Source organism: Rhinoderma darwinii, chromosome 10, assembly GCF_050947455.1.
Source record: "Rhinoderma darwinii isolate aRhiDar2 chromosome 10, aRhiDar2.hap1, whole genome shotgun sequence".
NCBI lineage: Eukaryota > Metazoa > Chordata > Amphibia > Anura > Rhinodermatidae > Rhinoderma > Rhinoderma darwinii.
Genome location: NC_134696.1, coordinates 15,168,422 through 15,240,510, shown reverse-complemented (window position 1 = coordinate 15,240,510; position 72,089 = coordinate 15,168,422). Strand labels below are relative to the sequence as shown.

The 72,089-nt window shown below is 41.6% G+C and overlaps 4 protein-coding genes across 4 annotated transcripts in view; all 4 read right to left on the bottom strand.

Moving 5' to 3' along the window:
- The window catches only part of LOC142662501 (nicotinamide N-methyltransferase-like), a 25,699-nt gene extending 21,500 nt beyond the window's left edge, over window positions 1-4,199 (bottom strand). Inside the window, exons 1-2 of the mRNA XM_075840709.1 lie at window positions 4,046-4,199; window positions 501-708 (exon numbers count right to left, since the gene is read on the bottom strand). Of these exons, the coding sequence (XP_075696824.1) occupies window positions 501-708; window positions 4,046-4,199 (362 nt within the window). The remainder of the gene's footprint in view (window positions 1-500; window positions 709-4,045) is intronic.
- A 13,816-nt stretch (window positions 4,200-18,015) lies between these two features.
- On the bottom strand, window positions 18,016-38,952 carry LOC142662500 (nicotinamide N-methyltransferase-like). The gene is made up of 3 exons (XM_075840708.1): window positions 38,802-38,952; window positions 18,798-19,005; window positions 18,016-18,439 (listed from the first exon to the last, which is right to left on the bottom strand). The coding sequence occupies exons 1-3, from the start codon at window positions 38,950-38,952 to the stop codon at window positions 18,016-18,018; spliced, it is 783 nt and encodes a 260-aa protein (XP_075696823.1).
- Window positions 38,953-51,583: 12,631 nt separating this feature from the next.
- Window positions 51,584-55,776, bottom strand: LOC142662499 (nicotinamide N-methyltransferase-like). Its single transcript, XM_075840707.1, has 3 exons — window positions 55,623-55,776; window positions 52,369-52,576; window positions 51,584-52,007 (listed from the first exon to the last, which is right to left on the bottom strand). Exons 1-3 carry the CDS (start codon window positions 55,774-55,776, stop codon window positions 51,584-51,586), a joined length of 786 nt encoding a protein of 261 aa, XP_075696822.1.
- An 11,141-nt stretch (window positions 55,777-66,917) lies between these two features.
- LOC142662375 (nicotinamide N-methyltransferase-like) lies at window positions 66,918-69,485 on the bottom strand. The gene is made up of 2 exons (XM_075840601.1): window positions 69,328-69,485; window positions 66,918-67,341 (listed from the first exon to the last, which is right to left on the bottom strand). Exons 1-2 carry the CDS (start codon window positions 69,483-69,485, stop codon window positions 66,918-66,920), a joined length of 582 nt encoding a protein of 193 aa, XP_075696716.1.
- Window positions 69,486-72,089: the final 2,604 nt, after the last annotated feature.

The window sequence follows — 72,089 nt, the reverse complement described above, 5'->3', positions numbered from 1 at the left end:
GTAAAGCTTAAAATCATCCAAGACTGTTGCAAGTGTCACGCTTATACTTTGCCTATTGAGAATTAATTCGTATAATACCGCCCCCTATGGATAAGAATATTGAACTGAGAGAGTAATTTAATTTTTACATCTATTACATCTGAGTATTAACAGTGTAAACATTTTCCTGTATCTTTGTCCCATTTCCCATCATATTTCTTGTATCAGGAGCAATAATCACAATGACAGTAGCACTGGACTATTGACTTGCAATACTAGTGGTAAGACTTGAAATCATCCAAAGCTGAGGCAGTCTTATACTGTGCCTTTCAAGCACTAATTTATATGATACCGCCCCCTATGGATAAGAATATTTAACTAAGTGAGTAATTTAAGTTTTTAAGTTTAACTTAAGTATTAACAGTGTAAAAATGTTTTCGATCTTCCTTTATGTTTGATGCTTCAAGACAACAATCACAATGACAGTGGTTTTTCCCTTGATATTTGGACAAATACGTCACCTGTTTTCTTCTTTCTCTTGATGAAGTGCTGATGTATGGCCCCAATAAAATGCTCCCGTACGTTCATCCACCCATCTCTTCAGCTCCATGATGCATCTGTTATTGACCTTCAGCACTATGATGTTTTTGAAAAACTCACTGGCTGAATATAGATGATGAATAAACGCACCAGTACTGAGGTCAATCAAGATGTCTCCATTAATATGACCTGCAGAAAAAAATTCAGAATAATAAAACATGTAATACGTTATATCTTCATAGATTTTGTGGATAAACAACGGCATATGTCTATATCGCTTCAAGAAAACGATATAAACATTGGGGTTCCAATACCCCGAAACAAAAAAAAAAAATATAAACTAATCCTCAAATGTTCTCTAGGGAAAGTTTTGGTGGTATTAGTCTTATTAAGAGCAAAGTTATCATTTTTTAGTTAGAGTAATGGAAAAGGAAAAGGGAGGCTCATGGGACAGTAAGGTGAACCATACAAAAGTTTTTGAAACAATCTTAAGGTGAGGTGCTCAACTGATGTGATGGTACATAGGTCACCCTTTGTATCCTCAATAACCAGCGGTGTAGCTGTTTATATGGAAAATAAAAAAAAACAAGTAAACATGGGGCGCTCCTGTGTAGTATAGTCATTACAAAAAAAGGTGCTAGTGAGAATTTCTGGTAACACAGAAATAATATAAGGTGTTCCAAGGGAAGCTGTAGGTTTGGATCTTCAACAAAACTCATTATGCAGACTAAGAGTAGACATTACTGTCTTGAAAACTTTTTTTTTAAAAATAAAGTCTAATTTTTAAGGATTTATGAGATACTTGTTGGTTCCTTCAGGCTAATGAATATTCATATCTCGAGTTTCACATAGGACACCTGTGGTTTCTGATTTCTAGACCCCTTTACTGGATATTCTATATAAATGCGCCCTGTTACCTTTTTTTTCCCACATTTGTTCTTGATCTACCCTATGCTGACATTTTTTCCCTTTTAGTATTTGAGTTCTTGTGACATGACTGGACCTGACCCTGAGGAGAATGTCCCAATTAATAAACCTGCCGAGCTGTCATTCATGTGCAGTCTGATGTGACAAAGAAAGTGATATCTCCATCCCAATATGACAACGTCCTCCAGAAATGAGTATGATGAAAAATATTATTTCTGAATTGATTATATCTCACTGGTGACCTGGTCCTGCTGTCCTGTGTGCCCACAGGTGTCTTCTGTGTGTCTCTCCTCCTGCTAGTGGCTGTGTATTCCCTAGTGCGCTTGTCAGTGCTCTGGCCGCCTCTCAAAGTGCCAGCATGTCCAATAATGTGAGATGAGCCCGAGGCTTCCCGCCTATTACGAACTCTAATCCTCACCCATCTGCCTAAGTATCATCTGCCAGCGCCTGTACTTGCGGTGTGCTACAATGTTGTATCCTGATCCACTGGGCCGTCTGCTACTCACACCAGGACCACCTCAAGAGGTAGCGACCTGGTAGTCTTTTCGCACCAAAATCCAGATCCCCGTACAGAGTTAAAGGTTGAAGACCAGAAAAGCTACTTAGATAATGACTTTAGAGGTGACCATAATCAAACCAGTGAAGTAGCACAGTGGGTCCACAACCCACTGGTCATAACAGCCATTAGTCGTTACCTGAGCAGAAAGTGATTGTTGATGCATTTTATTTCTAAATAAGGATATTTTTTTATTGAACATAGAATTGTTGATTCTAGAGATTAGATTTTAGTTTATCAAAAACAAATTTGAAAGAGGTCAGAAAATGACAGTAGTGCAAATTCTCAAATAACAGCAGATTTAACCCCTCAAGCCACCATGACACACTTGTACATCATAGAATGCCTTAACAAAAGGCACCATGACATGCATGTACCTCATGGACATCACGGAGGCATAGAAGCTGTGCCCATGTGATCTACAACAGGAGCTCTGAGGTGATTGACAGCTGGGTGCCTGCTGTAAGAGTAAAAAAAACTCTGATCCCAGCCTTTAACACATCGGTGACCCTAAGTATTCCAAAGTATTGTACAATCGATGAAACGATCAAAAATAGAAGCAAAATTACGTTTAATACAACTTCGCAAAATATATAAAACCCCCTAAAAGAAAAATATTAATAAATCCCCATTAAATTTTTGTTTTATTACTTAAAAATTGTAAACAATAATATATAAACAAAAATCTATACAGAGCACCGGCGCAATCATAATGACTCATAGAAAAAAATTAATTATACCGCACTGTGCATGGCATAAAAAAACCTATGGCATATTTGCCTTTTTAACTCATTTCCTATCCAAAAATAAAATAAAATTGATTCAATAAATTATATGCACCCCAAAATGGTACCAATAAGAACAAAAACTCTTCCAGCAAAAAACAATCTATCATACAGCTATGTTGAATAAATTCTGTTTCTCGTAACATGGCTACAAAAGATTATTGATTTTTCACAAAAATTGCTTTTATTGTTCAAAAGTTCTAAACATAAGAAACTATATTAATTTGGTATAGCTGTATTTGTACTGATCCAGAGTACAAAGTTAACATGATATTTATACAATATTTTTTAAAAAAACATAAAAAAAACCTGCAAAAAATAATGACAGAATTCTCCCCTAAAACAATGAACGAAGAAAAACAAACTAATTATATGTGCTTAAAAATGGTGCCAATAAAAACTACAACTCGTCCGCAAAGCCCAAATCATCATATGACTATGGCTTTTGGAATATGGCAATGTAAAACTACACATATAGCTTGGTCCTGAAAGCAGAAAATAGGCCAATCCTTAAAGGCTATGGAAATGCTTGAAAACCTTTTTCTTAATAAAACAGTGTATGAGAGTGTTTTGAGCATCTATTTTTATTAAAAATTATTTTTAATTTTTGAGATACAGCTGCTTTGTATCCTGTATACAGAGCAGCTATATCCTGCGCTGAAACCTGCATCTGTCAGGTCAGCGGGACTGATGGGTTCATTGACAGCGGGTCCTGCACGTCTCTGACACGCAGCATCAAACTGTTACCAATCACATCTACTGTAAGTTCATAACTTGAATGTGATCCATAATTGGTGGATCCTGTGTCATATACTGGCAGGACCCGTTGAAACTGAACCTGAAAGTGCTGCTGACCTGATACAAAGCAATAATCATTTTTAATAAAAATACAATTAAAGTTTCTCTAAACACTTTCAAACACTGTTTAATTAAAATTAAAAAAATACATCTTCAAGGGTGTGCATAGTCTTTAAGGGCTTAAGTAATTGCACCCACAATTGTTGAAAACAATGACGCTACCAAACCCTGAGACTCTTGTTTTTTCATCATATACAATGACCAGTACTTTACTCTGCTCTCTGTGAATTTCCAGATGACTGGGGCAGTGTTATCGCCTCCTCTGACCTCCCACACCCCCCAAAAATATATTTTCCCGAATTTATATTCATTTATATTGTTACAATTATTTTTAGTCAGTTGTACATGCAATAATATACACATAAATGTATCTTAGGAGTAAAAAAATCAGGATACTTACCCACTGCGAAAACTTGTCTAAGATTCTCAATAAAAAAATTCAATAAGTCATCTCCAAAGGTCATGTCAGGTTTATCTGAATAGTAATGCTCCAGATATTGTCTGGAATCAAAGTCATGTACATGATAGAACTTATGGGGACTGGAATCCATCATCTACTCTTGTATCACAGACGGGGTGACTACCTCTAGACCGGGGCACAAGGTCTTTATATAATTACCCGGATTCAATTTACAAAGTGTGTTACTAAGAATAACTTATCACATGATGACTTATTATATTCATGAGCCGGTCATGGGAACTTGTGTTGTAATAAATTCACATAGAGAAATAATGATATTTTAACACCTTCCTGACCGCCCACTGTCTTTTGACGTCAGGCGGTGCGGGTGCTTAGTCTGCAGAGACGTCTTTTGGCGTCGTTGCAGATCAGGCTGATGAGCGCTCGTGAGAGCGCTCGTCCTCTAAGCAGGAGCTGTTACTAACAGCTCCTGATCTTAGAGCAGCCTCCTGAACACAGCTGGGGTCGGCAAACATTCCAACCCCAGCTGTTTAACTCCTTGATTACCGCGGTCCGTGACCGCGGCATGATCAAAGGGAATTCTCCCTCTTTGATCGCATCACCGGGATTCCAGTGATGCGATCAAACACCGGGGAATCCATCTGCAGTCAGCCCTGGGGACCTACAAAGGACCCCAGGGCTGTCTGTTCCGTGTGCCTGCTGTTTGGGCACACTATCTGCTGCCCGATCAGCAGCCTGTGTCATTGTGACACAGTGTAATGTATTAGCGTACAGGAGTATGCTAATACATTACAAGTAAAAAATAAATTTACAAATAAAGCTATCCCTTGATGGGATTAACAAAAAAAAGTAACAAAACAAATAAATAAATAAAAAAAGTCCCAAAAAGTGTCTTTATTTTGCATAAAATACATTTTATTGCCCCTACACTAAATAAAAACAAAAAACCTATGCATATTAGGTATCTACACGACCGTAATAACCTGAAGAATTAATCTAATGGGTTATTTAACGTGAACAGGATAAAAAATAAACAAGTAAAACTATGCCAAGAATCGCTTTTTCCTATATTCACGCCGTAAAAAAATTTTTTTTTACCACCAAACTGTGGGGAAAAAAATATACTATTTCTCTCGCATAAAACAAGGCCTCATACAGCCACATCAATGAAAAAATAAAAAAGTTATGGATGCTGAAGCGCAGAGAGGCAAAAACAGAAAAATTGAGCTGGTCATTAACGTCTTTTCAGGCCCGGTCATTAAGGGGTTAATAGACGAATATATTTTATTGTTAAAGTAAAAAACAGAAACTTGACGATTTTTCAGTGGGTAAAGGCTTCTCAGAAACAAAGTGTATGCTTAACCAAGAAATAGTGTTGTCCAGTCAATAAAATTAATCTTCTTATACACTACAAGTGAATTCTGAGCTAAAGGGGTTATCACATGAGTCATTTTCATACCAAAATACAGAAATTCTGTTAATAGCTGAAAATATAGTTCCTTCTCAATTTCCCTGCAGCTAGGTATCATGGGATGCAGAGTAGTGAAGACATATAGTGTGTGACATCTGCAGTATGAAATCAATGAAAATATAATACAATTTAAAAAAAAGAAAAAACAAGTGGACATGTTCAGGATTTATTTCTGCTGTCAGGATAATTAACTTTACAGTTCTAACAAGCTTAAAATGAGTCTCCTAAGCTATAATGCCATACTACTGTAGAATCTCTGCTCCTACTCTGACAAGCTGGGAAAAGATATATTTTTATAAGCTGGTTTTGGGGAGAGTGACTGAGCATGCTTGTCCACAAGCACTCACCTTATTAGGTCGGCCTCCACATTGTTATACAATTTAAACACCATGTGGTACCACACTATGAAGGTAAATGTCATAACTTCATTAGATCAGGTTTTTTTTTTACATCATGGGTCAAACGACCAATGTAATAAGTAGGGATAGTTCAAAGTGAACAATCCCTTTAAGAATTGATTTTGAGCTCCACTGACTTGGCCGCCACTCCAAGGAATAAAATAAATATTTAGCATAATGAGATAAGTCAGCGCTCAAAACACGAATCAGTAAGGCCCCCAGCACACGGCTGTAGCCGTAATCATGGTCTGTGATTACGGGTACAGACGGCCACAGACTGTCACCTAAATTTGTGGGCCGTGCTCCTATTATAAAGTATAGGAGCACGGTCCGTAAATTAAAATAATAGGACATGTCCTATTTTTTGAGGATCATTTCTAAAGATTAGAATGTCCATCCTAAATACAGAACTCTCTGGGTTTACTATCGGACTACTTTACCAGCTATTATTCTCAGACTTTCCGAAGACGTGATCGTACTCCTGCATATTCTACTGGCTCTCCAATTTGGGCTAACAACACTTACAACTTTTATTTACACAGGGGACTGTGTGTGGCACCATCTACATGGGCCGTGTGTGGCACTATCCACAGGGGCCGTGTGGAACTATCTACAGGTGGCTGTGTGTGGCACTATCTAAAGGGTGTTGTGTGTGGCACGATCTATAGGGGGCTGTGTGTGGCACTCTCTACAGGGGACTGTGTATAGCACTATCTACATGGGGCTGTCTGTGGCACTATCTACAGGGACCTGTGTGTGGCATTATCTACAGGGGCCTGTGTGTGGCACTATCTACAGGGGTCTGTGTGTTGCACTACCTACCCATAATACCTCAGAGGTGTAGTCAGGGCTGAATATCATGTGCATGGGGGGATGTATACATGGGATAGCACCCAGTGCTGCAGTAGTGGACCATGGACACTTGGGGGCTCTTGTTATGGTTGCACAGACTATGGCAATACAATGTCATGCCATTATAGTAATATACAAAATAAAAATAAGCGGTTGTAAAATCCCCCCAAAATAAAATGAATATACATTAAACGCTAACATATATGTACCCCAAAATGGTGGAAAAAAAGTATGAATCATCCTCTAAAAAACAAGGTGTTATACAACTACCTCAATGAAAATAGTTATAGCTGTAAGAATAAGGGAAGGCAAAAACAAAAAAATTATTTGTGACCCAAAGTTCGAAATTAGCTGAAACGTCAAGAAGTTTGTAATTATAATATATTGTGTTTATAATCATGTTACCTATATCGGGAAATGTTACATTGTCATCTATTATGAATGTGATTAGTATATTATTCAGTGTCAGATACTGCACAGGATGTAATGATTACATTGATATGTTTGTGACCTTTCCTAGGCAATGTGAGCTGTTATGTTGGGATTAGTAATATGAGAATTTCCTGAAATTAGTTTTATGGCCGATTTTATCGAATCAGTCACGAAATTTGTTTCGGTCAGAATTAACTTGTCACAAATCGCAAGTTCCCTATTAGCCCTGTCAGACTTTCTGATGTCTTCTAGGACTGTATCCAAGTGGGATACAGTCCTAGAAGACATCAAAGAGTTTAAACAAGGCAATTGAAATACATTTGTGTTTTCACACAAAAAAAAACACACTCACCACCTCCCCTGGTCTCCTGTAGCGATGCTTCCCTACAGGAATGTGAGATGACTTAACTGTCCCATGTGACCGCTTCAGTGGTTACATTGGACAGCTAAGTAATGAAGTTTTATTCCATGTGGCCGCTGCTGTCTGTGATTGGCTGCACTGGTCACATGGGACTGCTACGTCATCTCACCTTCCGGCAGGGACACGTTGGAGGTGGTGAATTTATTTTAATTTTTTTATATATAATTGGCAAAGATGTTGACAATTCACGCTCTGTGAACCCCAAAAGTTTTGGATTTCCACAAATCTAAAACTTTTGTGAAATTCAGACCGAATTCGATTTGTGCCGAAGCGGTTTGTTTATCTCCAATTGGGATCTTTTAAAGGCTGAACTAATTATTTGTATAGTTATAGGAGATTTATGTTTGAAATTTTAGTAAGATTAAATTGAGATGGAGATCCTAAGGCCTCAAGCACACATCTGTTGCCAACTAAATGGCCGCAAATCGTGGATCCATAAAACACTGACCGCACATGGATGGCTTCTGTGTGTGGTCCGCTGCTATAACAGACCAAATGAATAGAATGTCTGAGACTGATCTGCAAAAAACGGACAGGAATAGAACCTGTTATATTTTACGCGAAACGGCCACACGATCCTGCTAAAAATGTGTGCATGGCCGCATAGAAATGAATGGGTCAGTGTGCACACTGGATAGCACACTGAAGCATTTCACTGAAGTGTGCTTGAGGCCTTAAAGAAAATCCACGTGGTGTTTAATAAACTCATATTTAGAATGTTTGCATTGTGGACACATTTTGGTTTTGAAGATAGGTTTCTTTACGTTTTAACATTAATCTTTTTCCACACAGTGAAATAGTAGAGAATGATGGATGCCTCCTACTAATTTATTTCCCAAGTGATCCATTGGGTGGGAAATATAACTAACATTCCGTTTATTTGTAGAAGTGAAGAAAACAAAGAATCCGCTAGTGATCCATACATGCGATATCACTGGTTAGTCAGTTGGGAGCCTTATATACCGAATATGATCTCTGAAGAAAATAGACATGATATGATGGAACGTGTACATACATATAGGACCTTGTAAATTATGTGATATGATTGACAACATTTCTCCGAGCTATCCTTGTGTTTGATGATAGGAGAAGACGAGGTCTGAGACACAAAAGAGGGGGAGGGGAATTTTTGACCTAATTGTTTTTCATATATGTAAATGTGAAAAATGAAAAAAATATGTGGTTACATTTTTTTTTAACATTTCTACCCCTAAATAAAGGTTTGTATAGCCTATGGAGCAGAACACCCCCCCTCCCACATGTAAAGTACAGAATTTATTGTTATATGCTATACTTTATTACACTATTCCTATTAAGCAGGGACAGAACAACAATGAGAAAGAAACTGATCCTAAGACTTCAGACTCCTTAGTGAGTTAACTGTTGCATTTCCAGTTTTCAAAAATTCTTACCCCTTAAATACTTCCCCTTCTCAATAATGGTGTAATAATAGTAATAAAATTGCATATTAAATAAACATATTGCTTGAGTGGAAAAATGAATATAAACAATTAATCAGTAGATTAGTACATAAAAGCTATTATAAAAAATAAGAATATATTAGATAACAGATAAATGGATACATTGTGAATCCAAAAGTTTTCGCGTTGCCGGAGTCTGGCAAATCTGTTGGGGGTAGAGCTAGTAATTTGTTCAATTGGGGTAATTTTTATGCTTTTAAAGTTGTTATTGTGAACAGCCGCACAGTGTGTTTAAGAAAGCCACTATTAACATTACACCTGTGTTTATTAATTTTATTTCTCATGTGTTGAACCGTCCGCCCGATGTATTGGAGATTGAAGGGGCACTTTAATAAATAAACTACAAAATCGGACTCACATTTTAAAAACATTCTAATAGGGAAAACTTCCTGAGTAACCAATGATTGAAAAGAGGTAGATCTATAAGTGATATGGATCATTGATCAATATGTACAAGTGTTTGTGCAAAATACCTTCAATTGTTCTATGTCCAGTATTGAAAGTAGTGACAAAATTATGTTTTGACCTATATTCAACGTTAGTTGTCCCCGAATGCTGCTTTTTAGTTAGGCAATCACTTTGCGAGAATGTAGACGCTTTTTTCATGGCTCCTTGAATTAAACTCTCAGGGAAATGCTTTTCACAAAACATGTAGTCATGTAGTCAGGGTTTTGCACTGTGTCAGGAAGGCATCGTTACTAGAGCAGTTTTTCCTAATCCTTTTGTACTGACCAAAAGGAATGTTTCTCAGCCAGGGCTTATTATGTGCATTTCTAAAGTCATGATAAACGTTAATATCTACTTGTTAAAAATTTTTTTTTGCATGTTTGTAGATTACCTGCCTCATCTGTTGAAACTAAAAGATCTAAAAATGTAATTCTGTATCTTGAGTAGTGGTGGGTAAAATTGAGTCCAAATTAATTATTGTTAAGACAATAAAATAAAAGGTCTGCTTAATTTTCGCTACCATTCCATAATAAAAATAAATCGTCTATGTATCTACAGTAAAAAAATAATATTGTTATTAAAAACGTGTGAACTGTAGATGTATTGCTCCTCAAATTAACCCATGTAGAGGTTAGCATAAGACGGTGCGACTCTAGAGCCCATAGCGCAACCCCTTGTTTGCCTGTATACGGTGCTATTAAAACTAAAAACAATATGGTCCAAAATGAACTGGACACAATCTGCAATAAAGTCTGGATCACTTTCATATCGGGTTCCTTCCTTAAAAAATGCACCATAGCTTCCACCCCTTTGTTGTGCGGCATACACCACAAGGTTATAAACATAGGCCGGAATAAATCCAAAACCACAAACAAAAGCAAAGAAACAAACCCAATAAGGATTTTTAACCCTTCTAGTTACGTTTTGAGCACCAATGAACTTAACCTACTCTCCAAAGGGCTATCATTTTGCCCATCATCACTCTCTGATGGATTTTAACTTTTCATGGACCTTAATAGGTTAATTAGAAAGCTTACACTCTTATGTCACTTAGCCATCACACCAGTTATTCCTACTGATGATACACCAGTTGACAATATTAACGAAAGACTCCTATCTGTGGATGTACGTCCCAAATCAAATTTTTACCCTACACATCATCGAGGGCTAGCTCTAGACAATTTTTCCACTGTGGTTAGTAATGATTTTCAGACAGTGGATACGCTCCAGATTTCTGTTGACAATTTAAATCCACCTGAAAGGAGACCGATTAAATCACTCACCAACAATGAATCTATTGTTATTAGATCGGCAGACAAGGGGGTTGGCATTGTAGTTCAGGACATTTACCAATGATTCAAAAATTATCCTTTGCCCCCCCCCACCCAGCTGCCCAATTATATAATGAATTGGATCACTCACTAGTAATCTTTCCCATTCTATCGATTTAAATCTACAGCCTTTCGTTCTAATTAATTAACTCTGATTAATTCTTTTAATATTTAAAAAATTCAACACAGCTAATAAGGGAATTACATCTCTTGAATACTAGTACTAACTTTTTATCATTGAGCTTTTTAAATGCTGATGTTTCAGCACTATATACCAATATCCCCCAAAAGAAAGGCATTTTAACAATTAAATAATTTTTTCATTCCAACCCCACTTATACCTACAGAGCAAGCAGTCTTTCTGTCCAGCTGTATTGATTTTATTCTCCAACACAACATTTTTTCTTTTATTAAAACTATTTATAAGCAAATCAGAGATTGTGACATTGACTCTAGTTTTGCCCCTTCATATGCCAATTTGTACATGGGGAGTTTGAGGAGTTTTATACATCTCGTAATCATAAATTCAAAGACAATATTGCATTTTATAGACTTTACATAGATGACTTTTTTTTTTTTTGGAAAGGGACCGAGATTGAAACCAGAAGTTTTATGAGATTTTTAAAGAGGCTCTGTCACCAGTTTAATACTTCTCTATCTCCTACCTAATCTAGTAAACGCTTTGATTCTGATAATAACTGTGTTGTTTTTGTTGTTTTTTTTAAACAAGTGGGCATTGCAAAGAAAAGTGTATGACGCTGACCAATCATTGCCTCCAGCCAGAACTGCAGCTAAGAAGGATAATCATCCTGTCATGGCTGGAGGCGATGTCTGGTCATTCTGCCCCCACTTCGGTAAAGGACCTTGATCCCGCGAGATCACGCTGTGCTGTGAATAAAGCTGGGCATGAATGAAGAGAAGTGTATAACGCTGATTGGTCAGTGTCATAAACTTTTCTTTACAACGCCCACTTGGTTAAACAAAAAAATAATAATTTGCATAGTTCTAAAAATGATCATAACTTAGTCAATAATAAACGTTTCTCAAAAAAACAACACAGTAGTTATCAGAATCAAAGCATTTATTAGATTAGGTAGGAGATAGAGAAGTATTAAACTGATGACAGAACCTCTTTAAATAATAACGATTTTGGGTTGTCTTTTATTTACTCCTTTTCCCCTTTAAGTATCAAATTTTTAGACCTTGTCGTTAACAGAGATAATAATGGGGTTCTTAGTTACCCAGACACATTTTAAGATTGTGTCAACAGTTATTTAGACTTCATGAGTGCTCATTATCCTGCCTGGTTAAAGAGCATACCATTCAGTCAATTTAGACGCATACGTAAAAACCGTTCTAACAATGAACAATTCAGGTCCGAATGTGATATTCTCTCCAAAAGATTTAAGGAAAATAATTTCCCTGTCAGCTTGATTAAGGACACACATGTGAAAGCTGCTGAGCTTACTCAGGATGATTGTATTCTTCCAACCACCAAAGAGAAAAATGAATCCAGATTTAATATCATCACATCCTTTAATACAGATAATACATTTATGAGAAAGACTCTTACTAAGCATTGGCACATTCTAAAAAGTGATCCTCACCTTAAGGAGATTCTCCGTAGTCTACCACCAATTACATTTAGAAGGTCCCAAACACTGAGACATTTAGTAGCTCCTAGCAAACTCCGTGAAACCAAACCTAAAATACAGAATATGTTTCCTATGTTAAATGGCTCGTATCGATGCGGTCATTTTAGATGTTTGTGCTGCTCCAACACGACTGATAGAGCAAAAACCTATACCTCCACAGTGACTTTAGAAACATTTATTATTTAAACTTTCCTAAATAGCAGCAGTAACTATGTCATTTATTTACTCAAATGCCCATCTAACTTACAGTACATCGAGAGAACTGTGCAACCGTTACAATGTAGGATAAACAAGCATCGTTCTAAGACAAACATCGGTTTCCAAAAACATAGAGTCTCTCGTCATTTTGTCGCCGTTCACAACTGCGACTTTGGAGATATCCGCATCACTTCCATTAAACAAATTGCTGCTAATACATTTAAAAGATTTGTGAATTAAAACATTGCGAGAACTTTTAGATTTATAATATGGCTTGTTTACAGCCGGGGGAACTCAGCGATATTGCTGAAACTGCACTTGATTAATTTTAACCTAATGTCTTAATACGATTTTTACATCACAAATTTTTATGACCAATTCTGAACTTATAAAATGACTGTATTATAAATAATTACCATCATACTAATGTTTTATCAATTTTACTCATATTACTGCTTTATTGATTTTCATACAATTGTTGTCATATATGCCTCTACTCACATCATTTAATATTTATATTATTAATTGTTACCAATACTCTAAATCTATTTTTAGATAAAATAGGTCATTGCCAAATAACTCCAAAAACATTATATGCAAAACTGTTCCGCCGAGGTGGTTCACTGTGCATCCTTTTACACTCCATTATATTGATTGTTTTATTATATTGCAATTTAATTTATGCCTAAAATTGTTACATTAAGGATATTCCTCTTTCATTGCAATTATTATTACTGACAACAGATCAAACAATTATTCACACATTCTATATTTTTTTCTGTTTTTGATTTGGATAGTAAACCATCATATGTACATTGTTTTTTCATTCCTGTCTATATTTTCCTTAACACTGTGATCTTTTATCAATTTCACATAGTTAATTTTTTGACAATATTCACACTTGTTACAGATTGTGTATGTTCTTTTTTTTACCCCTTGATCCCCTCTCTCGTTTATTTACCCTGCCTTCCAACTTTTTACCTTGTCCCTGAGTGCACATTCAGCTCTTCTTTGGCTAAATTGGCCATTCGCCCTTTTGATTTGTCCCTCCTCTCTCACCGTACTTTATCTTCTGTACTGACATTCCCATGACGATGAGAACGCTCCGGCTGACTCAGCACGTCCGACATATCCGTGAATTTCCACAGTCACGGCTCTAAGTGATTCCCATCCTTGCATTATCCTTCCACATCAAACTCCCCCTTTTTTTTTTCCTAAGCAGCCCTGCATGGTGGACTAATTTCCTTTTACCACTTGCTGATCCACAATCTCACCTGCCGGCACTACTTGTATGTGCACTGTTATATACTTCTTATTTCAGGCTATTATTATTGATTTCCCCTTTCTATACATGTGTATGTATTCATTCATAGTTGTCTGTATGTTTAATTTACTCTGGGCCATACATTGACATATATTTTTATTGAATTAATTTACTATCCCTTTCTTTCTGTCAACCTGCTCTCTGATGTCAGATAGCAATTAGTCTTCTTTTGAACCAGTTCACACATGCGCCTATTTTCAATGTATGTCTAATAACCTGAGGAAAACACTGGTACAGTGCTAAAACACGTAGCCATATTTAGCCTTCAATAAAGCTGTTATTATTAACCTGGACTCATTTTTGATGTTAGCAGTGCTGTTTATGGTTCAGCCATTTCTACAGGGGGCTGTGTATGGCACTACCTACCCATAATACCTAAGAGGTGTAGTCCAGGCGTAATATCATGTGCATGGGGAGAGCATGGAAATGTATACATGGGATAGTGCCCGAGGCTGCAGTGGTTTGTATGTTGGCACCGACTGAGAGAGACATACAAGAACAATAGGTAGTGAAAACAGAGCAGATGTGTCTCATAGACAGTAAAACAGCAAAAAGCCACATAGTGAAATAAAGCTAACACAGCATCATTGTGTTTATAACCATGTTACCTAGATCTGGAAATGTTACACTGTCATCTATTATGAATGTGATTAGTATATTATTCAGTGTGAGATATTGTACAGGATGTAATGATTTACATTGATATGTTTGTGTCCTGTCCTAGGCAATGTGAGCTGTTATGTTGGGATTAGTGATGAGCGAATTTCCTGAAATTTGGATCAGAGCCAATTCTATTGAATCAGCCCCGAAATTCGTTTCAGTCCGAATTAACTTGTCACGAAACGTAAGTACAACGATAGCCCTATCAGACTTTCTGATGTTGTCTAGAACTGTATCCAAGTGGAAGTACTTGCGTTTCAAAAAAAACAACAAAAACACACAGTCACCACCACACCACCCCTGGTCTCCCATAGCCACGCGTTCCTGACGGCAGGTGAGATGACGTAGCTGTCCCATTAAACCTTTGCTGCATGTAATTGGCTATAGCGGTCACACTGGACAGGTTATGGCGTAGTTTTGTCCCATGTGACCGCTGCAGCAATCACATGGGACAGCTACGTCATCTCACCTGCTGCCAGGGACACGTTGGAAGTTGAGAGTCTTTTAATTATTTATTTAGATTTTTTTAAACTTCTCTTCTCCCTGTGTTTTTTACTATAATTGGCAAAAATTTTGACAATTTGCTTGCCGTGAACCCCAAAAGTTTTGGATCTCTGTGAATCTGAAACTTTTGGGAAATCCGGATAAAATTTGATTTCTGCCGAATCGGCTTGAGATAACTAGTTGGGATCTTTTAAAGGCTGAACTATTTATTTGTATTGTTATAGGACGTCTTATTAAGTATCTAAGAAAATTTAGTAAGAGTAAATTATATATGGATAGTGACATCAGGTACTCCCCGAGGAATGGAATCCCCAGCCAGAGCATCGGCAACTCTCTAAGGCCAGGATCAGTTTTTATCGGACATCACAAGGATTGATTTCTGAAAAATGGCAGTTAAAAACTGATTCATTGACTTCTATAGGGCTGTCGAGTCATGTTAACTGCCAAAAATGGAATATGTAGCCTCAGGACACCAATGGCTTCTGATTTCTAGACCCTTTACAGGCTATACTACATAGGTGTGCCCACTATTAGCTTTTTTTCCATATTTTTTCTTGATCTAACCTATACTGGCTTTTTTTCCCCTCTTAGTATTTGAGTTCCTGTGACGTGACTGGACCTGACCTTGTGTGGAGTCTCCCAATCAACAAGAATGCCGAGCTGTCATTCATGTGCAGTCTGATGAGACAAAGAAAGTGGCATCTCCATCCCAATATGGCAACATCCTCTAAAACATTATTATTTCTGCCATTGTTACGCCAGCGGCGGGTACTGCTCCTGCCGGCAGTCCCCAGTAGCTGGGTCTTATACATGCCTCGGTGGTGGCCTGTTCCTGCTATCCTGCATTGCCACTGACATCATCTGTCTGCCTCTCCTCCTGCTTTTGGCTGTGGTCTTACCTAGCGCGCATTGCAAAATGCACAAACAACTTTTGGATGATTTGATGATTGGAACACGGTCTTTAGTACGCATGAAGTCCACTATGAATATCGCAGCATGCCATTCGGACTCTGCACACACGAGCAGGATCCTGCTCGTTACACTGAAGTATCAGCTCTTACACACAGTTGAAGCATGTGAGCATTCTCCATACTACCCCACCCAACCTGCATCGTGTATATATACGGTGGATATTGGGAAGGGGTTAAATATGGCAAAAAAACAGGTAGACTATTCACTACATTAGCAAAAGGATGATGAATGATTACTCACATTACAAATAAGGGAGACACTGAGGATTCCCTTGTTTTTCATTAAAAACCAATCGTGACATTTTAGACCCAATTTTTGAACTCACTATTTACGAGCACGGTTAATGACCCAGTATGAGGGGCTACGTTTCTAAATAACGTACCATTGCCTAGTCTCTCCTCCTGTATTTTTATGGAAGAAGTGAGAAAATCAATTGAAATAGGTACATGAGGGAAGGCCCCAAGTCCCGAAGTATTCTCCTCAATATTTTGGTAAGATTCTAAAGGGGGAGTTAGTACTAATTCTACACACATTCTATAAATATTTTTTAGTAAAAGGAGAACATAAGTTGTCAGGTAATACTGCAATTATTAAGATTCAGCTGAAGAAGAATAAGTCGATTCCTAGCGACCTATATCACTTATTAATTTGGATGTTAAATTTATGTCCAAGATTTTAGCGGACAGGCTGACAGGTATATTGCTTTTCCTAATTCAGCAGAACCAAATAGATTTTGTCCAGGACAGATCAGAAATCAAGATGATAAGAAATATATTAGCAGCCTTAAATATGGGGCCCGGAACCAGGGCACATAAAGGCCCATTTACATACGTATGAGCGCTCGTTCCCGATTATTTCCCTGTGTAAATATACAAGGATCAGCTGATAAACGAGCAAACATAAACATAATAAAATTATCCTTAGTTGGCCGCACATCTCCCTGTGTAAAAACTGCAGAATTTGGGCAATAAATATTGAGATGCGTTTCTCTGGTAAAACTCCCATGTGCTGCTGACATTATGTAAATATATGGGGTCGAACAATCATAGTAATCTGGCAGCATCAACCTAGGAGAGAGAAAGGGAGATCTACACAACAGAAAAAATATATTTCTGTCTTAGAAGCAGCGTACATACACTGTAAGAATCACATAAGGGGGCCTTCAGAAGACAATGCAATCCAGGAATTAAAAGTGCCACATCCAGGACAGATTTCATAAGCTTTTTTGGCATCACAAGTTATTTCCGCTGCTTTAGACTTTGGGACCTTTTACACGGCTCAACATGAGCCGTGAATACGAGCGCTTATAAAAAAAATTGTTGGGAGAGGGAGACGATGCCAGAAACACAAAATAGGGATGGGGGATTTCTTACCTTATTGTTTTATATATCGGGAAATGTTTGGTTATAATGTTTAAAAAAAAATAAGAATCTTGTAAGATTCTATTAATGAGTCAAGGTTTGTAAAGTTTATGAAGTAGATTAGTGCTCCCCTTTCCCCAGAAGTAAAGAACACAGTTTATTGCTATATACTTCTCTTTATTACACTTCATATAAAGCAGGAAAAAAAACCAATAAGAAAACAACTGATTCCAAGACTTCAGGCTCCTATGATGTCCCAGATGATCAGGGCCGGACTTGTCACTATTATCAAGGAACAGTCCGAAGCAGGGACACAAAAAAGAGCTGAACAATTATTTTTGTGCTATTCTATAATTTACTTGGGAAGATTCGTTTTGATTGTTAGATCTTATTTTTAGCTTAACATATGAAGTAATGACATGTAGACTTTGTAAGTTTAAACCTACTTCTCCTTGTGAGCTGCAATAAATATGACGCCCTTATAGTCAACAAGGTCACTGACAGCCGTTCTCTCCTTGACATTACAGTAATCAATGATAAAACCTTCTCTAACTAGAGCTTTCCTAGTAAAACTCTCATCATATGTGAAAACATGGAACTTGTCTTTCCCGACTGTGAAATATGTTGTATCTAAACACCCAATTAATAGGAGGTGTCCTCCGGGTTTTAGCAATCCACAGAACTTCCTCAGATATCTGATGTAATCATCTTGATCTTTGCTGATAACATCCAGGAGTGTAGCAATGATGACACAATCGGCTGGTGGTAAGACCAGCGGGTCTGTCATATTCTCTTTCTCCGGGTCGTATTTTACAACATGTTGAATGGCTGATCTCACTTTTCCTTCTTTGTCCCCAAACTGATCACTGGAAAATAAAAAAGACAGGGAAAGTGATTGTCCCACAGTCAACATCAACATGGTGGCTCAGGACAAAGCACTGGACTCTTGACTTGCAATACTAGAAGGAAATAATCTATTACTGATGCACCAAGTGTCAGGCTTATACTCTGCCTTTCCAGCATTAACTTTTATAATGCCGACCCCTATGGATAAAAATATTTAACTTAGTGTATATATGAATTTTTACATCTGACTTGAGTATAAACAGAGCAAAGCCTTTTGGGATATTTGCCCATCTTCCCATTATATTTGTTATATCAGGAACAACAATAAGAATCACAATGAAAGTGTTTTTTCTCGTAAAATTTGCAAAAATACGTCACCTGTATCCCTCTTTCTCTTGAAGAAATGTTGATGCATGTCCCCAATAAAATGCTCCCGTACGTTCATCCACCCATCTCTTCAGCTCCATGATGCATCTGTTATTGGCCTTCAACACTATGATGTTTTTGAAAAACTCACTGGCTGAATATAGATGATGAATGAAGCAACCAAGACTGAGGTCAATTAAGATGTCTCCTTTAATATGACCTGCAGAAAAAAAAATCTGAATAATGAAACTTCTAATATATTAAATCCTCATAGATTATTTGGATAAACAAGGACATGTGTTCATATCACTTCTAGCAAACTATGTAAGCATCAGGTTTCCAATACCACAAAATCTGAAGAAAAGATAAAATAAGCCCCAAATGTTCTATAGGGATGGATTTTTGTGATATTTATCTTATGCTTCTCATAAATACATTAACCACTTCCTGCCCCTTTTGGACTAAATGACGGAGCCCCATTTTTAAAATCTGACATATGTTACTTTATGTGGTAATATCTTTGGAATGCTTTTTTGTGAAAAACACCAACATTTTGTGAAAAATTGCAAAAAATTTGAATGGATCTGTTTGTACGACAGATATAATACCACACAAAATAGTTAGCAATTAGCATTTCCCATATGTCTACTTTATGTTTGCATCAATTTTTTAACATCCTTTTATTTTTCTAGGACGTTACAAGGCTTATAATTTAGCAGCAATTTCTCACATTTTCAATAACATTTCAAAAAGAAATTTTTATAGGGTCCAGTTCAGTTTTGAGGGGCCTATATTTTGGGAAACCACCATAAATCACCCTATTTTAAAAACTTCACTTCTCAACGTATTCAATACAGTATTTAGAACGTTTCTTAACCCTTTAGGCGTTTCACAGGAATTGAAGCAATGTGGAGGTAAAATGTACAAATTTCATTGTTTTTTGCAGAAATTCTATTTTAATCCATTTTTTTCTGTAACACGGAAGGTTTTACCAGAGAAGCACATCTCAATATTTACTGCACCGATTCTGCAGTTTTTAGAAATATCTCACATGTTGCCCTAGTGTGCTACTGGGCCTCAGGAGCAAAGAAGCACCTAGTGGGTTTTGGGGCCTTCTTTTTATTAGAATATATTTTAGGCACCATGTCAGGTTAGAAGAGGTCTTGTGGTGCTAAAACAAAGGAAACACGCCAAAAAAAGTCCCCATTTTGGAAACTACAAGCCACAAGGAATTCATCTAGGGGGTTGTAGTGAGCATATTGACCCCACAGGTGTTTCATAAAAAAAATTCTTAATAAGGCGTAGCTTTGGATTAAAATTTTTTATTTTCTCATCAAATAAAAGAGAAAAAGCACCCCAACATTTGTAAAGCAACTTCTCCAGAGTATGGAAATACCCAATATGTGGTTATAAACTGCTGTTTGGGCACACAGCAGGGCTCAGTAGCGAAGGCACGCCATTAGGCTTTTGAAGCGCAGATTTTGCTGGATTCGTTTTTCGGCACCATTTCGCTTTTGCAAAGCCCCTAAGGTACCAGTACAGTAGAAACTCCCCAAAAGTGACTCCATTTGGCAAACTACACCCATTAAGGAATTAATCTAGGTGTGTAGTGAGCATTTTGTTCCCACAGGTGTCTCATACATATTATTAGAATTGGGCTGTAAAAATGAAAAATGTAAAAAGTTTTAACTACAGCTCCGTCTTACTGGAAAAAAATACATTTTCTCAACAAATAAATGAAAAAAAGCACTCCAACATTTTTAACCCCTTAAGGACGCAGCCTAGTTTGGGCCTTAAGGCTCAGAGCCCATTTTTCAAATCTGACATATTTCACTTTATGTGGTAATAACGTCGGAATGCTTAAACCTATCCAAGCGATTCTGAGATTGTTTTCTCGTGACACTTTGGGCTTCATGTTCGTGGTAAAATTTGGTCGATATATTCAGTGTTTATTGGTGAAAAATTGCAAAATTTAGAGAAAATTTTGAAAAAATTGCATTTTTCAGAATTTAAATGCATCTGCTTGTAAAACAGACGGTTATACCACCCAAAATAGTTACTAGTTCACATTTCCCATATGTCTACTTTAGATTGGCATCGTTTTTTTAACATTCTTTTATTTTTCTTGGACGTTACAAGGCTTAGAACATAAACAGCAATTTCTCATATTTTTAAGAATATTTCAAAAGCCTTTTTTTTAAGGTACCTCTTGAGTTCTGAAGTGGCTTTGAGGGGCCTATGTATTAGAAACCCCCATAAAACACCCCATTTTAAAAACTAGACCCCTCAAAGTATTCAAAACAGCATTTAGAAAGTTTTTTAACCCTTCAGGCATTTCACAGGAATTAAAGCAATGTGGAGGTGAAATTTGCAAATTTCATTTTTCTTGCTGAATTTCAATATTATTCCATTTTTTTCTGTAACACAGAAGATTTTACCAGAGAAATACTACTAAATATGTATTGTCCAGATTCTGCAGTTTTTAGAAATGTCCCACATGTGGCTCTAGTGCGCTCGTGGAATAAAACACAAGCCTCAGAAACAAAGGAGCACCTAGTGCATTTTGAGGCCTCTTTTTTATTAGAATATATTTTAGGCAGCATGCCAGGTTTGAAGAGGTGTTGAGGTATGAAAGCAATGGAAACCCACCAGAAGTGACCCCATTTTGGAAACTAGACCCCTCAAGGAATTCATTTATGGTTGTTGTTATCATTTTGACCACACCGTTTTTTCACAGCACCTATTTGAATTGGGCTGTGAATTAAAAAAATGATATTTTTTTCCATTAAGATGTAATTTTTGTTCAAAATTTCTTATTTTCACAAGGAATAAAACACCCCATTTTGTTGCCCAATTTGTCCTGAGTGCGGCAATACCCCATTTGTGGTGATAAACTGATGTTTGGGCCCATGGCAGGACTCAGAAGGAAAGGACCACCATTTGGCCTACTGGAGCTTTTCTTGTGCTAAGTCATGTATGCAGAAGCCCCTGAGGTACCAGTACAGTTAAAACCCCCGAGAAGTGACCCCATTTTAAAAACTACACCCCTTAAGACATTCATCTAGTGGTGTAGTGAGCATTTTGACCCCACAGTTATTGTGTAAAAGGTAATGCGCAGCAGATGGTGCAAAGTGAGATTTGCAATTTCCTATGCATATATGCCATTTCAGTGTCTGATATATTGTGCCCAGCATGTGCCACTGGAGACATACACCCCATAAATTGTAATGTGGGTTCTCCCGGGTACGGCAATACCCTACATGTGGCTGTTATTAGCTGCCTGGGCACACGACAGGGCTCAGAAGGGAAGGACCACCATTTAGCCTACTGGAGCTTTTCTGGTGCTAAGTCATGTAGGCAGAACCCCTGAGGTACCAGTACAGTTGAAACCCCCGAGAAGTGACCCCATTTTAAAAACTACACCCCTTAAGACATTCATCTAGTGGTGTAGTGAGCATTTTGACCCCACAGTTATTGTGTAAAAGGTAATGCGCAGCAGATGGTGCAAAGTGAGATTTGCAATTTCCTATGCATATATGCCATTTCAGTGTCTGATATATTGTGCCCAGCATGTGCCACTGGAGACATACACCCCATAAATTGTAATGTGGGTTCTCCCGGGTACGGCAATACCCTACATGTGGCTGTTATTAGCTGCCTGGGCACACGACAGGGCTCAGAAGGGAAGGACCACCATTTAGCCTACTGGAGCTTTTCTGGTGCTAAGTCATGTAGGCAGAACCCCTGAGGTACCAGTACAGTTGAAACCCCCGAGAAGTGACCCCATTTTAAAAACTACACCCCTTAAGACATTCATCTAGTGGTGTAGTGAGCATTTTGACCCCACAGTTATTGTGTAAAAGGTAATGCGCAGCAGATGGTGCAAAGTGAGATTTGCAATTTCCTATGCATATATGCCATTTCAGTGTCTGATATATTGTGCCCAGCATGTGCCACTGGAGACATACACCCCATAAATTGTAATGTGGGTTCTCCCGGGTACGGCAATACCCTACATGTGGCTGTTATTAGCTGCCTGGGCACACGACAGGGCTCAGAAGGGAAGGACCACCATTTAGCCTACTGGAGCTTTTCTGGTGCTAAGTCATGTAGGCAGAACCCCTGAGGTACCAGTACAGTTGAAACCCCCGAGAAGTGACCCCATTTTAAAAACTACACCCCTTAAGACATTCATCTAGTGGTGTAGTGAGCATTTTGACCCCACAGTTATTGTGTAAAAGGTAATGCGCAGCAGATGGTGCAAAGTGAGATTTGCAATTTCCTATGCATATATGCCATTTCAGTGTCTGATATATTGTGCCCAGCATGTGCCACTGGAGACATACACCCCATAAATTGTAATGTGGGTTCTCCCGGGTACGGCAATACCCTACATGTGGCTGTTATTAGCTGCCTGGGCACACGACAGGGCTCAGAAGGGAAGGACCACCATTTAGCCTACTGGAGCTTTTCTGGTGCTAAGTCATGTAGGCAGAACCCCTGAGGTACCAGTACAGTTGAAACCCCCGAGAAGTGACCCCATTTTAAAAACTACACCCCTTAAGACATTCATCTAGTGGTGTAGTGAGCATTTTGACCCCACAGTTATTGTGTAAAAGGTAATGCGCAGCAGATGGTGCAAAGTGAGATTTGCAATTTCCTATGCATATATGCCATTTCAGTGTCTGATATATTGTGCCCAGCATGTGCCACTGGAGACATACACCCCATAAATTGTAATGTGGGTTCTCCCGGGTACGGCAATACCCTACATGTGGCTGTTATTAGCTGCCTGGGCACACGACAGGGCTCAGAAGGGAAGGACCACCATTTAGCCTACTGGAGCTTTTCTGGTGCTAAGTCATGTAGGCAGAACCCCTGAGGTACCAGTACAGTTGAAACCCCCGAGAAGTGACCCCATTTTAAAAACTACACCCCTTAAGACATTCATCTAGTGGTGTAGTGAGCATTTTGACCCCACAGTTATTGTGTAAAAGGTAATGCGCAGCAGATGGTGCAAAGTGAGATTTGCAATTTCCTATGCATATATGCCATTTCAGTGTCTGATATATTGTGCCCAGCATGTGCCACTGGAGACATACACCCCATAAATTGTAATGTGGGTTCTCCCGGGTACGGCAATACCCTACATGTGGCTGTTATTAGCTGCCTGGGCACACGACAGGGCTCAGAAGGGAAGGACCACCATTTAGCCTACTGGAGCTTTTCTGGTGCTAAGTCATGTAGGCAGAACCCCTGAGGTACCAGTACAGTTGAAACCCCCGAGAAGTGACCCCATTTTAAAAACTACACCCCTTAAGACATTCATCTAGTGGTGTAGTGAGCATTTTGACCCCACAGTTATTGTGTAAAAGGTAATGCGCAGCAGATGGTGCAAAGTGAGATTTGCAATTTCCTATGCATATATGCCATTTCAGTGTCTGATATATTGTGCCCAGCATGTGCCACTGGAGACATACACCCCATAAATTGTAATGTGGGTTCTCCCGGGTACGGCAATACCCTACATGTGGCTGTTATTAGCTGCCTGGGCACACGACAGGGCTCAGAAGGGAAGGACCACCATTTAGCCTACTGGAGCTTTTCTGGTGCTAAGTCATGTAGGCAGAACCCCTGAGGTACCAGTACAGTTGAAACCCCCGAGAAGTGACCCCATTTTAAAAACTACACCCCTTAAGACATTCATCTAGTGGTGTAGTGAGCATTTTGACCCCACAGTTATTGTGTAAAAGGTAATGCGCAGCAGATGGTGCAAAGTGAGATTTGCAATTTCCTATGCATATATGCCATTTCAGTGTCTGATATATTGTGCCCAGCATGTGCCACTGGAGACATACACCCCATAAATTGTAATGTGGGTTCTCCCGGGTACGGCAATACCCTACATGTGGCTGTTATTAGCTGCCTGGGCACACGACAGGGCTCAGAAGGGAAGGACCACCATTTAGCCTACTGGAGCTTTTCTGGTGCTAAGTCATGTAGGCAGAACCCCTGAGGTACCAGTACAGTTGAAACCCCCGAGAAGTGACCCCATTTTAAAAACTACACCCCTTAAGACATTCATCTAGTGGTGTAGTGAGCATTTTGACCCCACAGTTATTGTGTAAAAGGTAATGCGCAGCAGATGGTGCAAAGTGAGATTTGCAATTTCCTATGCATATATGCCATTTCAGTGTCTGATATATTGTGCCCAGCATGTGCCACTGGAGACATACACCCCATAAATTGTAATGTGGGTTCTCCCGGGTACGGCAATACCCTACATGTGGCTGTTATTAGCTGCCTGGGCACACGACAGGGCTCAGAAGGGAAGGACCACCATTTAGCCTACTGGAGCTTTTCTGGTGCTAAGTCATGTAGGCAGAACCCCTGAGGTACCAGTACAGTTGAAACCCCCGAGAAGTGACCCCATTTTAAAAACTACACCCCTTAAGACATTCATCTAGTGGTGTAGTGAGCATTTTGACCCCACAGTTATTGTGTAAAAGGTAATGCGCAGCAGATGGTGCAAAGTGAGATTTGCAATTTCCTATGCATATATGCCATTTCAGTGTCTGATATATTGTGCCCAGCATGTGCCACTGGAGACATACACCCCATAAATTGTAATGTGGGTTCTCCCGGGTACGGCAATACCCTACATGTGGCTGTTATTAGCTGCCTGGGCACACGACAGGGCTCAGAAGGGAAGGACCACCATTTAGCCTACTGGAGCTTTTCTGGTGCTAAGTCATGTAGGCAGAACCCCTGAGGTACCAGTACAGTTGAAACCCCCGAGAAGTGACCCCATTTTAAAAACTACACCCCTTAAGACATTCATCTAGTGGTGTAGTGAGCATTTTGACCCCACAGTTATTGTGTAAAAGGTAATGCGCAGCAGATGGTGCAAAGTGAGATTTGCAATTTCCTATGCATATATGCCATTTCAGTGTCTGATATATTGTGCCCAGCATGTGCCACTGGAGACATACACCCCATAAATTGTAATGTGGGTTCTCCCGGGTACGGCAATACCCTACATGTGGCTGTTATTAGCTGCCTGGGCACACGACAGGGCTCAGAAGGGAAGGACCACCATTTAGCCTACTGGAGCTTTTCTGGTGCTAAGTCATGTAGGCAGAACCCCTGAGGTACCAGTACAGTTGAAACCCCCGAGAAGTGACCCCATTTTAAAAACTACACCCCTTAAGACATTCATCTAGTGGTGTAGTGAGCATTTTGACCCCACAGTTATTGTGTAAAAGGTAATGCGCAGCAGATGGTGCAAAGTGAGATTTGCAATTTCCTATGCATATATGCCATTTCAGTGTCTGATATATTGTGCCCAGCATGTGCCACTGGAGACATACACCCCATAAATTGTAATGTGGGTTCTCCCGGGTACGGCAATACCCTACATGTGGCTGTTATTAGCTGCCTGGGCACACGACAGGGCTCAGAAGGGAAGGACCACCATTTAGCCTACTGGAGCTTTTCTGGTGCTAAGTCATGTAGGCAGAACCCCTGAGGTACCAGTACAGTTGAAACCCCCGAGAAGTGACCCCATTTTAAAAACTACACCCCTTAAGACATTCATCTAGTGGTGTAGTGAGCATTTTGACCCCACAGTTATTGTGTAAAAGGTAATGCGCAGCAGATGGTGCAAAGTGAGATTTGCAATTTCCTATGCATATATGCCATTTCAGTGTCTGATATATTGTGCCCAGCATGTGCCACTGGAGACATACACCCCATAAATTGTAATGTGGGTTCTCCCGGGTACGGCAATACCCTACATGTGGCTGTTATTAGCTGCCTGGGCACACGACAGGGCTCAGAAGGGAAGGACCACCATTTAGCCTACTGGAGCTTTTCTGGTGCTAAGTCATGTAGGCAGAACCCCTGAGGTACCAGTACAGTTGAAACCCCCGAGAAGTGACCCCATTTTAAAAACTACACCCCTTAAGACATTCATCTAGTGGTGTAGTGAGCATTTTGACCCCACAGTTATTGTGTAAAAGGTAATGCGCAGCAGATGGTGCAAAGTGAGATTTGCAATTTCCTATGCATATATGCCATTTCAGTGTCTGATATATTGTGCCCAGCATGTGCCACTGGAGACATACACCCCATAAATTGTAATGTGGGTTCTCCCGGGTACGGCAATACCCTACATGTGGCTGTTATTAGCTGCCTGGGCACACGACAGGGCTCAGAAGGGAAGGACCACCATTTAGCCTACTGGAGCTTTTCTGGTGCTAAGTCATGTAGGCAGAACCCCTGAGGTACCAGTACAGTTGAAACCCCCGAGAAGTGACCCCATTTTAAAAACTACACCCCTTAAGACATTCATCTAGTGGTGTAGTGAGCATTTTGACCCCACAGTTATTGTGTAAAAGGTAATGCGCAGCAGATGGTGCAAAGTGAGATTTGCAATTTCCTATGCATATATGCCATTTCAGTGTCTGATATATTGTGCCCAGCATGTGCCACTGGAGACATACACCCCATAAATTGTAATGTGGGTTCTCCCGGGTACGGCAATACCCTACATGTGGCTGTTATTAGCTGCCTGGGCACACGACAGGGCTCAGAAGGGAAGGACCACCATTTAGCCTACTGGAGCTTTTCTGGTGCTAAGTCATGTAGGCAGAACCCCTGAGGTACCAGTACAGTTGAAACCCCCGAGAAGTGACCCCATTTTAAAAACTACACCCCTTAAGACATTCATCTAGTGGTGTAGTGAGCATTTTGACCCCACAGTTATTGTGTAAAAGGTAATGCGCAGCAGATGGTGCAAAGTGAGATTTGCAATTTCCTATGCATATATGCCATTTCAGTGTCTGATATATTGTGCCCAGCATGTGCCACTGGAGACATACACCCCATAAATTGTAATGTGGGTTCTCCCGGGTACGGCAATACCCTACATGTGGCTGTTATTAGCTGCCTGGGCACACGACAGGGCTCAGAAGGGAAGGACCACCATTTAGCCTACTGGAGCTTTTCTGGTGCTAAGTCATGTAGGCAGAACCCCTGAGGTACCAGTACAGTTGAAACCCCCGAGAAGTGACCCCATTTTAAAAACTACACCCCTTAAGACATTCATCTAGTGGTGTAGTGAGCATTTTGACCCCACAGTTATTGTGTAAAAGGTAATGCGCAGCAGATGGTGCAAAGTGAGATTTGCAATTTCCTATGCATATATGCCATTTCAGTGTCTGATATATTGTGCCCAGCATGTGCCACTGGAGACATACACCCCATAAATTGTAATGTGGGTTCTCCCGGGTACGGCAATACCCTACATGTGGCTGTTATTAGCTGCCTGGGCACACGACAGGGCTCAGAAGGGAAGGACCACCATTTAGCCTACTGGAGCTTTTCTGGTGCTAAGTCATGTAGGCAGAACCCCTGAGGTACCAGTACAGTTGAAACCCCCGAGAAGTGACCCCATTTTAAAAACTACACCCCTTAAGACATTCATCTAGTGGTGTAGTGAGCATTTTGACCCCACAGTTATTGTGTAAAAGGTAATGCGCAGCAGATGGTGCAAAGTGAGATTTGCAATTTCCTATGCATATATGCCATTTCAGTGTCTGATATATTGTGCCCAGCATGTGCCACTGGAGACATACACCCCATAAATTGTAATGTGGGTTCTCCCGGGTACGGCAATACCCTACATGTGGCTGTTATTAGCTGCCTGGGCACACGACAGGGCTCAGAAGGGAAGGACCACCATTTAGCCTACTGGAGCTTTTCTGGTGCTAAGTCATGTAGGCAGAACCCCTGAGGTACCAGTACAGTTGAAACCCCCGAGAAGTGACCCCATTTTAAAAACTACACCCCTTAAGACATTCATCTAGTGGTGTAGTGAGCATTTTGACCCCACAGTTATTGTGTAAAAGGTAATGCGCAGCAGATGGTGCAAAGTGAGATTTGCAATTTCCTATGCATATATGCCATTTCAGTGTCTGATATATTGTGCCCAGCATGTGCCACTGGAGACATACACCCCATAAATTGTAATGTGGGTTCTCCCGGGTACGGCAATACCCTACATGTGGCTGTTATTAGCTGCCTGGGCACACGACAGGGCTCAGAAGGGAAGGACCACCATTTAGCCTACTGGAGCTTTTCTGGTGCTAAGTCATGTAGGCAGAACCCCTGAGGTACCAGTACAGTTGAAACCCCCGAGAAGTGACCCCATTTTAAAAACTACACCCCTTAAGACATTCATCTAGTGGTGTAGTGAGCATTTTGACCCCACAGTTATTGTGTAAAAGGTAATGCGCAGCAGATGGTGCAAAGTGAGATTTGCAATTTCCTATGCATATATGCCATTTCAGTGTCTGATATATTGTGCCCAGCATGTGCCACTGGAGACATACACCCCATAAATTGTAATGTGGGTTCTCCCGGGTACGGCAATACCCTACATGTGGCTGTTATTAGCTGCCTGGGCACACGACAGGGCTCAGAAGGGAAGGACCACCATTTAGCCTACTGGAGCTTTTCTGGTGCTAAGTCATGTAGGCAGAACCCCTGAGGTACCAGTACAGTTGAAACCCCCGAGAAGTGACCCCATTTTAAAAACTACACCCCTTAAGACATTCATCTAGTGGTGTAGTGAGCATTTTGACCCCACAGTTATTGTGTAAAAGGTAATGCGCAGCAGATGGTGCAAAGTGAGATTTGCAATTTCCTATGCATATATGCCATTTCAGTGTCTGATATATTGTGCCCAGCATGTGCCACTGGAGACATACACCCCATAAATTGTAATGTGGGTTCTCCCGGGTACGGCAATACCCTACATGTGGCTGTTATTAGCTGCCTGGGCACACGACAGGGCTCAGAAGGGAAGGACCACCATTTAGCCTACTGGAGCTTTTCTGGTGCTAAGTCATGTAGGCAGAACCCCTGAGGTACCAGTACAGTTGAAACCCCCGAGAAGTGACCCCATTTTAAAAACTACACCCCTTAAGACATTCATCTAGTGGTGTAGTGAGCATTTTGACCCCACAGTTATTGTGTAAAAGGTAATGCGCAGCAGATGGTGCAAAGTGAGATTTGCAATTTCCTATGCATATATGCCATTTCAGTGTCTGATATATTGTGCCCAGCATGTGCCACTGGAGACATACACCCCATAAATTGTAATGTGGGTTCTCCCGGGTACGGCAATACCCTACATGTGGCTGTTATTAGCTGCCTGGGCACACGACAGGGCTCAGAAGGGAAGGACCACCATTTAGCCTACTGGAGCTTTTCTGGTGCTAAGTCATGTAGGCAGAACCCCTGAGGTACCAGTACAGTTGAAACCCCCGAGAAGTGACCCCATTTTAAAAACTACACCCCTTAAGACATTCATCTAGTGGTGTAGTGAGCATTTTGACCCCACAGTTATTGTGTAAAAGGTAATGCGCAGCAGATGGTGCAAAGTGAGATTTGCAATTTCCTATGCATATATGCCATTTCAGTGTCTGATATATTGTGCCCAGCATGTGCCACTGGAGACATACACCCCATAAATTGTAATGTGGGTTCTCCCGGGTACGGCAATACCCTACATGTGGCTGTTATTAGCTGCCTGGGCACACGACAGGGCTCAGAAGGGAAGGACCACCATTTAGCCTACTGGAGCTTTTCTGGTGCTAAGTCATGTAGGCAGAACCCCTGAGGTACCAGTACAGTTGAAACCCCCGAGAAGTGACCCCATTTTAAAAACTACACCCCTTAAGACATTCATCTAGTGGTGTAGTGAGCATTTTGACCCCACAGTTATTGTGTAAAAGGTAATGCGCAGCAGATGGTGCAAAGTGAGATTTGCAATTTCCTATGCATATATGCCATTTCAGTGTCTGATATATTGTGCCCAGCATGTGCCACTGGAGACATACACCCCATAAATTGTAATGTGGGTTCTCCCGGGTACGGCAATACCCTACATGTGGCTGTTATTAGCTGCCTGGGCACACGACAGGGCTCAGAAGGGAAGGACCACCATTTAGCCTACTGGAGCTTTTCTGGTGCTAAGTCATGTAGGCAGAACCCCTGAGGTACCAGTACAGTTGAAACCCCCGAGAAGTGACCCCATTTTAAAAACTACACCCCTTAAGACATTCATCTAGTGGTGTAGTGAGCATTTTGACCCCACAGTTATTGTGTAAAAGGTAATGCGCAGCAGATGGTGCAAAGTGAGATTTGCAATTTCCTATGCATATATGCCATTTCAGTGTCTGATATATTGTGCCCAGCATGTGCCACTGGAGACATACACCCCATAAATTGTAATGTGGGTTCTCCCGGGTACGGCAATACCCTACATGTGGCTGTTATTAGCTGCCTGGGCACACGACAGGGCTCAGAAGGGAAGGACCACCATTTAGCCTACTGGAGCTTTTCTGGTGCTAAGTCATGTAGGCAGAACCCCTGAGGTACCAGTACAGTTGAAACCCCCGAGAAGTGACCCCATTTTAAAAACTACACCCCTTAAGACATTCATCTAGTGGTGTAGTGAGCATTTTGACCCCACAGTTATTGTGTAAAAGGTAATGCGCAGCAGATGGTGCAAAGTGAGATTTGCAATTTCCTATGCATATATGCCATTTCAGTGTCTGATATATTGTGCCCAGCATGTGCCACTGGAGACATACACCCCATAAATTGTAATGTGGGTTCTCCCGGGTACGGCAATACCCTACATGTGGCTGTTATTAGCTGCCTGGGCACACGACAGGGCTCAGAAGGGAAGGACCACCATTTAGCCTACTGGAGCTTTTCTGGTGCTAAGTCATGTAGGCAGAACCCCTGAGGTACCAGTACAGTTGAAACCCCCGAGAAGTGACCCCATTTTAAAAACTACACCCCTTAAGACATTCATCTAGTGGTGTAGTGAGCATTTTGACCCCACAGTTATTGTGTAAAAGGTAATGCGCAGCAGATGGTGCAAAGTGAGATTTGCAATTTCCTATGCATATATGCCATTTCAGTGTCTGATATATTGTGCCCAGCATGTGCCACTGGAGACATACACCCCATAAATTGTAATGTGGGTTCTCCCGGGTACGGCAATACCCTACATGTGGCTGTTATTAGCTGCCTGGGCACACGACAGGGCTCAAAAGGGAAAGATGAGGGGGATAAGCTGTGCGGAGTGCATCAGGGTAAATTAAAAATCAAGGGATGTATGGTAAATTTTAAAACAATCTTTCATACAGAGCCCTGGTTTTTCGGGACACGTGTCGCATTGGTATGTTGTGTCCTTCCTTATCCCCCTCTTATAGCACACTTTGCACCTCTTTTGACTTTTTCCCTTCTTGCCAGTTTGGGGAACTTCTCCTGGAAAGTGTTGCCCTGGTACGATGCGTGTGGCCTCGCTTCCAGAAGTACTGGGTGCCCCTCCTTCCTGGTCGCCAAAAATTAGGTTCTTTATAACCACCTCTTGAAATTCCAGGAAAGTTCCCCTCTGGCCTGCACATCGACGTAGCACGTACGCATTGTACAATGCCATCTGTATGATGTGCACGGCCAGCTTCTTATACCACACCCTCGATTTCCGCGTAGCGCTGTAGGGCTTCAGGACTTGATCTGACAAGTCCACCCCTCCCATGTACCTATTGTAGTCCAGGATGCAATCTGGTTTGGGGGTCTCTGTACTGGTACCTCGTACAGGTACATGGGTACTGGTGTGGCCATGTATTGTTGTCAATACAAGGACATCTCTCTTGTCCTTGTACTTGACACACAATATGTTGCTACTAGAATGTGCCCTGCTCTCACCCCTTCTGAGTGTTTGCCCAAGCAGTGTTTTAGGGAGGCCTCTAAGATTTTTTCTAGCAGTGCCGCATGCCGCAGTCCTTCTGGAAGCGAGGCACTTGAAGAGCGGGACGCTGGTATAAAAATTATCCAGGTAGAGGTGGTAACCCTGGTCCAGCAGTGGGTGCACCAAATCCCACACAATTTTTGCGTTAATTCCCAGTAAGGGGGGGCATTCTGGGGGCTGAATACTGCTGTCCTTCCCTTCATATATCCTGAATTTATATGTATACCCTGATGCACTCTCGCACAGCTTATACAACTTCACGCCATACCTTGCCCTCTTACTTGGCAGGTATTGGCGGAATTGAAGCCTCCCTTTAAAATGTACCAGGGACTCATCAATGGAAATACACTTCTCGGGGGTGTATGCTTGGGCAAACCGGGCACTGAAATGGTCTAATAGGGGTCTCAGTTTATATAAACGGTCAAAACTGGGGTCATCTCGGGGTGGGCACTGCTCATTATCGGCATAATGTAGGAAGCGAAGTATTGCCTCATAACGCATCCTGGACATGGCCATACGGTACATCGGGGTGTGGTATAGGATGTCCGTGCTCCAGTAGGTCCTAATGGATGGCTTTTTTAGAAGCCCCATGTTCAAGAGCAGTCCCCAGAACTTGCCCAACTCTGCTGCGTTTACAGGAGTCCACCTCTGGGATTGGGCATAAAATGAGTTGGGGTTCTTGGTGATATACTGTTGGGCATATAAATTAGTCTGGGTGACCATTAGCTCTATAAAGTTATCAGTGAAGAAGAACTTGAAAAAGTCCATCTCACTGAACCCTGCCGTGTTAAATTTGATGCCTGGGCTGCCCGTGTACTCAGGGATTTGGGGTTCATAATGGTCTGGTGTGGGTGTCCAAATGGGGTCACTTCGCTCAGGGGTATCACTTGTTGTGGGGTCACTTCTCTCAGGGATTTCTACTATGGTGGTGGTCCTGGGGCGTCTCCTAGGGGGTCCCTCCTCTTCATCGCTGGATGAGGAGGTAGACAAATAAAATACTGTATCGCCATCCGACGAGTCTGTGTCGGAGGCCAGAAATGCATACGCCTCTTCAGCAGTAAATGTCCGTTGGGACATGCTTGTTGTGCGAAGACAAAATTTATATACTGCAAAAAAATAAATCCCTAACTGGGAGCAATAGGATAGCACAACTAGCACAAATGTGTGTTTTGTTTTTAGAGAGCAAGTGGACTTCCCTGACACTAAAGCTAACTAGGGCGAGGGTTCCTAACACTAAACCTAACTAAATTTTATGTGGACTTCCCTAACGCTAAACCTAACTACGGCGACGATTCCCTGACACTAAACCTATCTAGATTATTTCAAGCTTCCCTGACACTAAACCTAACTACGGTGACGGGTGCCTGACACTAAACCTATCTAATTATTCCGAGCTTCCCTGACGCTAAACCTAACTACGGTGATGGATCCCTAACGCTAAGCCTATCTACGGTGACCGATTCCTGACGCTAAATTCCCTGACACTATACCTAACTACGCTTTTTGACGGTTCCCTGACACTAACTAACCCTAATACTAAACTAACCAGTTAAATTTTCAAAATTGGCTAAACTAACTATTTTTTTTTGTTTCTTTTTTTTCTTTTTATATTTTTTTTTTTGTTTTATGTTTTATATAGAAAAAAATGAAAAAAAAATCCCCAGGGACCAAGAAATGTGGTCCTGAAGACTGAAAAGTGGTCAGTGATAGGAGATCACTGACCAAAAAACGTGGGTAGAACTCAAAGAGGAAGGGAACAGGAGTGGGTAGTGGATGGGGTGGTGGGAAGCAAAAAAAACGTTGTTTTAGAAACTTTTTTTCACTTTTTTTCACTTCTTTTCTCTCTGACTCTCTGCTCACAACCGATCTCAACGCCTCGCTAACTCCAACAGGGCGTTCAGGGCGGTTGCAGCAGGATGTGAGGTCAGAGAGAGGAAGTGACGAGAATGATCGCTGCTATTGGCTAGTTACTCACTGACTAGCCAATAGCGGCGATCGGCGAGGCGGGACCATAGTAAATGGTCCCGGCCCATTATGCTGTGATAGCATGCTGTCAGAAACAGCAGCTATCACAGCTCAGGAACGCCGGGCTCGAGCACTGCTGTGCTGAATGAGACCGATCGCTGCTATTGGCTAGTTACTCACTGACTAGCCAATAGCGGCGATCGGCGAGGCGGGACCATAGTAAATGGTCCCGTCCCATTATGCCGTGATAGCCTGCTGTCAGAAACAGCAGCTATCACAGCGCATGAACGCGCCGGGCGCGCGCACCGCTGTTCTAACTGCAAGACGTACTATTACGGCATGGAGCGCGAACGATAGAGCTGCCATGACGTAATAGTACGTCAAGGAGCGGGAAGGGGCTAATACTAAACTAACCAGTTAAATTTTCAAAATTGGCTAAACTAACTATTTTTTTTTGTTTCTTTTTTTTCTTTTTATATTTTTTTTTTTGTTTTATGTTTTATATAGAAAAAAATGAAAAAAAAATCCCCAGGGACCAAGAAATGTGGTCCTGAAGACTGAAAAGTGGTCAGTGATAGGAGATCACTGACCAAAAAACGTGGGTAGAACTCAAAGAGGAAGGGAACAGGAGTGGGTAGTGGATGGGGTGGTGGGAAGCAAAAAAAACGTTGTTTTAGAAACTTTTTTTCACTTTTTTTCACTTCTTTTCTCTCTGACTCTCTGCTCACAACCGATCTCAACGCCTCGCTAACTCCAACAGGGCGTTCAGGGCGGTTGCAGCAGGATGTGAGGTCAGAGAGAGGAAGTGACGAGAATGATCGCTGCTATTGGCTAGTTACTCACTGACTAGCCAATAGCGGCGATCGGCGAGGCGGGACCATAGTAAATGGTCCCGGCCCATTATGCTGTGATAGCATGCTGTCAGAAACAGCAGCTATCACAGCTCAGGAACGCCGGGCTCGAGCACTGCTGTGCTGAATGAGACCGATCGCTGCTATTGGCTAGTTACTCACTGACTAGCCAATAGCGGCGATCGGCGAGGCGGGACCATAGTAAATGGTCCCGTCCCATTATGCCGTGATAGCCTGCTGTCAGAAACAGCAGCTATCACAGCGCATGAACGCGCCGGGCGCGCGCACCGCTGTTCTAACTGCAAGACGTACTATTACGGCATGGAGCGCGAACGATAGAGCTGCCATGACGTAATAGTACGTCAAGGAGCGGGAAGGGGTTAAAGCAATTTCTTCAGAGTAGGGAAATACCGCATAAGCGGTCATAAACTGCTGTTTGGATACATGTCAGGGCTCAGAACGGAAGGAACACCATTTGGCATTTAGATTGCAGATTTTGCTGGATTGATTCCTTTGCGCCATGTTGCATTTACAGAGCCCCTGAGATACCAATACAGTGAAAACCCCTGTTAGGTGATTGTATTTGGTAAACTACACCCCTTAAGGATTCTAGGGGTGTAGTGAGCATTTTAACCGTACAGGTTTTTGCTGAATTTTTTAGAATTGGGAGGTGAAAATAAAAAATAAACATTTTTTTCCAATGAGATATAGTTCTAGCTCAGAATTGTTCATTTTCCCAAGGTCTATAAAAGAAAAGCACCTCAATGTTTGTAAAGCATTTTCTCCCGAGCACAACAATTCCCATATGTGATCTCAAAATGCTGTTTGGACACACAGCACGTCTCAGAAGGGCAAGAATGCTGTTTCGCTTTTTGGGCGCATATTTTGCTGACTGGTTTTTGGGAGATATGTCACATGTGCAAAGCTTTCAGAGGTACTAGTACAGTAGAAATTCCCCAGATGTGACCCTATTTTCAAGACTTTACCCCCTCAAGGAATTACATTAGGGGTGTAGTGAATATTTTGACCCTACAGATGTGTTATGGGTTTTATTAGAATTTGGCCATGAAAATTTAAATCTAAATTTTTTTCCAATAACATGTCCTTTTAGCTCAACATTTTTCATATGTACAAGGGATACAGGAGAAAAGATACCCAAAAATGTGTTTCAAATTTTCTCCCAAGTAAGGCAATACCCCATATGTGGTCGTAAACTGCTATTTGGACACACAGCAAGGCTCTAAAGGGATGGAGCGCCGTTTAGTTTTTGGAGTGGAGATTTTACAAGATTCGACACCATGTTGCATTGAGCCAAAATACAAGAACAGTGGAAACCCCGAAAAATTACCCCATTTTGGAAACAACATCTCTCAAGAAATTCATTATCAGGTGTAGTGAGCTTTTTGACACTGCAAGTGTTTTGCAGAAATTACTACACAATAGGTTTTGCAGATTGAAAATAGCCATTTTTCCACGGATATGCCAATTCAGTGCCCAATGTGTTGTGCCCAGCTTGTGCCACTGGAGACACACACCCAGTAAATTGTTAAAGAGGCTCTGTCACCAGATTATAAGTGCCCTATCTCCTACATAATCGGATTGACACTGTAATGTAGATAACAGCAGGGCTTTCTATTTTGAAAAACAATCATTTTTGAGCAAGTTATGAGCTAGTTTAGATTTATGCTAATGAGTTTCTCAATGGACAACTGGGTGTGTTTTTACTTTTTACCAACTGGGTGTTGTACAAAGGAGTGTATGACGCTGACCAATCAGTGACCAATCAGTGACCTACACTTCTCATTGTTCCAGCCGAGCTTCTTTCACTGCACAATCACACTGTGCTGTGGATCATGCTGGGCTGAAACAATGAGAAGTGTAGGACACTGATTGGTCACTGATTGGTCAGCGTCATACACTCCTCTGTACAACACCCAGTTGGTAAAAAGTAAAAACACACCCAGTTGTCCATTGAGAAACTCATTAGCATAAATCTAAACTAGCTCATAACTTGCTCAAAAATGATCGTTTTTCAAAATAAAAACCACTGCTGTTATTTACATTACAGCGCAGATCAGATTATGTAGGAGATAGTCAAGTTATAATCTGGTGACAGTGCCTCTTTAAGCACGTTCCCCAAAGTACAGTAATACTCCATATGTGGTCATAAACTGCTGTTTGGGCATACTGCCAGGCTCAGAAGATTTTGCTTGAAAGTAGCTTTGTTTGGGGTTTTTGCTGATATTTCAGTTTATAATGACGGGGCATATGTAATCTGTGTGGAGTACGTCAGGGTATATGTAATCTGTGTGGAGTACGTCAGGGTATATGTAATCTGTGCAGAGTACATCAGGGTATATGTAATCTGTGTGGAGAATATTGGGTTATATGTAATCTGTGTGCAGTAAATAAGGGTATATGTAATCTGTGTGGAGTACATCAGGGTATATGTAAACTGGGTGGTGTACATCAGGGTATTTTAAAGCTGGCCGGAGTACATCAAGGCATATGTAAGCTGTACAGAGTACATCAGGGTATATGTAAGCTGGTCGGAGTGCATCAGGGCATAATAGGATGATGTAATAATTGGGTGAATGAATAATAAAATTAATAATCCATGGATTGGTGTGGTACGCTATGAAACAATCCTTTATGAACAGGCCGGGATTTAGGGGCTGGTGTCGCACTGATAAGTGGTGTCCTTTCTTATACCCTTTTTGAAACCCACCCTGCACTTTTTTTGGGTCCTTCCCTTGTTTGCAGTTTTGGGAACTTCGCTGAGAAATTACCCAGCTATAATATGGCAGCCCGCTTCCAGCGGACACGATGAAGTTTTGGGGCTTTACATATACTTCTTAAAACTGAAGGAAGGTGCCCAACTGATCTGCACATCGGGATAGCAAGTAAGCGTTATACAATGCCTTCTGTACGAACGTTATATAGTATAGTTATGTTTAGTTTTTTTTTTTTGTTTTTTTTTTCTAATTATAAAGGACCTGATCGCGTAAACAGGGCAATTATTGTTTTTAATACTTTAAGGGGTTAAATAATTACACCCACAATGGGAATTTTTTAGTTGTTCTTCATCATCCCAGAAAGTTTTCCATGGTTTTGGAGACTACAAAGTTGAAAAGAATGACGCTACTAAACCCTGTAACTCAGTTTTTTTGCATCACATTCAATGACCAGGGCTTTACTCTTCTCCCTGTCATTTTCCAGATGATGGGGGTAGTGTTGTCACCCTCCCTGACATCCCACACCTCCTCAAAAAAGTTTGCACAATTTATATTTATATTTTTTTAAACCAGTGACACACAAAATAATATATACGTCAATGTATCTTAGGAGTAATAAAATCAGGATACATACCCACTGTAAATAGTTGTCTAAGACTATCAATGGGAAATTTCAATAAGTCATCTCCAAAGGCCATGTCGGGTTCATCTGAAAAGTAATGCTCCAGAAATTGTCTGGAATCAATTCCATGTACATGATAGAGCTTATGGGGACTGGAATCCATCATCTACTCCTGTATCACAGACGGGGTGACTACCTCTAGACCGGGGCACAAGGTCTTTATATAATTACCAGGATTCAATTTACAAAGTGTGTTACTAAGAATAACTTATCACATGATGACTTATTATATTCATGAGCCGATCATGGGAACTTGTGTTATAATAAATTCACATAGAGAATTAATGATATTTAAATAAACAAATCTATTTTATTGTTAACTCCTTAACGCCGAAGGACGGATATATCCGTCCTCAGCAGCTGCTAGTTCGCGCAGGAGGACGGATATATCCGTCCTGTGATCGCGCGGGTACTGACAGCGTACCCATGCGATCAGCGGCAGGAGCCCGGCTGTTATACACAGCCGGGCTCCTGCTGCAACTGCCGGAATCGAAGCGCGCGCCGATTCCGGCAGTTTAACCCATTAAATGCCGCTGTCAATAGTGACAGCGGCATCTAATGTGTTTGACAGAGGGAAGGAGCTCCCTCTGTCACCCGATCGGCGCCCCCGCAAACAAATCGCGGGTCGCCGTCGTGTTTCCATGACAGCCGGGTGTCTAACAAAGACCCCCAGGTCTGTCTTCAGCATCAGCCTGTTAGGCGATGCCGGAGGCATGACCTATTAGATTGCCTGTCAGTTTTACACTGACAGGCAATAATGCTTCGGCATACTAAGTATACCAAAGCATTATATATGCGATCAGCACATCGCATAGTGAAGTGTCCTGATGGGACTTAAAAAAAAAATTACAATCAGTTAAATAAAGTTTGTGAAAAAAAATAAAATAAATTACAGTCAAAGTCAAATAAAACTACTTTTTTGGCCCAAAAAGTGGTTTTATTTAGTAAAACTGTCAAAACAAATCACACATACACATATATGGTATCCCCGCGATCGTAACAACTTGACCAATAAAATGAACACATTAATTAAACCGCCGGATGAACAGCGTCCAAAGAAAACGCAAAAAACAACGGCAAAATTCTCTCTTTTCTCCCATTCCCCCCATAAAAAATAAAATAAAAGTTAATCTATAAGTCCTATGTACCCCAAAATAGTACTAATGAAAACTACACATTGTCCCGCAAAAATCAAGCCCACATACGGCCACATTGACGGAAAAATAAAAACGTTACGGCTCTTGGAATGCGGCGATGCAAAAACAAGTAATTTTTTTCTAAAAGGCTTTTTATTGTGCAAACGTAGGAAAAACATATAAAACCTCTACATATTTGGTATCCCCGTAATCGTGCCGACCCATAGAATAAAGTTAACATGTTATTTACGCTGCATAGTAAACGGCGTAAATTTATAACGTGAAAATTAATGCTGGAATAGCTGCTTATTTTCAATTCTCTCCTAAAATAAAGTTAATAAAAGTTAATCAATATGTTATAAGCATCTAAAAATGGTACAATTACAAAATACAACTCGTCCCGCAAAAAACAAGCCCTTATACGGCTATGTCGACGGAATAAAAAAAAAGTTACGACTCTTGGAATGCGACCGTGAAAAAACAAAAAATAATCCTTGGTCATTAACGTGCAAAATAGCCCGGTCATTAAGGGGTTAAAGTAACAATGGGACAGAAAAACAAAAAAATAAACTTGTCTATATGTCAGTCTGTAATAGATTCTCAAAATAAAAAAAAGTACGCTCAACCATTGAATAGTGGTTTAAATGGGATGTCCAGTTTATAAAAACCATCTTCATAAACACTATTAGGGAATTCAGGGATAAAGAGGTTTTCCCATAATTATTATTTATCACATATCGGCAGGATAGTGTCCAAAGAAATTGTCAGCCGCACAGCCCCAATAATATGTGGCTGCAAGCCCGTCTGGGTCACGATTATAAGACACAAAAATAGTATATTCAAAAAATCAGGCAGCACTCCAAGGTATAAGAAAAACAAAGTGGTGGTGTTTATTGGTCCACAATAGGTGATAAATATCTGATTGGTGGGAGTCCGACCGCTGGGACCCCCACTGATTACGAGAACGGGCTTGCCTTGCTGTTCTTGGGAGCCCCAAATTAATGAAGCAGCAGTATGCATGATCGGCCACCACTCCATTCATTTCTATGGGGCTGCCGAGCACTATCTCCGGCAGCCCTATTAAAAAAAACCGTAGCATTTGCCAAGCATGCGCACTACAGCTCCATTTATATGTGCCACCCAGGAATGACAATAATAAGCCAGTTCTCGTGATCGGCTGGGGTCCTAGCTTTCAAACGCCCAGCGATTAAAGGTGAAATAGGTGAAAAATATTGATTAAGGCAAAACACCTTTAAATATCCCATGATGTACAGAAATGCTGTAAATAGCTGTTATAAAGTAATTTGTAAAGTTTCCAGAATATAAAAAAATCCCTTTCTCATTATTTTAATAGTTTTTTGCTTCCTTGGAGGACGGGCTATAAGCAGAATCTGTCTAATTCACCCTTTGCCAGCTGACAATATAGTCCCTTCTTACTTTCCCTGCAGATTGGTAACATGGGATGCAGAGAAGTGTAGACATATACTGTGTGACATCCACAGTATGAACTCCCATAGAAACCAATGAAAATATCTAAAAAAAAATGAAAAAGAAAGACTGAGTGGACATGTGCAGGATTTATATCTGCTGCCAGGATGCAAAGCTTTACAGCTCTAACAAGATGAGAAGAAGGTGTCCCCTAAACTATACTGCCATCCTACAATAGAGGCTCTGATCCTTCCCTGACAAGCTGAGAAGTAGGAGTCTCCAAATCTATAATGCCATAGAATTGTAAAAGCTCTGCTCCTTCCCTGACAAGCTGGGCAGAAAGCTATTTCTATAGGATGGGACCTGGCTGTGGGGAGAGTGATTGAGCATGCTTGTACACCAACACTCAGCTCATTAGATGGGGCTACACATTTCTATAAACCTTAACTTTTTCCCAATCGCCGGCTGTATATAAACGTCTGGCAGTAGGGTCCTTAAAACCTGCGCCATAGTGTATTTACGGCATATGTTTTAGCTAGCTGTCCGAGCGTTCGCTTTTGCTGCTTCTATCTTCTCAGATCTATTGTACACAGCACTCAATGAGTCTTGGTGATCATGTAAATTGTCACATGATCGAGGTGATGCCGTTAGTGGCAGGCTGCTGCTGGGTCTAACTAGAGATAGCACAGCCCTATTAGTGACAATAGTCACTATAAGATGCCTGATTTCCACTGTAAATAGCGTTGCTGTGCACCCCCAGTTAGAGTGGAAAAATAAGGTCCCTAAAAGGTCTTTTCTGACCTTTGAGGGACAGACCATAATAATGAAAAAATAAAAGTAAAATAAAGTGCAATTAAACGTAATAATTAATACAAATAAAATACCCACCCAAAAAAACGTAAAGCTAGCCCTGACCCAATTACCCTAATGTAAACATGTAATATATAAAAATTTACGGTAGATTATAACAATAACAAATAAAAGGTCTATTTTAGGATAAAACTATATTATTACCAGAAAAAAATAGCTGAAAAGTAAAAAATATTGTGTTACTATTACTTTAAATCTTTAAGCCTAGAAATTCTAAAATAGCAAAAAGGGTGTGTAGAAAAATGATTAAAAAAAAAGAAACCTGCGTTGTCTACGAAAAAAAAAATCGCAAAAATAACTTTGCTAGGCCAACAAATAAAAATGTTATAGCCGTTAAACACGTGCTAAAAATGACTAAACGTTGTCTGGTCCTAAAGGACCAAAATAGCCCGGTCCTGAACTCGTTAAACACCCGGTTGCGCCAAACTATGACAGTAAATGTCATAAATGACTCTTTATTGGATAATTTTTTTTAACATCATTGGTCAAGGGACCATTTAACAAGAAGGCATAGTCCAGAGTTAACAACCCCTTGAAGAATTGATTTGGAATTTATCTATAATGAGATAAGTCAGCACTGAAAAGGGGAGCCAGTAAGAATGATACTCTCCTAATTTAATATAAAACCGTAACAGCAATAACATTGATAAAAAAACGTAGCAAAAATCCCTTTAATCACAAAAAAATTGGTACCGCAATAAACTGTAAAACTGCAATAAAAACAAAAACATCAAATGGTAACCAGTTCTGTGAATATTCATTGCAAACCTCCTAAGCAGACAGTCAGTGATGTGTGTATAACCAGCGCTATATACTCATGATCCTCTATGATATCCTGCACCCCGCTCTGTGAAGTCTGGTTATGGGCAGTGTGGCTGGGTACTCTGTTTGGTCTTATTAGAACCAGTTTGGCTTGGCGCTCCGCGTAGTCTGAGTGCAGATGTTGTGGCTGGACGTCTTATCTTTTATACCTTATATAAAAACATTTATATAGTGTACTGGACACAAATGAAGCAAATTAACAAAATTCTCTGTAAATGCCCTGGATAAATATCATCTGCCGATATTAAAAGTTTTCTCTATAGGTCATTTACATGATCGCTCACAGGGAGTATGTTTAAGTGACTTTCACCCAATTTGATAAAAAGTTTATTAATCTAGATAGGAAGGTTTATACTATATTCCAGCCAGACAAAGCTGCCTCAACCCCAGCCACTTATTTTCCCAAACCAATGCCCCAGGGAAATACAGAAAGAGAGAAAATATAATTGGATTAAATTTTGGAAGGACAGGATTAAGGACCCAAACACAAAGTAGAGCCCTGTGCATGGAGCTTGTACAGCAGAACACACAGGTTGTAACACTCCCTTGTACGTAGCCAAACATTGTGTCGCGATCCGTGGCTATGTGGACACACTAGGCCGCACCGACATAGTGGAGTAGCAGCTGGCCAAACAACAATCTATAGAGTCTATGCAAAGATCTAGCACAAGAGCACCTTTAAAAGTCTAGACAGTAGCAGAGGCCTAGGCACAGATGGAACTTGAGGGTAGATGATGCCATACGTGGCGGATGATATCAGGTGTGGCAGATGACACCAGACGTCGTGTATGACAACGGCATGGCAGATGACACCAGACGTAGTATATGACAACCGGTGTGGCAGATGGCACAACTCGACTCCATCACTAGAAGAGGCTTTTGAACAAACACAGCACGGGATGCAGGATACAGGTAGCATAACACGGGAACACTGGGAACGAGATACGACTAAGGGACCATTCACTAAAACTAACATGGGAATACACAACAATGCTCAGGCAAGGAGTGAGAGGGCAGAGCCCTTTTTAAAGTCTGTGTAATCTGGGGATAATTAGTGATTATATTAATGTGCGCTGGAATAAAATGCACCTTAGATAATACAGCAGAGCAGGGCGGAAGCGAGTGTAGACGTCTCCTAGGAGGGAGACGCTGGCCAGCACTCAGAGGTCTGCGGTCGCGGCCGTCGAGTGGTGAGTAAGGACAAAGGGCCGCGAACGTTACAGTACCCCCCTTTTGCATCCTCCTCTTTGGTCCAGTATGTGAGAGGAATTTCCTAATGAGGGTAGGGACATTAAGGTTCTCTTCTGGCTCCCAGGACCTCTCCTCAAGACCAAAACCTCTCTAGTCCACTAAATAAAAAGTCCTTCCTCCTACTCTCTTGCAGTCCAGGATCTCCTTTACTTCAAAAACATCAGAAGAACCGCTGGGAGCAACTGCAGGACTAGGAGCTTTATTGCAGTGGTTCAGAACCACAGGTTTCAGGAGACACGTGAAAGGAGTTGGGGATTCTGAGGATAGGAGGCAGCCGAAACTTATAGGAGACAGGGTTTATCTGTTGCAAGATCTCAAAAGGTCCGAGGAACCTAGGAGCAAATTGGTATGAGGGCACCTTCAAGCAAATATTCCTTGAGGACAGCCGAACTTTGGTACCTGGAAGAAACCTTGGCGGCTCTCTTCTTCGTGTATCCGCTTTTCGCTTCATGCGATAGACTGCCCGCATAATAGAGGACCTGGTCTGCTGCAAGATTTGTAGAAAGTCCCACACAGAGTCAACTGCGAGTACCTGAGATGTAGCTGGAACAGGGAGAATAATTTTTGGATGTTGGCCGTAAGCAATGTAGAATGGTGTGGAACTAGTAGACTCACTTGTATTATTGTTATACGAGAATTCGGCCCATGGAGGAAGCTGTAACCAGTCGTCATGCTGCACAGAGATGAAGATGTCGAAGATAATTCTCCATGATTTGCTTAATCCTCTCGACTTGACCATTAGACTGAGGATGGCAGGCCGAGGAAAAGTCCAATATCACGAGTTTGCAGAGGTCTCTCCTGAATTTTGAGGTAGAAAATGTGTAGCATGAAGAGATTTGCCAGTCGAGGAGCAGAAGGTAGATGGGTCAGCGAAATAAAATGTGCCATCTTAGAGAACCTGTCCACCACCACCCAGACAGTAGTGCACCCTGCTGAGAGAGGAAGATCTGCGACAAAGTCCATTGCAATATGCTGCCAGGGAGGTTGGGCACAGGCAAAGGCTGGAGCAGACCGGCAGGCTTGGAGTGAGCAATCTTATTTGAAGCATAGACAGTGAAGAAAGAAACATAGTCCACAATACCTTTGGGCAGCGTGGGCCAGCAGAAATGACGAGCAATCTAGTCTCAAGTTTTACGAACACCAGCATGCCCAGCCAGTTTGGAGCTGTGTCCCCAGCAAAGAATTCTCTACTTGTCTCACCGGAGGGATGTCTCTAACTTGCAGGGGATTAGCAGTAACAATGCAAGACGGATCTATGATACATTGAGGGGTCTCCACGGTGTCCTCTGTTTCAAATGACCTGGACAGGGCATCGGCCCCCACATTTATGTTAGCGGGACGATAGTGGAGCAAAAACTGGAAACATGTGAAGAACGATGACCACCTGGCTTGACAGGGGTTTAGCCGTTGAGCCGACTAGAGATAGGTGAGATTCTTGTGGTCAGTGTATATCAGAATGGGATGAACTGCACCCTCTAGTAGATGTCTCCACTCCTCCAGTGCCAACTTGATGGCCAGCAACTCCCGATCCCCAATAGAATAATTGCGCTCTGCGGGAGAAAAAAGTCTAGATTAAGAGCCACACACTACTGCCTTTCTTTTGCTGGAACAGAAGTTCACCTGCACCAACAGAGGAAGCATCCACCTCCAACAGAAACACTTGAGGCACGTCAGGATAATGGAGCATTGAGGTTGAAGTAAAGACCCTCTTGAGGCTATTAAATACTGATTCTGCCTCTGGAGTCCATAAGTTGGCGTTCATACCTTTCTTGGTCAGGGTAGAGATGGGAGCAGTCAGTGACGAGAAATTTGGGATAAATTGCCGGTAGAAGTTAGCGAATCCCAGAAAACGCTGTATGGACCGCAGGCCCTGAGGATGTGGCCATTCCAGAGTGGACTTTACTTTCTCAGTATCCATCTTGAGGCATTGCACTGAGATGATGTAGCCCAGGCACTTCTCCAGCTTGGCAAACGGACGATTCTCCCTTAATCGCAACAGAACCTGATGGACATGCCTCCGGTGTTTCGTCGGATCTGGGGAGAAGATCAAAATATCATCGAGATAGAACACCAGACAGAGGAGATCTCGGAAGATGTCATTCACGAATTCTTGGAAGACCGCGGGAGCGTTACACAGACCGAAGGGCATCACCAGATATTCGTAGTGCCAATCTCAAGTGTTGAAAGCCGTCTTCCACTCGTCACTTCGACGGATTCGGATCAAGTTGTAGGCCCCATGCAAGTCCAGTTTAGAGAAGATCTTGGCTCCTCGTATGCGATAAAATAGTTCCGAGATCAGTGGCAAAGGATATTTGTTTTTGACCGTGATCTAGTTGAGACCACGGTAGTCAATGCAGGGTCGAAGAGATCCGTCTTTTTTCTTCACAAAAAAGAACCCGGGACCGGCCGGGGAGGATGATTTTCATATGAAACCCCTCTCCAGATTCTCCTTGATATAAGCTGACATGTACTGAGTCTCTGGGAAGGAGAGGGGATATACCCGACATCGTGGAGGTGAGACATCTGGAAGCATTTCAATCAGCATCTCAGCCTCCTTGTTGCTGAAGATGTCTGCAAACTGAGAAAAATGAGAAGGTAATCCCGCTAATGACTGAGGCAGAGGGGGCTGGACACGACTGATTTGTAACAGGCAGCGGTGGAGACATTTGGGGCCCCATTGGAGGACTTTTCCGGTATTCCAGTAAAGGACTAGGGCATTAAATTCGGAGCCAAGGCAGACACAGCAAAACAGGATTGACGGCTTTAGGCAAGATGAGAAATGCAATTTGTTCCATATTGCATATTGGCGCTTCAGTGGCTTGGTCTCAGACACGATAGGATTGGACAGAGGAAGTCCATTTACCGAGGCAACAGCCAGAGACATTTCCAGGGGGAATATGGGCAACTGGAGATGATCTACTAGGTCTTGTTGGATAAACTATGCCGCGAACCCAAAGTCCAGGTAGGCAGAGACCTGGTGCGTCTTCTCGCCGGACACTATAGTCATGGGAATGGACACTTTCTAAGAGAATTTCTTATGTGGCTCCATTCCACCTAGGGTTTTTTCTCCAACAAATCCTAGGCGCTGGAATTTTTGGCATCCCGAAGTGCGTCTGAGTTGTATCTCCTGGACAGAAAGTTTGAGACAGTCCACTTGCATAGGTTCCTCTGGTGGAACAACTGATGAGGGCAGCAGGGGTTGCTGGAATGTAGGAGCCAGCCTAGGGAATCTTCTGTACCGGTGGACCTCTTGGGACCGTTCTTGGATCCTCATGTCAATCCGGATAGACAGAAAAATGAAATCATCTAGGGTAGGTGGCAGATCTCAAGCGGCAAGCTCATATTTAATATTGGAAGACAGTCCCTGCCAGAAGGTAGTCGCCAAGGCCTCGTTGTTCCAAGTGAGCTCTACCGCCAGGGTACAGAGCCGAATTGCGTACTCGCCCACGGATGGTGTCTCCTTTTGCAAAGGGTCATCAGAGTTGCAGATGCAGAAGAAACTCTCCCAGGTTCCTCAAATACCATGCGGAAAAATCTGCAAAAAACATTATAAGTCACGGGTCTCTGGTCCCTGACATTTCCAAATGGGGTTTGCCCATGCCAGGGCCTGTAAGGAGATAAACTATGAAGGCGATCCTTGCATCATCAGAGGGAAATGTCTCTCCATACAGTCTGAAGTGGATCTGGTATTGGTTTAGAAATCCCCTGCAGGTCCTTGCGTCTCTGTTATAGCGAGGAGTTAGTGGTAGGGATAATCGGGAATTTGCACTGGTACTGACAGGTGGTGTTGCAAGAGGAACAGCAGGAGAACCAGGAGCAGGTGCCATGAAAGCAGAAGCTTGCACATCCAGCTGATGTGCAATGGTGTTCACTGCCTGGAGGAGTTGGTCCTGTCGTGACAGAAGGTCTCGCATATCTGTTTGCATGACCTGTGATGTCATCATGGTCTTGGGTTGACCAGCGGGGTCCATGGCCTGAGCATACTGTCATGATCCGTGGGTATGTGGACCCACTAGGCCGCACGGCCGTAGCGGATTAGCAGCTGGCCAAACAACAGTTTATAGAGTCTATGCAAAATCCTAGCACAAGAGAACCTGTAATAGTCCAGACAGTAGCAGAGGCTTAGGCCCAGATGGAACTTGAGGGTAGATGATGTCACACGTAACGGATGATATCAGAGGTGGCATATGACACCAGATGTCGAGTATGACAAGCGGAGTGGCAGATGACACCAGACATGGTGTATGACAACCGGCGTGGCAGATGGCACAACACGACTCCAACACTAGAAGAGTCTCAGGAACAAACACAGCACGTGATACGGGTACCTGTGGGGCACTATCTACAGGGGGCTTTATGTAGGGCACTTTCTACAGGTGTGGGCTATATGTGGGACACTATCTACAGAGGTGGGCTATACATGGAGCACTATCTATAGGGGAAACTATATGTAGGGCAGCACGGTGGTTCAGTGGTTAGTACTATTGCCTTGCAGGTCTGGAGTCCATATGTGGGCACTATCTGCAGGGGCTTCTATGTAGGGCACTATCTACAGAGGCTCTATGGGGGTCACTATCTACAGGGGGCTATGGGGACACTATCTACAGGGGGCACGGTGTGTGTGTGTGTGTGTGTGTGTTTGTGTGTGTGTGTGTGTGTGTGTGTGTGTGTGTGACACACACAGTGTATGATACTATTATAATCAGGGACACAGTGTATGGCGCTATTATAGTTAGAGGTGCAGTGTATGGCACTAATATATTCAGAGGTGTTGAGAATTTTATCGTCGTTTAGAGGTGCAGAAATGTTTTAAAAGTGAGAAGCTGAAAACATCTGAGGGGAAAAGTGCTCAAATGATTCGTGGCTGGGAAAAATCCATCATAGAGGTCTGAACCGATTGGTTCTGGGGCTGTATTTATGTTCTGAGCTTGGTTCTGGTGCTGTATTTATGTACTGAGCTTTGTTCTGGTATTGTATATATGTACTGAGCTTGGTTCTGGCGCTGTATTTACGTACTGAGCTTGGTTCTGGTGATGTATATATGTACTGAGCTTGGTTCTAGGGATGTTTATATGTTCTGAGCTTGCTTCTGTGGCTGTATTTATGGACTGACCTTGGACTTGGTGCTGTATCTATGTATTGAGCTTGGCTCTCGTGCCGTATTTATGTATGTTTAAAGGATCTGCCAGGCACAGCTTCTGTGTCAACGCCCATAGGTAATCAGTCTGCACCTGCTTCTATGTCTGTGAGACTGACTCCATCTTCCACCACTCAGGATGGCAGGCTTAGGAGTGGGAGAGCCTATCACAGCCTGGCCAGACGGAGGTAGCTCCCGCCCTCTGTCTATTTATACCTGCCTTTCCTGTTCCTCCTTGCTTGTGATTCTTCTCTGTTAGTTTCCTGGCCCTGCTGCAGCTTCTTGAACTATTTGTCCCTGCTTCATATTGACCCTGGCTTACTGACTACTCTCCTGCTCTGCGTTTGGTACCTCGTACACTCCTGGTTTGACTCGGCTTGTTCACTACTCTCCTGCTCTGCGTTTGGTACCTCGTACACTCCTGGTTTGACTCTTCTCGTTTACTACTCTTGTTGCTCACGGTGTTGCCGTGGGCAACAGCCCCATTTCCCTTAGCTACTGTGTACCCTTGTCTGTTTGTCTGTCGTGCACTTATTGAGCGTAGGGACCGTCGCCCAGTTGTACCCCGTCGCCTAGGGCGGGTCGTTGCAAGTAGGCAGGGACTGAGTGGCGGGTAGATTAGGGCTCACTTGTCTGTTTCCCTACCCCCATCATTACAGTATGAGCTTGGTTCTAGTGCTTTATTTATGTAATGAGCTTGATTCTGGTACTCTATATATGTATGAACTTGGTTCTGGAGCTGTAATTATACAGGATGTGATTATATAGAATACATTTATAATAACAAAATTGCAGGGCAGATGGAATTGTTTTTTATTCATTGTACATTTAATGGGAACCTATCTGGTAGTTTTAACCCCTTGAACTGCCACCATGCGGTAATACATGACCTGACAATATTTCCAAATGCATGTTTTTTTCAGATGCAGCAAAATCTATAAAATGAACTTTTAAAACGGCGCACACTATATGCTAATTACTCATTAAAGGGTCATGGGGCGGTGCCGCCACCCTGAAGAGTCACATAGTCCTGCCTCCAAACCCACCTTTCCATGCTTGATTGACATCCCCCTGGCTAATACAACTTTCTTGGATGTGCCATTGCTATTGGGGGGCTGTGTGGCACTATATACAAGGGGGGGCTGTGTGGCACTATACACAAGGGGGAGCTGTGTGGCACTATACACATGGGGGAGCTGCGTGGCACTATTTACAAGGGGGAGGGCTGTGGCTCTATCTACAGGTGGCTGTGTGTGGCACAATCTACAGGGTACTGTGTGTGGCACTATCTACTAAGGGGGGCTGTGTGGCACTATGTACTAAGCCCTCAAAGTAAAGGACACATTAAAATGCTATATAATTTTCTTTATTACACCATATGTTTCTCTTGACTGTATATATAATATGTATATATATATATATATATATATATATATATATATATGTATATATATATATATATATATATATATATATATATATATAATATGACATTTATATAATATGAAAGCAGGAACAGAAAAACAATGAAATAGCAACTGATCCATGATGTTCCAGATGACCAAGGCCAGTCTGAGACAAGGACCAAAAAAGCACTGAACAATCATTTTTAGGCTATTCTATACTGCACTAACAAAGTTTTATTTTTATTATTGGATTTTTTTTTAAGCTTAAAGTGTAGCTAAACATTTGACAAGTCAGAAGTTTGGATTGGTGGGGGTCCGAGCAATGAGACACCCACCAATCGCTAGAACGAAGTAGCTGAAGTGCTCGTGTGAGCGCTCAGCCGTTTCGTGTGAGTTCGGCTTTTTACGGATATAAAAGTATCGGTGTACGGACTCAATAGAAAGTCTATGAGCCCGTAATCCGATACATCGTCTTTCTGGAAAAAGCCGAACAGACACAAAGCGGCTGAGCGCTCACACGAGCGCTTCATCTACTTTGTTCTAGCGATTGGTGGGGGTCTCAGTGCTCGGACCCCCACCAATCCAAACTTCTGACATGTCACTTTGACATGTCAGAAGTTTGTCAAACGTTTAGCTACACTTTAACATATGAAGTAATGACATGCAGATTTTGTAACAATTAACCTACTTCTCCTTGTGAGCTGCAATAAATATGACAGCCTTATAGTCAGCAATGTCACTGACAGCCGTTCTCTCCTTGACCTTACAGTAATCAATGATAAAACCTTCTCCAACTAGAACTTTCCTGGCAAAACTCTCATCATATCTAAAAACATGGAGCTTGTCTTTCCCAACTGTGAAAAATGTTGCATCTAAAACCCCAATTATTATGAGGTGTCCTCCTGGTTTTAGCAACCCAGAAAACTTCCTCAGATATCTGATGTAATCATCTTGATTTTTGCTGATAACATCCAGTAGCCAAGCACTGATGACACAATCGGCTGGTGGTAAGACCAGCGGGTCTGTCATATTTTCTTTCTCCAGGTTGTAATTCACAATATGTTGAATGGCTGATCTCAGTTTTCCATCTTTGTCCTCAAACTGGTCACTGGAAAATAAAAATTACAAGGAAAGTGATTGTCCCACAGTCAACATCCACATGGTGGCTCGGTACTTAGCACTGGACTATTGACTTGCAATACTAGAGGTAAGGTTTGAAATTACCCAAGACTGTTGCACTAGGTGTTGGGCTTATACTGTGCTTTTCCAGCATTAACTTGTATAATACCACCCCCTATGGATAAGAATATTGAACTGAGTGGCTAATAATATTTTTACATCTGACTTGAGTTTTAATAGAGTAAACATTTCCTGCAGTCTCTGTCCCATCTCCCTTTATATGTGTTGTATAAGGAGCAACAATGACAATGCCAGTGGTTTTCCTCTTGATATTTGGACAAATACGTCACCTGTTTTCTTCTTTCTCTTTAAGAAGTGTTGATGTGTGACCCCAATAAAATGCTCCCGTACGTTCGTCCACCCATCTCTTCAGCTCCATGATGCATCTGTTATTGACCTTCAGCACTATGATGTTTTTGAAGAACTCACAGGCTGAATATAGATGATGAATGAAGGATCCAGTACTGAGGTCAATCAAGATGTCTCCATTAATTTGACCTGCAGAAAAAATTCAGAATATTGATAATTTTTGGGAAAAAAAAGTCTACTTTTTAAGGATTTATAAGCTTAATTTTGGTTCCCTCAGTGTCATTGAAGATTCATATCTAGTTCCACTAAGGACAGATATGGTTTCTGATTTCTAGACCCTTTACTGGCTATACTACATAGGTGTGCCCTCTGATAGCTTTTTCTACACATTTTTTTCTTGATCTACCCTATGATTGCTTTTTTCCCCTTTAAGTATTTGTGTTCTTGTGATGTGACTGGACCTGACCCTGAGGAGAATGTTCCAATTAATAAGTTTGCCGAGCTGTCATTCATGTGCAGTCTAATGTGACAAAGAAAATGACATCTCCATCGAAATATGACAACATCCTCTAAATATAAGAATGATAGATTTTTTTTTATTATTTCTGCCATTAGTGGAACCTCAGCAGAAAATGATTGTTGGTGCACTTAGTTTCCAAGTATGTATATTTTATAATGGACAACAATAACATAGTTGGAAAAAGTCAGAAAATGACAGTAGTAGAAATATTCAAATAACAGCAGATTTAACCCCTTAAGCCACCATGACACATTTGTACATCATGCAGAGCCTTAACTAAAGAAATCCTGACATACATGCACGTCATGGTCATTGCGCACCCACAGGATCCGTACCTATGTGATCAGAAGCAGGAGCCCGGACGTGCTTAAAAGCCGGGCTCCTGCTATAACGACCAGGATCAGAGAAACCTCTGTTTCCAGCCCCTAACCCATCAGTGCACCAAAATAGTCCCAAGTATTATACAAGTGATCATTAGTTCATAGCTTCTATTCCTCTAGTGGAACAATGAACAAAATTGAAATTAAGTTTAACCGGGTGGGAAAGTATGGAACGGGCTCACGGAGTGAACCCGCTCCATACGATGCGGGTGTCGGCTGTAAGTTACAGCCGACACTTCACAGTAACGAGCGGGATCGGGCGCAATCCCGCTCGTTTAACCCATTAAATGCTGCGGTCGATAGCGACCGCGGCATTTAAATAGTTAGGATGCGACCTCCTCTAGCAGCTCATCGCACCCCAGGCAAGGCAATCGCGGAGTGGTGATGGTTGCTATGGCTGCCTGGGGGCCTAATGAAGGCCTCCAGGTCCGCCATCTTTGTGCTCCTACTAAGCTCTGCCTCTGGCAGGGCTTAACAGAAGCCTGTCAGAAAGACGATATTCTGCAATACATTGGTATTCCAGTATATCGTGCAAGCGATCCAACGATTGCTGGTTGAAGTCCCTTTGGGGGACTAATAAAAAGATTACAAATAATGTAAAAACTAAAAGTTAAAAAAAAACATATTTTCCCATTTCCCCCGTAGAGCATAGTAAAAAAAAAATAAGTAAACATAATTGGTATCACCGCATCCATAAAAGTCTAAACTATTACAATATATCATTTCTTAACCCGCACGGTGAACGCTGTAAAAAAAATAATTACAATTTGTAAACGCCAGAATGGCTATTTTTTGGTCACCTCATCTTCCACAAAAAAATTGAATAAAAAGCGATCAAAACATCACATGAACCCCAAAATGGTATCATTAAAAACGACAGCTTATCTCACAAAAAATAAGCCCTCATACCACTTTATCTACAGAGAATAAAAAACTTATGGCTCTCAGAATTTGGCGACACATAATAAATTTTATTTTTTACACTTCGTTTTTTACTTGTAAAAGTAGTAAAATATAGAAAAAACTATAGATATTTGGTATCGCTGTAATCGTATGACCCACAGAATAAAGTTAACATGTTGCTTTAATTGCACAGTGAATTCCGAAAAAACGAAGCGCAAAAAACAATGGAGGAATCACTGTTTTTTTTCATTTTTTACCCCACAAATTTTTTCTCCATTTGCTAGTACATTATATGGCACAATAAATGGTGCTACGAAAAACGACAACTCGTCCTGCAAAAATCAAGCCCTCATAGGACTATATCGACGGAAAAATAAAAAAGTTATGGTTTTTGGAAAGTGGGGAGGAAAAAAACGAAAATTAAAATCTGAAAGTTGTTTACGACGGGAAGGGGTTAATAAAGCTTAGTAAAAAGTCACCCCTCCAAAAACAAATATCTAAATAAACCCCTTTTTTCATAAAAAAACATCTATAGGGCACTGCCACAATCGTAAAGAATCGTATAAAATAGAATTAACCTTAAAAAAAAAGCCTATTTGCCTTTTTTTACCCATCACCCCAAAAAAAGATATAAACGTTATTCAATAAATGATGAGCACCCCAAAATTGTATCAATAAAATCTAAAACTTCTCCAGAGAAAAACAACAGACAATCATACAGATATGTTGATAAAAATATAAAAATGTTCTGGCTCTTGGAATGCGACTACACACATTTTTTTATTTTTTTTTCTAAAACTTTTATTGTGGAAAAGTTCTAACATTTTTAGAAAACAATATCAATTTGGTATAGCTGTATTTGCTCTGACCCTTAGATTAAAGTTAACATGTTATTTAAACCACATGGTAAACACCAATGAAAAAAACACAAAAAATTATGACAGTATAAATAAAGATAAACTAACTAATTATATGTACACCAAAATGGTGCAGAAAAAAAAACAACAGCTCGTCCCGCAAAGATGCAAGCTTTTATATGGTAACGTCGCTGAAAAATAAAACAGCTATGGCACTTGGAATGCTGCAATGAAAAAACAAAATATATAGCTTGTGCCATAAAGCTGAAAAAAGACCCGTCCTTAAGGGGTCAAGTAATTGCATTCACAATTCGAAATTTTTAGTTCACTTCATCAACCCTAAAAAGTTTTTCAGGGTTTTTTCATCATATTCAATGACCAGGGCTTTGCTGTGCTCTCTTTCATTTTCCAGATGACTCGGGCAGTGTTGTCGCCTCCTCTGACCTGCCTCACCCCAAAAAAGAAACTAATGTGCCCAATTTATAGTCATTTTTTTCTTAACCCAGTTAAACATAAAATACTATACATGTCAATATATACTATACATGTAGGAGTAATAAAATCAGGATACATACCCACTGCGAAAACTTGTCTAAGATTATCAATAAGAAAATTCAAGAAGTCATCTCCAAAGACCATGCCAGGTTTATCTGAAAAGTAATGCTCCAGATATTGTCTGGAATCAAAGCCATGTACATGATAGACCTTATGGGTTTTGGAATCCATCATCTACTCTTGTATCACAGACTGGGTGACTAACTCTAAACCAGTGCACAAGTTCTTTATATAATTACCAGTATTCAATTTACAAAGTGTGTTACTAAGAATAACTTATTACATGATGACTTATTATATTCATCAGTCAGTCATGGGAACATGTGTTCACATAGAGAATTAATGATCTTTAAATAAACACCTCCTCAGCCCATTGCTGATTCCTCATGTCGATCCGAGTTGCTAACAGGAACAGGATAAGAGCATCCAGGGTGGATGGAAGGTCACGAGCTGCAAGCTCATCCTTGATGTGCGGAGACAGTCCTTGACAGAAAGTGGAAATTAAGGCCACATTATTCTAAGCCAGCTCCGCCGCCAGCATAAGAGATGGCATAATCCCCTACAGTTGACTCCCCTTGTTAGAGGGTCAGCAGAGGACGTTAGACCCTGGTCCTCGAGCACTGTACGGAAAGTCTCTAGAAATAGTGGTTAGTTAGAGAATCCGGGGCCCTCTCGTTCCAAGATGGGGTTCGCCCATGCCATGGCTTTGCCAGCAAGGAGAGAAATAATAAATGCAACCTTGGCCTCATCATAGGGGAAGAGATGAGCACATAGCTTAAACTGGATGGAAAATTGACTGATAAATCCTCTACAGGCCTTAGGATCCCTGTCGTAGTGAGGCGGTAGAGGCAGCAAAATCATAGACCCAGAACAGGCAGGAGGGGTAACAGGTAGTTGAACAGCAGAAGCAGCCAGAGGAGATGCAGTAGGATGATCCAAATGGGAGATTATTGAGTTTACTGCCTGTAGTAGCTGTTCCTGGCGTACCCAGAGTCATGCATGTCCGTTTGCATCATCTGGACCGCCGTCTTGTATTGACCAGCGGGATCCATGGCCTGAGAATTATGTCACGGCTGTGGGTATGTGGACCCACTAGGCCGCTGCGAAGTAGCAGCTGGCCAAGCAACAGTCAGTAACAGTCTCTAGGACAAAAGTACATGGATAGCTGATTTTGCAGACACTCGGTTTGGCAGACAGTAAACGTAGCAGACACATGGCGTAGCAGACACTTGGCATGGATGAAAATGGCCACAGATGACACTTGGCGTGGTAGATAACACGTGGCATGGCAGATGACACGTAGCACAGAGGATGAACTTGACTCCAATACTAGACTAGGTCAGGAACAATCTCGATTACTGGATACAGGAAACAGGATACTGGAACACTGGAAACAGGATACCACTAAGGGACCATTTGCAATGACGAATATGGGTAAACACAACAACTCTCAGGCAAGGAGGTAGAGGGCAGAGCCTTTTTAATATTACAGGGTGTATGAGGATTGGGTAGGGAACATACTACATGTGCACTGGCCCTTTAAGGCTGTGCACCTTAGAAACTATTGCAGAGCAGTGCGGGCGCATGTACTGGGGTCTCCGGGGAAGGAGACATTGGCAGGAGTTCAAAGGTCTGTGGTCGCGGCCACTGGTCATTGAGAGAAGCCTGCGGCCGCGGCCATTACTAAACTATAGTGACCCATGTAACAAGTAGGGATTATGCAAAGTGAACAATGCCTTTTAGAAGGCATTTTGAGCTGCACTGATGTGTCCACCACTCAAAGTACATAAATATTTACTATAATGAGATAAGTCAGCGCTCAAAACATGAATCAGTAAGAACTATACATAGACATAGTATTGATATAAAACATGGCAATAATTCCTTTAATCACATTTAAAAAAATAGGTGATGCAATAATTTGTAAAACTGCAACAGAAGCAGAAAAATCAAATGGTAACCAGTTCTGCCATTATTCACTGCAAACCTCCAATACAGTCAGGTAGCATTTTGTGTATTACCAGCGCTATATACTCATGATCTTCTATGATGTCCTACACCCGCTCTGTATAGTTTGGTTACGAGCAGTATGGCTGGGCACTCTGTGCGATCTTATTAGAACCAACGTGGCTTGATGCTTTGTGTAGTAAGCCCCACAGAGTAACTGCAGATGTAATGAAGTGAGCCCCATGACTGAGGGAGCAGTAGACTTTTAATAAACGTAAAATGTTAACATGAGATAATGTTTTGTTTAGGAAGGGGTTAGTAATATAAAGGGGGCTATGGGGGATAACAGTCCTTTCATCCAAGGAGCTGCAAGGAAGAAGATTCACTCTCTTACCTGTGATGTCTGCTTCACTGGAGGAACTGATGGCATAGGTCAGGGTGACTGTGCTTATCCATGGTTCGGCCTGGATTGAGGAGCAGCTAAGGGGATTGCCTGCCCCTTCTACTTCATTCTTTGCACTAGACCCTGGGCTCAGGAGCAGGTGTTCTCGGCCCCCTGGCAACGCTGTGCTTGGATGACATTCCACGCCCCGGCGTTGCCACAGGAGCCCCAGCCGGGACACCCACCCCCTTTAGCTGCCCAGCAAGTCTGGATGTCAGGCCAGAGCGTCGGGAGGAATCCTGAATCACGGCCAGTTCTGGTGGCTGGCGGGCTGTCCCCATTTACTTCCCCACCCGCTCTGCGGCAGAGAGTTTATGAGGAGATGGCCTATCCTCCTGCAGATGTGTCCAGATCGGGCAGATCATCAGAGCAGCTTTGCCTCCTTGGGGAGCAGGCTTATGTGGAGGAACCAATGTTTCCTCAATGGCTGGAGCTGTGGGGCGTGCGTCGCTGACCAGATGTACCTGGTTCTTTGGACATCTGGTCGCAACCTCTTCACCAGAAGGGAAGGCCAGGCAGCCATCTTGCAGATGTCGCATCCTGAGGGAAATGGTTAGTCCTGCCCTCAGTGTTGTTTGGGTGGTGAGGGCCGACTACTAGAGTGAACAGACCCAGTGCCTGTTTTTCTTCTGCTACAGGTCATGGGACCCTGAGGATGCCAGTAGTGAAACCACTTCATATGGACGTCGGGACATCGAGATCAGTGGATAGTATGGCCGATGGGACTCCTTCAACACGACGGCTGGGTGAGTGCACCAGCTCTTTTGTTGCAGGGTCGAGGGGAGCATTTGGTTTGGAAGGGATGCAGTTTTTTATGAAGGGGCTTCAAGAATTGTTTGCATGTAGCAGCACTGGTTTGGGTAATTCCCCGGTGGGTGTTTAGGTAGTTTGCAGCCGGGCCCTGGGGGGGGGGGGGGGTTGGCAGTCCCTAACCCTTCTGCTATTGCCTTAGAAGCTGTGGGTCAGTCAACAACAGGGATGTTTGAGTCATGGGCCGGCATCTGCAAGTAAATCGCAGGATGGGGTGCTCTTGGCAGATGCGGCAAATGGAGAGGTATAGGTTTGCTTTGAGAGGCCACTGGGGGCACACTTGAAGCCAGAAGTCAGCGAAAAAATTTGGAAGACCAAATATGTTGAGACATTTTCTCTGTTGCCTTTGTGAAAGTTTAATCCCAACAGGGTTAAATCGGATGAGAGTAAGAAACATGAAGAGGAGAGGCGTCGGTATCGGCTGTGAATTGGCTTCAGGCGTCCACTATTCTTGCTAGTGTGGTCGGGGAGAAAGCACCAAAAAACTGCTCCACCTTCTTTAGCTATTAAAATTCTATAGGTGAGGCGTACAGGGTTTACAGTGGTAATGAGTGGTTTAGATACAATGAGCAGTATTGTCAAAGGAAAGCGGTAAGTCCTTCCATTAGATGGGATCATAAGTACATCCGTTTGTGGATGCGACTAATAGTCGCAGCTCATGAATCTGGTCAGCCCTTTCGTGGGTCAGCTGCCGATTCCGGGTCAGCAACGGAAAAGTTGGCTACGGCAAGAAAGGGATGTTTCTGTCAGTTTAACAAGGGGCAGTGCAAGTTTGGCTCCGACTGTCTGTATAAACAAGAATGTTTAGGTTGACGGGGTGTCCATAGTCTCTCGAGATGTCTGAAACAGGGGAAGAGAAAGTCGGGAGAGACTGAGCAGGCCAGTGAAAGTGGAAAGGATGTGGCCATTTCTCGGGGCGTATCCAAATAGAAAGGTAGCTGCCCTGTTACTTAGTGGTTTTACGGTTGGTTTTGTTATTCCTTGTTCTTCCCAACCCCCGTTTCATGCATCACGTAATCTGACGGTGGCGTGGATTCGACCAGATATAGACACAGAGAAACTTATGAAAGAGGTTTCTCTAGGACGTATGGCTGGCCCATTTGAGGATGTCCCTATGGCTGATATGCGGCTGTCACTGTTAGGTTTGGTGCCTAAAAGAAGCCCAATAAATTCAGGTTGATTCATCATTTATCGCATCCGGTGTGAAAATCGGTGAATGATGGCATAGATCCTGGGCTTAGCACATTACTTACACGTCGTTTGATGCAGCGGTAGTGTGGGTCTGTAAGTATGGCCGTGGGGACGTTATTGGCCAAAACTGATGTTGAGGCTGTGTTTCACTTGCTACCAGTTCACCCGGACAGCTTTCATTTGTTGGGGTGTTGCTGGCAGGGTTAGCAGTTTGAGTACTGCTTTCTTCCAATAGATTGAGCAATTACATGTGTCTATTTCGAGACATTCAGCACATTTGTGGCGTGCATTGTTCGGCAGGAGTCGCAAGTGTCGTCTGTCCTGCCTTATTTGGATGACTTCCTGTTTGTTGGTCCTCCGGGCACCAGGGTGTTTGCGGTGCTTTTACACACGATGAAAAGGATTTGTCACGATCTGTGGGTATGTGGACCCACTGGGCCGTGCCGCCGTAGCGGTATAGCAGCTGGCCAAGCAGGGTACAAAGTCAATGTCTATTGTTCGGATAAAGGTAACCGTGTAAATACAGACAGTAGCAATGGTTTAGGCTCGGATGGAACTCTGGCAGCAGGCAGACAACAGGTGTGGTGAAACAGTGTGTACAGTAGGTGACACAGCACAACTCCAACTTTGTACAGCACAGGAACACGGAAGCACGGATACAGGATACAGGTAGCAGGAACGGGAACACAGGGAACTGGAGAACACTCAAGGGACCATTTGCAGAGACAGACATAGGTAGGTACAAACAACGCTCAGGCAATGAAGGAAGGGGCAGCGCCCTTCTTATAGTCCAGGGTGATCTGGGAGCAATCAGATCAATCTCACACATGTGTGCGCTCTGGCTCTTTAAGGCTGGACTGAGCTCACGCATGCACCCTAGTGGTCACTGTGGTCACTGCGGGACAGGATGGCCGCATTTGCTGGCATCTCTGGAGAGAAGGGCGTCGGCGGGATGAGAAGAGTTTGTGCTCACAGCTTTGGCATTCAATTGGCCCCGGACAAAACTGAGGGCTCTGCTATGGTCGTCAAATTTATGGCCATTGTGATTGATTCGTAGCACATGGAATGGCGGCTGCCTGAGGATAAATTGATGGAGTTGAAAGTTGCCATTGACAGTGTTTTGCTGAGGAATCTCCAGTCGTTATTGGTTAGGCCTTATTTTGCCTGTAGAATTATCCCAATGGGTAATGTGTTTTGCAGGCGATTGGCAATGGCTACTGCTAGGGTTCTAAAGTCACATCATTTTATTCAGTTGATCGCTCCATCACAGGAGGAGTTGGTAATTTGGAGGGAATTTTTAAATCAATACAATGGTAAGTCAGTGTTTTGGAATAGTCCTGTGACTAATATTGAGTTGGAGTAGTTAACTGATGCCTCTAGGGCTATTGGCTTTGGGGGGTATTCTCAGGGTCAGTGGTGTGCAGGATGTTGGCCTGATGTCTGGGGGGAGGAAGGACTTGTTTCCAATTTGGCATTTTTGGAATTCTTTCCTATTATCGTAGCTGTGGAGATTTGGGGAAATCGCTTGGAGAATAAATGGGTGAAGTTTCAGTGCGACAATCTGGGTGTGGTGCCGGCAGTGAATGTGCAAACAGCTAATTCCCCTCCGATAGTTTGTTTATTGCTGCCATTCACAGCGTGATCTCGCGAGATCACGCTGTACTGTGATTAAATCCCACAGAAACTTTACCGAAGTGTCAGGAGTGTGAATATACATTGCATCATGCCTGGAGGCAATGTGTATTCACTCTCAAGACACTTCGGTAAAGTTAATGTGGGTGTATGTGACAGCACAGCGTGATCGCACGAGATCATGCTGTGTTGCGAGTACTGCTAAAAATGAATGAAGAGAAGTATATGACGCTGATTGTCAGCATCATAAACTCCTCTTTACAACGCCCAATTGGCAAAAAAGGTAAAAAATACTCTCTTGTTATCTACATTAAAGCGCCGATAAGATTATGTAGGAGACAGGGCACTTATAATCTGGTGTCAGAGCCTCTTTAAATTCTAATTTGTTGGCAGTTTATGTCCCTGGTGTGAATAATTCTATAGCGGATTCTCTTTCTCGCCAACAGTGGGACAGGTTTCGAGAGTTACCTCCGCAGGCGGATTTGCGAGGGATCCCTTGTCCAGAGTGGCTTTGGACATTGGTGTGAGCTCGGCTGTGGAGTTTGTTCGACGGTCAGTGAGTACTATAACGTGGTCTGGATATCGTCATTGTTGGAGCTAATGGGAGGAGCTGGTGGCTAGTGTTGGGGCATGTGCTTTTGATAGGGAAGTTTGTTTATTATATTATATAGGCCAGGCGTATGGGCAATGTGTATGTCCTTCGGGCATGGGCCACCGACTGGCGGCTCTTGATTTTTGGTTTGGTTTGCTTTTTGGTTTAAAAGTCACAATGAGTGTGATGTTATAAAGTCCTTTTTGGTTCGGCACGCAATGAAAGGTTTCCGGAAAGGCAGGGTGCTGCGCGATTTGAGAAGAACTTTGTTGTTTCCCTTATTGCAGCGTTTAAGTGCTAAGCTGTGGGATGTCTGCAGATCCAGGTTTGAAGCTTTGTTATTCCGTTTGGCTTATTCTTTAGCTTTTTTCTGCATTTTTAGGGTGTCAGAATTAGTGGCGGACAGTCTGACGAAGGTTGGGGGCCTGTTTTATTTGGATGTCTTTGTAGGTAACTGTGGGTTGTCTGAGCATTTTAAGTCTGATCAACGGGGTATTATTATTAGTTTGAGTGCTTTGCAGGGGTCTGATATGTGTCCTCTAAATTGTTTCCAGGAATATTTTGCCGTATGGCTGGTCGAACAAGTATCGTTGTTAGTACATGCTGATGGGAATTATTTATTGAAATTTTAGTTTAGTCAGGCTTTTAACAAATTTCTAGACTTTCTGTATTTGTCGGCTCAGAAGTTTAGATCACAGTCTTTTAAAATTGGTATTGCTACAGAAGTGGTGAGATGGGTTTTGGGTTTAGATGTGGTGAAATGCATAGGTCGGTCAGAGTTAGTGCGTTATAGAAATTATTTCCATCCTCAATTGTTAGAGGATGAGGTTAAAAATCTTCTTCAGGGGGATGTTCATTGTTTTTAATTTCCTTTTTCTTTGTGTTGTGCTATTTTCATCTTCTATTTTATTTCAGATATTGAAACTTGCTTACTATTGTAGGAGACTCCTTTGTATTTTGGGATGGTGTGCGAGCTGATGCAAGTCCGGCCGGTCGTCAACTGTGGTTTGATAGGGCTGAGTCTAAGATTCGTTGGTTGGGGACTCGTGGGCTCTTGTGGAGTAGGTTGCTTCCTGAGATACAGTTTTACACGAGTCTTCATAGGGCGCCTAATATGCTGGTGGTCCATGTGCGGGGGAAATGATTTTGGTGTCCAGGTCTCTAGGTATCTCATGTGAGACATAAAGTTGGATTTATTGAGGTTGTTGGATTCTTTTCCGGGTTTTATTATTGTCTGGTCCTATGTTGTGGCGAGACAGAAGTGACGATAGGCCTGGTCGGTGCTTAGCATTAATAAGGCTAGGAAGAAGCTGAATAAGGTGATGGGGAAGTTTGTAGCTTGTAATGGTGGTATAGTAGTTCGCCATAAGAAGTTGAAAGGAGCAGATGTTTTTTCGTTTTAGTCCAGATGGAGTCCATCTTAATGATGAAGACCTGATTGCCTGATGGAGACGCCGGTTCGGCGTTGAAACGCGTAGCCTGTCTACTTTCATTAAATATTATTGGATTACATGTATTGCCTAGCCTTGCCATTTATAGCAGCGCCTTTTTGGTCCAGTTTTTTTGCTCTCCTTTTATTACTAATACTTGACAGCAAACTCTATTTTGTTGTGCTTTTACGGACCCGGCGGCAGCTTTTTTACATCTCTCCCCGTTGTGACACCTGCCAGGGTCTACAACCTAAGGTGAGCACTTTTTATCATATTAGTAGCTCCACTTCTATCCCGATTTTATTTGCACTATGTGGCGCCGTGTCTCTTTTACTCTTTCCTATCCCATAGTCAAGTCTGAGTGCAGATGTTGTGGCTGGGGCCAAGAAATTGGGAATGAGTGAAGTTTAGGAGTTTGGAAGTTTGCAATAGTTATCTTCAGCAAGAGGTTTTCTTTGTGGGTTGGGGTGCTGGCCTCAAGTAAAAATAATGTGGAGCGAATGGAGATGGTGTGGTAGATGCGATGTGAATGGGGAAGAAGATGTGTGATTGTAGATAGGGCTCTTTAAGATTATGAGTTACTTCCGGTGTGAGAAGGGAGATGTTGGAGCATAGATAGAGCTGTTTCAGGTTACATATCACTTCCTGTAGGAGGTGTGGTTGTAGATATGGCTCTTTCAGGTTATGTGTCACTTCCTGTAGGAAGAAATAGAGGTCAGATGCTAAATTATAATAGAAGTATAGAGAGGTTTCAGGTTTACATAACTTCAGGTTAGGGGAAGTGTGAATAAGGGGAACACGGGTATTTAAAATGTGTCAGAGTATGACAGTGAATGATTCCTGGTGAAGGGGATGCCTCAAAACACGTGAAAAGTTTGGCCATTTTATATATTTTTTACATTTAAATGTTATTAAAACCACCTTTTTACCTTGGATGATGATTTTACCTGCTGCATTATTGGAAGAGAACTAGAGATTGATATTTTAGGCGATTGTGTATCGGAGGGAAGCTTGGTGCTTGACTCTCCTCACATATGTGAGTACCACTCCATTTATACGCTAATTTGATTGTACTGCATTGAACTTTAGTATAGCCGCTCTCCAAAGTTTTTTCTATATCTTTGCATTGTTTCATATGGAACCTGATAATGAAGGACTCCGGAAGGATTGCAGTGGCTTCAAAATAAGTTTTTCTTTCTCCGCTTTGGATTATTCATGGGTGGTAACTTAAAAAACATATTTCTAATTTTATATAAAAAAAGAAAATATAATTGTGGCTGGTTTCTTTCCGCTCCTTACCCTTTTTTCCATATATTCTATTGCACTAATAGAGTCTATGCACAACTCCTTTATGAAGTTTAAGAAGCAGCAAAACAAAATAGATATCTTTTGAACCATTTTTTTCCTATCTGAATCAGTCTATAATAGGCTAAGTAAATTAGATTACAGATAAAGCAAATGTGAATTATTATATTGTTTTGTTTTCAAGCTTTTACTCAAAAGTCAAGGTTTGTAAACTACATTTTTTAACTAGATAGGTTCTCTTTAAGCAAAAATTGAAAAGATCAACAATTATAAAGCAAGTAATCCCAAGACTTTAGGCTCCCATGATATCCCAGATGATAAAGCTTGGTCTCAGAATTATTATCTAAGTCAAGGCAAGGGGCCAATAAATCACGGAATAATTATTTGTATACTCTTCTATACTGCACTAAGGAAGCTTCATTTAGAGTCAGTAATGTCACTCACAGCCGTTCTCTCCTTGACATTACAGTAATCAATGATAAAACCTTCTCCAACTAGAACTTTCCTGACAAAATCCTCATCGTATGTGAAAGCATAGAGCTCGTCTTACCTGACTGTTAAATATCCTGTATCTAAAACCCCGGGTGTGATCCGGTATCCGACCATCTGTAGTGATAGTCGGGCACTGGGGCGACTGCAGGCTGGTATTATTAGGCTGGGAAAGCACAAAAACTGTGGCCTTTCCCATCCTGGTAATGCTAGCCTGCTGCTGTTACGTTGTATCTGGCTAGTTACCAAAATTGGGGGGGACCCCATGTCATTTAAAAAAAAACTATGCTGTAGCAGGCTAATATTACAAGGGTGGAAAGGGCTACTGTTTTTCTCCTTTCCCTGCCTAATAATACCAGTTTGCGGCTACCCCAGTGCCCGACAATCACTACAGGTGGTCGGGTAAGGGAACACATCCGGCTCTTCCCGTTACCCCTGGTGGCGTGGGTACCGGGGTAATAATGGGGTTTAGTGTTAGTCTCTGCACCGGCTAACACTAAGCCTCGCCTTAGTAATGGACATTGACAATCAGCCAGCGGCCATTACTAAGGCGGTAGTAATAAAGTTTAAAAAAATACAAGGACATTAAAAAAATATTTTATTGAAATAAAAAAAAAAACACACAACAATTGCCGCCGTTGAAGTAGTCCTCGAATTAGAAGTAGTCCAACATCCGATCCTGTGAAAAACACAAGCACATAAAAAAATTAGTAATACATAAAAAACCAAAGCAATTATTATACTTACTTTTCCTGGGTCCAGTGCGGGAGCCGGAATGTCAGTGAGCTGGGACCTATATATAAGACTATCATGTGTAATACTGTCTGCTGAGCCACTGTATCTAATCCTATCCATAGCTATAGGAGTCGCAGTACACATATGCATATACGCATTCACATTTTATTCGGGGGGGTGGGGACTTATGTATTGGAGCTATTGTCCGTAAGTCCTTAGTGACGACCCTGGCTGCTAGTGCTGCATCGTTGGGTCACTTAGTAGACCCAGCGATGTAGCTGAGAGCTGCGGGCCATCGGCCATGAGAAGAGGTTTGGGGGGGCCTAACAAGGACTTTTGCACCGGGGTCCATAAAGCATTTTGCTACGCCCCTATACATACACATAGGGTCTTGTGAATTATGGAGCAGATTAGTAACGTCCTACCCTCCCAAGTAAAGGACACAGTTTAATGCAATATGCTTCACTTTATTGAACTATATATATTTATATATAAAGCAGGAACATAACAGCAATAAGAAAGCAAATGATCCAGAGACTACAAGCTCTCAGGTTGTTCCAGATGACCAGAGCAATCTGGATACTATTATCAAGGACCAGTCCAAGTCAGGGAATAAAAAAGCACTGAACTATTATTTTTATGCTATTCCTTACTGCACTAAGGAAGCTTATTTTTGATTATTAGGTATTTTCTTTTAGCTTAGCATAAGAACTAATGACATGAAGACCTTGTAAGTTTTAATCTACTTCTCCTTGTGAGCTGCAGTAATCATGACAGCCTTATGGTCAACGAGGTCACTCACAGCCGTTTTCTCCTTAACCTTACAGTAATCAATGATAAAACCTTCTCCAACTAGAATTTTTCTGACAAAATCCCCATCATATGTGAAAACAGGAACCTTGTCTGTCCCAACTGTGAAATATGTTGTACCTAAACTCCCAATTATTATGAGGTGTCCTTCAGGTTTCAGCAACCTAGAGAACTTCCTCAGATATCTGATGCAATCATCTTGATTTTTGCTGACAGCATCCAGAAGCCAAGCACTGATGACACAATCGGCTGGTGGTAAAACCAGCGAGTCTGTCATATTCTCTTTGTCCAGGTCGCATGTCACAATATGTTGAATGGCTGATCTCAGTTTTCCTTCTTTGTCCTCAAACTGGTCACTGGAAAATAAATAACAGATAAGAAAAGTGATTGTCCCACAGTCAACATCAACATGGTGGCTCAGTACATAGGACATAGCACTGGACTATTGATTTGCAATACTTGTGGTAAGACTTGAAAATAGATGATGCACCAAGTGTCAGGCTTATACTGTGCCTTTTCAGCATTAACTTTTATAATACCGCCCCCTATGGATAAGAAAAGTTAAATGGAAAGAAGAATTTTTAAATCTGACTTAAGTATTAGCCCCTTTGGCCGCAGCCATTTTTTGGATTCTCATTATTGTTTTTTCTTCCCTTCCTTCTAAAAGCCATAACTTTTTGTATTTTTCAATTAATACAGCCATATTAGGGCTTAATATTTTCTAGACGAGTTTTAGTTTTTCATACCACCATTTATTGTATCATACAGATATAGCCAAGTTTATCTTGACTGTGATAATTTGCTACAGCGTGATATCACACAACCAAAGCCATTGAATAAGTCAAGTTAAACTTTCTTGACATGATGTATTTAATTTGTTAAAAGTAAAGATAAAAATGTTCTGGGGAACTGCAAAAAAAATATTTCTGGGATAAATTTGTTGAAAATCATCAATTCCTTCAATGATTTTTGGTTTCATTTTTACAGCATTCTCCATGCAATAAAAAGGATATATTAACTTTATTCTGCAGGTCAATATGATTATGACAATGCCAAATTTATGACGTTTTTTTTCTTTTTCTACAGTTATAATAGCAAAATTTAATAAGTTAAAAATAACATTTGTTGTGTGTCGCCATATTCTGAGAGCTATGACATTTATATTTTTCACCCCCAGACGAAGGCTCTCAGCCGAAAAGTACGTTGGGTGTGACGCCAGACAGCACAAATCTATGGGTAAGATTATACTATATATCCACATATACTATTTATGTAACTATTTGTTTGGGTCTGATGATGACTGCATCTTTGCCTTCAAATGATTACTCAGACCTGGGACTCTGCATATTATCTAGAACACATTACATGTCTCCTGAGTTTATATATCTCATACACTATGTAGAGCACTGAATGTGCTTTCATGGTTGCGGTTACTCCAAGCCTTACTTATGATACTTCCAAAACACATATATGTTTATTTATTATCCAACTATTGACAACTGTCTGGCCTTATCTGCTTCACACTGTGGTAATCATCTTTGATTTTAATGTGTGTGTTTTTTATATTTTGTACCTATAAAATTATATATTATATCAGTATGAGCATGGTTTTGACTCTATTTTTAGGTTTTCATTTTTATTTCTACGTCTAATTGAGCGCTGTGAGAGCTTATTTTTTTGCGGGGTGAGCTGTAGTTTTTATTCATACTATATTGAGGTACATATGACTTTTTAATCACTAGTTATTCCATTTGTTTTGTGGGAGATGAGGTGAACAAAAAACAGCGTTTCTGTTCACCGTGCGGGTTAAATAATGTTAAATGGTGATTGTCTGGACTTTTACAAACGCAGAAATACCAATTATGTTTATTTTTTATTTTTTTCAATGCTTTAGGGGGAAAATGGGAAAAGGTTTTTATTTTTAACTTTAAATATATTTTTTGTACAAAAAAAAAACCTTTATTTAACAGTTTTTACTTTTTATTAGTAGTCCTAGGGGACTTAAAGCAGCAATTTATCTACTGCAATACTAATGTTAAGCAGTATATAATAATTTTAACAGAACTTAATAGAAGCTTGAATATTCAAGACCTGGGAGCCTTTATTTGGCCCCCAGGCTGCCATGACAACCATCTGGTGGGGGGGGGCGATGGAACGTCAGAGACGCCCACCCACCTCTTTCTAACGGCTTGGATGTCATGGTTGCTATTGGCCACAGCATCTGAGAGGTAAAGCGAGCAGGATTCAGCTCATTGCACTGAAGTGTCGGCTGTTAGATACAGCCGACACCCGCTTAGTATGGAGCGGCTCAGCCCCTGAGCCAGGTCTATACTTCCCCTTGCCGGTTATGACATAAGTGTACATCAAATGCCGGCAAGGGGTTAACAGGGTAAACCTTTTCTTGGATTTTTGCCTCATCTTCTCTTATATTTGTTGTATCAGGAGCAACAGCAACAATCACAATGACAGTAGTTTTCTCTTGATATTTGTGCAAATACATCAGCTATTTTCTTCTTTCTCTTGAAGAAGTGTTGATGTGTGGCCCCAATAAAATGCTCCCATGCGTTCGTCCGCCCATCTCTTCAGCTCCATGATGCATCTGTTATTGACCTTCAGCACTGTGATATTTTCGAAAAACTCACAGGCTGAATATAGATGATGAATAATGGAACTAATACTGAGGTCCATCAAGATGTCTCCATGAATATGACCTGCAGAAAAACATTCAGAATACTAAAATATCTAATTTATTAAATCTTCATAGATTATGTGGATAAACAAGGACATATGTCTATATCTCTTCTAGCAAACTATGTAAACATTAGTTTCTGATACACAAAATTCTGAAAAAAATAACTAATTTTCAAATGTTCTATAGGGAGAGATTTGGTGTTATCAATATTATACTTCTCATAAGTACCGTATTTTTCGGACTATAAGACACAGTTTTTAGCAAGAATAAATCTCGCTTAAAAAGTCCCTACATCTTATGGTCCGCAGTCAAGTGACCCGGCACATCATGGAGCGGGAAAGGATGATGTATGAAGCAGACTCACACGCTGAGCCCGGTGATACACTGCAGGTGTCAGATGTCTTTTGCAGCTGATACGCTGCTCTAACGGCCAGGAACAACAATTTTTCTGTTCCTGGCTGTTTAAAGGGGTTGTGCCATAAAACACAGGATAGTGGATACATGTGTGATTGCTGGGGGTCCATCCCCCAATGATAGGAAGAACAGGGGACCGAAAGTCACCAAGAGCGCTACATGGGAAAATGTGACTTACGCGTTCTGTGTCCGGAAGCTTCATAGAGATGAATGGGATTCTTCTGTGCATGCGTGAGCGGCTCTCCATTGATTTCTATGGAGCTGCCGAACAAATAAGCCGGACACAGAACCCGATAGTCCAAGCTTCTCATGTAGCGCTCTGGGTGACTTTCGGTCCCCTGTTCTACTTATCGCTGGGGGTCCCAGAGGTCGGACCCCCAGTGATCCCACATGTAGCCCCTATCCTGTGGTCACCTTAGTACTTAGTAAAAAACAGTTATCAAAAAAATCGTATGTACCAAAAAATTATGCCAATAAAACTGCAAAAAAAAAGCCCTCACACCGCTCAAACGAGGAAAAAAATAAATAAAAAAGTTATGGCTCTCAGAGTGTGTATTTTCTGTTGTCTAAAACCTGGGTGCGTCCTATGGTCAGGTGCGTCTTATAGTCTGAAAAATACGGTAGATTAAGAGCAGGCCCACAAAGTAATAATTTAGTTCGAGGAATAGAAAAGAAGTAGAAAGACTCGGGGGACTGTAAAGCCCTGTTCACACTAAGTTTTTTGGCACAGTTTTATAAGCGAAAACTGCATTGGAAACTGTCCGAAATCGCCTCCCATTGATTTCAATGAGAGACAGAGGCATTTTTGACCCGCTAGCGTAAATAAGCGCACGCCGGAAAAAAATGTGAGATGCTCTTTCTTAAGGCGTTACATCTCTGAACTCCCATTGACATCAATGGGAGGCAGAGAAAGCGGATTTGGCGGCGTTTTTTGCCCACGGCGCTCAATGGCTGCAGCTGAATTGTGCCACAAAAAACGCAGCAAAAAATGCACAAAGAGAGTGCAGGCAGGTCAAAATCTGCCTGAAAAAAATCTCTGTGTGAACTAGATATAAGTAGAACCATCCAAAAGTATTCAACACATTTTAAAGTAGAGTTGCTCACCTGATGGGATGGTATATAGGTCACTCTTTCTGTACTCAATAACCAGGGGTGCAGCTGTTCATCTATTGTGGCTGCAACTCATGTATCCAGATGTAAAAACACAAACAAACATGGGGCGCTCCTGTGTAGTATAGTCAGTACAAAAAAAAGGGTGCTAGACCTACCTGGCTGGATTGCATGTTCTAAGACACTACGATGGTAATATAGAAATAATACAAGGTGTCCCAAGGGAAGCTATAGGTTCGGGTCTTCAATAAAACTTATTATGCAGACTCAGAAATCCTAGGAGTAGACATTATAGTCTTGAAAACATTTTTAAGAAAATAATGTCTCTACTATTTAAGGCTTTATGAGCTTCATTTTGGTTCTTTCAGTTTTGTTAAGTATTGTTAGGAAAGATTTATGTTTACTTTATGTAACGGAGACTAAAATGTGCATTGAGTTTAACAAGCTTCGCAGAAAAGGCTCTGGCTGACAAAGTGTTAAATATTCTTCATTTTTAATATAACTGATAACTAGTGTGAGGGGGCTGGTGAATTCCTCAATAGAGAGATTAGAATTTCCAGAGGAAGATTCAACTTTCACCTACTTTCATTTTTAGGTGTCAAGTATGTAATAGAAAGTAAATATAAAAAACATATTATTCAGTGAAAGTCTCAGACAAAGGTTGGGTTCACACTGAGTTTTTTGCAGTAGAAAATGTGCCTCAAAATGTTGAATTTTGAGGCAGATTTTCCCTCTGCCTGCAGGCCGATTTTCGCAGCGTTTTCCGCTGCGTTATTCACCCGCGGCCGTTGAGCGCCGCGGGCATAAAATACCGCAAAATAAGCTTTCTCTGCCTCCCATTGTTGTCAATGGGAGGTCAGAGGTGTAAACGCCTGAAGATAGGGCATG

What these genes read in the sequence shown, in the direction of transcription:
- LOC142662500 (XM_075840708.1), bottom strand. Translation starts at nt 38,952, where the DNA reads ATGGATTCCAGTCCCCATAAGCTCTATCATGTACATGGAATTGATTCC. An exon ending in TAGACAACTATTTACAGTGG is followed by an intron (nt 19,006 to 38,801) that starts GTATGTATCCTG and finishes TTTTTTCTGCAG; the next exon opens with GTCATATTAAAGGAGACATC. An exon ending in CAAGAGAAAGAGGGATACAG is followed by an intron (nt 18,440 to 18,797) that starts GTGACGTATTTT and finishes TTTATTTTCCAG; the next exon opens with TGATCAGTTTGGGGACAAAG.
- LOC142662499 (XM_075840707.1), bottom strand. Translation starts at nt 55,776, where the DNA reads ATGATGGATTCCAAAACCCATAAGGTCTATCATGTACATGGCTTTGAT. An exon ending in TAGACAAGTTTTCGCAGTGG is followed by an intron (nt 52,577 to 55,622) that starts GTATGTATCCTG and finishes TTTTTTCTGCAG; the next exon opens with GTCAAATTAATGGAGACATC. An exon ending in AAAGAGAAAGAAGAAAACAG is followed by an intron (nt 52,008 to 52,368) that starts GTGACGTATTTG and finishes TTTATTTTCCAG; the next exon opens with TGACCAGTTTGAGGACAAAG.
- LOC142662375 (XM_075840601.1), bottom strand. Translation starts at nt 69,485, where the DNA reads ATGTATTTGCACAAATATCAAGAGAAAACTACTGTCATTGTGATTGTT. An exon ending in GTACACTTATGTCATAACCG is followed by an intron (nt 67,342 to 69,327) that starts GCAAGGGGAAGT and finishes TTTATTTTCCAG; the next exon opens with TGACCAGTTTGAGGACAAAG.